We start from the raw sequence: 72,089 nt of genomic DNA on the forward strand, positions 1-72,089 counted from the left end.
TATTTAGCAACAGGATTAAAGTGAGAGGGAGGCAAACAGGTCAGGTGTTACGAAACTGGACGTACAAATTATCTGAAGTGGAGGAAACAAAAGCTGGACTGAGCTGACAGTCCCAATGCACTTTGTTAATTATTTACTGCGTTTCAAATAAAAACAAATGATGGGTTCCTTAAAAAAACAGCACTGCAGTTTTTTTGGATGCATTATATTTCAAACATCTGGCAGCAGGGTGCTACAAATCTGTCAAATGTAAAGGAGAGAGTGAAGCAAACAGACATGTTGACGCTGACAGCACTCATGTATACAAAGACCCTGCACACGGGAGTTTGGGATAGGCAATGGAGTGGAAAGTGGTAACTGAATACACTCGGTGCTGCAGCCGGTACAGGCAGTTCTGGCTGCAGTCCATGGAATCAAGGCCCAGTGCCATTTCAAACTTGGTCAGCTGTGTCTGCCTCCACTTCGCTGGAAGATCCAGGCCTCTCTCTAAATCGTACCCCAGGTGAATGAAGAGGTAGGTCCCAGAAAAATATATATAGACAGAGTCAAAGATGCAAGATGATACTTTGAATGCGAGCATTTGCAGGTAATTAAGTCTTTACAGAGCCCGAGGAAGGGTAATCCCAGGTTAAAGAGGTGTGAATTGCCTCAAGCCAGGACAGTTGGTAGGATTTCGCAAGCCCAGGCAGGTGGTGGGGGGTAAATGTAATGCAACATGAATCCCAGGTCCCGGTTGAGGCCGCACTCATGTGTGCAGAACTTGGCTATAATTTTCTGCTCAGCGATTCTGTGTTGTCGCACGTCCTGAAGGTTGCCTTGGAGAACGCTTACCCGGAGATCAGAGGCTGAATGCCCTTGCCTGCTGAAGTGTTCCCGACTGGAAGGGAACATTCCTGCCTGGTGATTGTTGCGCGATGTCCGTTCGTCCGTTGTCGCAGCGTCTGCATGGTTTTGCCAAATGTACCACGCTTCGGGACATCCTTTCCTGCAGCGTATGAGGTAGACAACATTGGCTGAGTCGCTGGAGTATGTACCGAGTGCCTGGTGGGTGGTGTTCTCACGTGTAATGGTGGTACCTATGCCAATGATCTGGCACGTCTTGCAGAGATTGCCATGGCAGGGTTCTGTGGTGTTATAGTTGCTGTTCTGAAGGCTGTGTCGTTTGCAGCAAACAATGGTTTGTTTGAGGTTGCGCGGTTGGTTGAAGGCAAGTAGTAGGGGTTTGGGGATGATCGTGGCAAGATCTTTGTCTTCATCAATGACACGTTGAAGGCTGCAAAGAAGAAGTCGTAGTTTCTCCGCTCCGGGGAAGTACTGGAAATACAGGACACGAAACAACACCGAATCGCCGAGCAGAAACTTGTAGCCAAGTTCTGCACACATGAGTACGGCCTCAACCGGGACCTTGGATTCATGTCGCATTACATTCACCCCCCACCACCTGGCCTGGGCTTGCGAAATCCTACCAACTGTTCCGGCTTGAGACAATTCACACCTCTTTAACCTGGGGTCACCCCTCTCTCTGGCTCTGTAAAGACTTAATTACCTGCAAATGCTCACATTCAAAGTATCATCTTGCATCTTTGGCTTTGTCATATATATTTTTCCGGAACAGGCCTCTTCATTCACCTGAGGAAGGAGCAGTGCTCCGAAAGCTAGGGATTTGAAACAAACCTGTTGGACTTTAACCTGGTGTTGTAAGACTTCTTACTGTGCTCACCCAAGTCCAACGCCGGCATCTCCATTTCATGGCTACCATCTACACTGCAAACTGCCGGCTCAAAGTGGAGACGATATCCAAGAAGATCGCGCATATAGACACTGACATTAAGTTTCTACAAAGATGCAAGAAAGCAGACAAGATCCCGAATTTTGCTACAGATCACAAACCCACTCAAGTCGACCTACAACACAGACTATGCTGAGAGACTCTGCCGTCGCACCTCTCTCGCACTCCTCAACCACCTCATACACCAGCTCTACAGGAGACGCAGCAACCTGGAAACCAAGATAGCATCCATATTCTCAATTTGCGCTCAGGACGCAGCAGCCCAGTTGTGAAACACACCAAACAGATGAGACAACAATACTACACCACCTATATACACACCAAGAACAGGAAGCTTGAGGAACTCGGCATCACCACCAGCAGCAACCAAGCCTCCCCGGTACCACAGTAGAAAACAATACAGGAAAATCTATTGTCAACTTGGTGGACTACTCCCTTCAACCAGATGAAATCGAAGTCCTCAGCAGAGGGCTCAACTTCTGCACCACCACCAAAATGGACCCCATTTGTCTTGCGGCAGATACAGAGGAACTCATCAGCTGAATGAGGCTCCGGGAGTTCTTCCACAGACCACAAGAGGCCGACAGTGAACCCAATGAGACAACCAATGAACCGGAACAGCAGACCGAGAGATCTGCGGTGCGGCAACCGAAGAGGAAAGATTTGAATTGGACCACTCCGGAAGGCCGCTGCCCTAGACTCGACATGTATGCTCAAGCTGTCAGGAGTCGCGTCAATGCCAGATTCATCAGTCGCATTCACAAGAGAGCCCCGAACGTCATCCAAGCACAATACAACACCATCCGCGCTTTCAAGACTAACCACAACATCGTCATCAAACCAGCAGACAAAGGAAGGGCCACCGTCATACTGGACAGAATGGACTACTGCAAAGAAGTGTACCGACAACTCAACAACCAGGAACACTACAGACAGTTTCCCGCAGATCCGTCCAAGGAACACTTTCGCCAACTCAACAAGACCTTGGATCCAGACCTTCAGAGTACCCTACATGCTCTCATCCCACATACTCCCCGCATTGGAGATCTCTACTGCCTCCCAAAAATACACAAGGCCCACACACTGGGCCATCCTATCGTATCAGGCAATAGGACCCTGTGTAAGAATCTCTGTGGCTACATCGAGGGCATCCTGAAACACATTATACAAGGAACGGCCAGCTTTTGTTGCGATGCAACGGACTTCTTACAGAAACTCAGCACCCATGGGCCAGTTGAACCAGGAACATTCCTCGTCACCATGGACATCTCGGCACTCTACACCAGCATCCCTCTTGATGATGGCATTGCTGCAACAGCCTCAGTACTCAACACCAATAACTGCCAATCTCCAGAAGCAAGTCTGCAACTCATCCGCTTCATTCTGGATCACAACATCTTCACCTTCAACAACAAGTTCTTCATCCAGACACACGGAACAGCCATGGGGACCAAAACCGCACCTCAATATGCCAACATCTTCATGCACAAGTTTGAACAAGACCTCCTCACTGCACAGGACCATCAACCGACGTTATACACCAGATACATTGCAGACATTTTTTTCCTTTGGATCCATGGCGAAGAATCACTGAAACGACTACATGATGACATCGATAAGTTCCATCCCACCATCAGACTCACCAAAACCGGTTGCATTCTTGGACACCCTCGTCTCCACCAAGGACGGTCACCTCAGTATTTTGCCTTAATGCAAGCCCACGGATAACCTCACGATGCTCCACTTCTCTAGCTTCCACCCTAAACACATTAAAGAAGCCATCCCCTATGGACAAGCCCTCTGTATACACAGGATCTGCTCAGACGAGGAGGAGCATAACAGACATCTACAGACGCTGAAAGATGCCCTCATACGAACGGGATATGGCGCTCGACTCATCGATCGACAGTTCCAACGCGCCACAGCAAAAGAACGCACCAAGCTTCTCAGAAGACAAACACGAGACACAACCGACAGAGTACTCTTTGTGGTCTAGTACTTCCTCAGAGCAGAGAAACTATGACATCTTCTTCGCAGCCTTCAACACGTCATCGATGAAGATGAACATCTTGCCAAGGTCATCCCCACCACTTGCCTTCAAACAACCGCGCAACCTCAAACAAACCATTGTTTGGAGCAAACGACCCAGTCTTCAGAACAGCGACTATGACACCACACAGCCCTGCCATGGCAATCTCTGCAGGACGTGTCAGATCATCAACATGGGTACCACCATTACACGTGAGAACACCACCCGCCAGGTACATTGGCAAGATCATGCAGATGCTGCGACAATGGATGAACGGACATTGCACGACAATCGCCAGGCAGGAATGTTCCCTTCCAGTTTGGGAACATGTCAGCAGTCAAGGGTATTCAGCCTCTGATCTTCGGGTAAGCATTCTCCAAGGCAGCCTTCAGGGTGCGCGACAACGCAGAATCGCCGAGCAGAAAGTTATAGCCAAGTTCTGCACACACGACCTTGGATTCATGTCGCATTACATTCTCCCCCCACCATCTGGCCAGGGCTTGCGAAATCCTACCAACTGTCCTGGCTTGAGACAATTCACACCTCTTTAACCTGGGGTGACCCCTCTCTCTGGCCCTGTAAAGACTTAATTACCTGCAAATGCTCGCATTCAAAGTATTGTCTTGCATCTTTGACTTTGTTATATATATTTTCCGGGAACCCACCTGTTCATTCACCTGAGGAAGGAGCAGTGCTCCGAAAGCTCGTGATTCGAAACAAACCTGTTGGACTTTAACCTGTTGTTGTAAGACTTCTTACTGTGCCCACCCCAGTCCAACGCTGGCATCCCCACATCATAAAACATACCCGTCCAACATAAACTGAACCTTATTGTCTGTTGTGCCCATCTCTCACGATCAATGGCTTCGTTGTGCTACAGGTTGGTGACGACTCCTGACCGGAAGCGACAACGACAACAAAATCGCTGCAATCCCCAGTTTGTCAGCAAATTGAATTTAGACAGATTGTCTCCACGTATTGCTTCACATTTTTTGATGTATCGACACGAAACAAGTAATTCTGAACAAAATGTTTTTCTATGCTGATTCTATATTTGCAAAACTACCGAATGGTATTTTACTCTGGATTGAGCAGTATTTTTGTGAGATTTTCCAGGTTATTTCAAAACAAAAACACAATTACACAAATGAACATAGAATTGAGCGTAACGCTGGAATTTTAACATAAAATATTGATATGGGAAAGAACTGAAATTCGGGAAGAATAACGTTTATAATCAGAAGGAGAATAGAAACGCTGCGCAGTTCTGGCCAGCGGTTTCTGTGCAGTGGGGAAGTTCAGGTGAACGGTTCAGTCTGGGATCCTCCTGTCGACCTCAAATGTTCAATGCACATTCCTCTCTCCACAGATATTACCGGAGCTGACGGGTCTTTTCAGCAGCTTGTGTTATTATCACTGATTTCCAGTGTGTGCAGTTCTGTATCTCGCTTTATGAAGAGTAGACAATCCCTTGGCGGGAATTACATTTAATTAAGAAACAGGAATTCCTGCAGGGGAGGGAAAAGCGGAGGGCAACTGAGGACATAGTGTTTGCTTTGAGAAGTTTCATTTGGGAACATTACAACAGGACATTTTCTGTTCAAAATAAACATTCATTCCTGGCACTGAGAGAAACGACGTGCCAGTGAACAGAGCAGTGTTACAATTGTTCTGTTCCTGACTCTGCAGTTCCAAGTCTGTGAGTGAGAACTCGGTCTCCCAGGAAATGTACTGTCCCCAATTCCGACCGATTCCCGGATTTTATCACTGGGTGAATTGACAGCTGATGATCCAAACTCCAATGTCGGGTTCCTGGTGAGATCACAGCTGGACTGTTTCCCGAGTGAAGGATTCAACAATGATTAAAGGCTGAGTTCAGTTCAGTAACTGTTTCAAACCTCAAACAGGGGGATTAATGCGACACTTAGCGATTATCAGGAGGTTTCTGACCCTCAATAAACTAATTTTCAGAAATTGGAGTGGGAAGCTACAAAGATGGATTTCACGAGAGAGTGAACAATTTCAAATGGTATTTGTGAGCTCCAGATATTGGGAGTAACATTCTACATTTTGCGAATCACAAATTTTGGGCTGCATCTTCATGAAAAAGCTTCACATTTTTCTCCCTCCTAACTTTCTCCTGTGCAACAAGCAGTAACATAAACGAACTAATTCTTGCTCTCAGTAATTGAGGGTAATTATTCAAAATTGTCAGGGAGGCATGAAGCTACAAAGGTAACGTTGATCACTTGTGCATAAAATGGCATTCTTCCCAATGTTATGGCAAAGCGGTTGTGTGCAAAGCCCTTGTATTGACCGAAGGGGCCGAGCGGAGGTTGGATTTGAACTCAGGATCTCCTGTTTACGAGAATGGCGCTTTAAGCAACTAAAAATCATTAGGAGCGAGATGACAGCGAGAACTAAGAACTTTCATTTCAAAGAGGGTGTAGCTGTTGCTGAGCAGCTTCGTGAAGGTGGGAACATTGAGACAGCTTGGGGGGGGGGGGGGGGGGACAAATCCTTCCAGCTCGCTGGTAACCTGAAGCTTTGAATTTGCAAATATTGGAGTTCTGACGTTCCACCTTGTGCGCCATCAGTTAGCAAAGAAGAGTATGAATTCTCCACTCACTGAATTTGAAAAGTGCTTGATTACCGAAGGGAAATTTCATATAAACCATAAAATGTTGTAAAAACTCAGCAGATCTGGCAGCATCTGTGGAGAGAAAAACAGAGTTTATGTTCCGAGTCTATACGAATCTTCCTCAACGCTGCCTGGCAACATTTTCAAACCCTTCAAACATTTTCTGTTTTTATTTCCGATTCCCAGCATCCGCAGTATTCTGCTTTTCATCAGTAAATCTACATAACTGTGAACAGGATTGTGAATAACGTTGTAACTTTAAAACAGGTACTATGACATTATTAGGATTTGCTTTGTAGCTTTTGATCTGCTGTTCAATTAGTTGCTGTGGGTTACTATTGTGAGATCGCCCCCTATCAATCTTATAGTGATTGGGGGCTGGGATTTCTGTATAAACCTGTCAGAAGGACTTAACTGGAGTGAAATGGAAACGACTTCTCTCTGAACAGCTGTTTGAATGTTCGATTAAATTATGCCCCAGGAAAGTGGGATCAGAGTGGGTCTGAATACTTCTGCTGTCTAAGCCTGTGGAACTGATGAGCTGTCTGTGTCTAAGTAATGACCCGGAAGACAGACGCTCGGGCATGCGCGCTAGAAGCGTTCATCCTTTAAACCCCCAAATATGTGCGCTGAACCGGCTGAATGCAAATTAAAGGGACAGCGCAAACCTGGTCGACTTGGACCATAAAACATAAGGGCAGAATTAGGCCACTCGGCCCATCGAATCTGCTCCGCCATTCAATCATGGCTGATACTTTTCTCATCCCCATTCTTCTACCTTCTCCACATAACCCCCAATCCACTTATTAATCAAGACGCTATCTATCTCTGTCTTAAAGATACTCAGTGATTGGGCGTCCACAGCCTTCTGCGGCAAAGAGTTCCACAGATTAACCACACTCTGGCTGAAGAAATTCCTTCTTATCTGTTTTCAAGGATCGTCCCTTCAGTCCCCTGGTTCTAGTTTTTCCTACAAGTGGAAACATTCTCTCCACCTCCACTCTATCCATACCTCACAGTATCCTGTAAGTTTCAATAAGATTCCCCTCTGAGCCTTCTAAACTCCAATGTATACAGACCCAGAGTCCTCAACTGTTCCTCGTATAGCAAGCTCTTCATTCTAGGGATCATTCTTGTGAACCTCCTCTGGAGCCTTTCCAAGGCCAGCACATCCTTCCTTAGATACCGGGCCCAAAACTGCTCACAATACTCCCGAGGTTAGGTCTGTTTTTACACCGCTTTATTTGCACTTTTATTTCTCAGTCCAGGATCATCGAAGAGAGGCAGGAGACATCAGGACCCATTTGTTTAGTAGGTTAATGTTAGTGTTCATAAATATGTCTAAAATGCAAATAAAGTGAAAGGAAAAATATATATTTAATTTTGGTTTGTCATGAGGCTGTTAATTCCATTAAAACATTACTGTATAAAGTGAGCTTGGAGTCACAAAAGGTGAAAGAAAGATTGATTTTAAACTTTAGTTTGTCATGAGGATGTTAATTCCATTAAAGGAACTATAATGGATAGAATGCAGTGATCACTCGCTCACGAGTATGATTGCCCATGTAAGATATTCCGTGTTACTGGTCATGGGTTCTGTGGCTCCTTGCCTGGCTGCTGAACCCGAACCTGGAGCCGCATCTTCAATGACTTACTTAGCAGGAGTTTCTAAAATGTGGCACCTGTCTTTGGATGGTAGGTCACAGAGATTCCTTTCCAAGGCTCCATCTCTGGGCCTCCTTCTCTTGCCATCACGTGTTCTCAAAGAACTGTGTCCCTTCAATCTGGAAATTCGTCCAAATGCACCTCTACTAAGCCAAGGTCTCCCCAGAATTGAAGTCTGTGTACCATTTCTTGAGGTGAGCGTTCAAGGTGGCTTTTAAGAGCTTCCTCTGTCCTCCTCGTGTTTGGGATACTTCCTTGAGCTGGTTGACGAAGATTTGCTTTGGCAGTTGGGACTCTGACATCCTAAGCATATGAGTGGCCCAGGGGAATTGGTTTTGGATGATCATGGCCTCGATACTGGTGCTATTGACTCCTTCAAGGACACTAATGTTATCACGCCTGTCCTAGCTGATTCAGAGCTGAAATACATTTGGATTTTGCAATGTATTTTAAGCTGAGTTGTGTAAGAGTCTTCCTGATGTTCATCCTAACAAACTTCATTGAGTACTTCAAATGCTTTAACAATTCTTAATTCCTTAGTTGACGTAAGCAAGCCTATTTAAACTAATGTGAACTATCTCATTGCAGATTCAAAATATGTAGTTATTCCTCACCTCCGCTGGATCATCACACAAATAGCTTGGCTTCTCAAAATCCTTCAACTTCTTTTAAGGCTTCTCATAGGTGCATGGATCTTAAGAGAAGTGTCAGGCTGCATCTCTGCCTGGCGAGGAAGCAAATCAATTACTCATTCCAGAGAACCTATAGGCTAAGGACATGCTAAAATTGTCAGAGATGTTGTGTAAGAGGAGACTGCGATTCAGCAGTTGTTGCTTATGGAATTGGAACTTGTAAAATTAATAATTCCTTTATCTGAACCCTGTACCCATCTTCACATCATTCCCTCCCTCTCTCCCCTTTCCCATCTCTTTCCCATCCCCCCTCTTCCCTCCACTCCCCTTTACAAATAGACAGAACTATTGTGTTTATGTGGAAAAATATATTTTATTGACTATAGTGTTTAAGTGAGAAAGTATATTTTACTGCAAGGAATTTGAAAAAGGTGAGATTGTTGCACTAAATATCACTGTTCAGTTGATGAAGGTATACGTTAAGTTAAATGTTAACTACTTTCAAAGTTTTGTATTTATAAAATTGTTTTTGTTAATTAATGTTTTCTATTAAACTTTACAAGCTTCTACAAATGTCATCCTGAAACATCAACATGCAACATTTAGTTATGAGATAACTATAAATGAATAAGATAATTTAAGTAAACAAAGCAAAAACATCATCACACGGGTAACACGGTGACATGCTGGGTAGCACTGCTGCCTCACCAGAGACCCATGTTCAATTTGGACTTTAGGTGACTGTGAGGTATTTGCACATTCTCCCTGTGGCTACATGAGTTTCCTGGAACCATAGAATACAACAATAGAATTCCTACAGTACAGAAGGAGGCCATTTGGCCCATCGGCTCTACACTGAGCCACTCCCACTCCTGTCCCCAGAACCTAACCTGTACATCCCTGGACATTAAGGGGCAATTTAGCATGGCCAATCCGCCGAACCTGCACATCTTTGGACTGTGGGAGGAAACCCACATAGGGCAATGTACAAACTCCACACAGCCAGCCACCCAAGGCCAGAATTAAACCTGGTCCCTGGTGCTTTGAGGCAGCAGTGCTAACCACTGTGCAACCCTGCCACCACCGTTTCCTCTGGGTGCTTCAGTTTCCTCCTACAGTACAAAGATGTGCAGGTTAGGTGAATTGACCTTGTTAAATTGCCTATTAGCATCCAACAGTTGGGTGAGGTTACGGAGATAGGGGAGGAGCGTGGGCCAGGGTAGGGTGCTATTTTGGAGCATCTGCGCAGACCAGATGGGCTGAATGACTTCCTCTGCACTACAGCGATTCCATGATTCTATAGACACAAATCAAAAACAATCAGAAGGCAAACACACATGGGATTCAGGGCAACTTGATAATATTGTTTCAAAATTGGCTGAGCTGTAGGAGACATAGGGCGATGACAGGCAGTTGCTTTCGCGACTGGAAGCCAGTGGTGTACCACAGGGATCTGCACTGGGTCCCCTACTGTTTGTCATTTATATAAGTTACATAGAAGATTATGTGAGGGGGGGAGGAGAATCAATAAGTTTGCAGATGACACAAAGATTGGACAGGTGATTAGCAGTGAGGTTGGTTGTCTTGGGTTACAGGACGATATAGATGGGATGGTCGAATGGGCAAAAAGTAGCTGATGGAATTTAACCCTGAAAACTGTGAGGTGATACATTTTAGAAGGAGTAATGTGACCAGGATTATTCAGTGAATGGTGTGACACCTGGAAGTTCTGAGGAACAAAGTGACTTTGGCCTGTTTGCCAATGATCTCTGAAGGCAGAAGGGCAGGTTAATAGGGTGGTGAAAAAGCCATATGGGATGTTAAGTAATAGGTTAAGAGACATTCTAATTAGTTGTCTGATTTATGTTAAGCATCCAATAATCGACACTGATATGTAAAGGGGCTTCAGGTGACCCTTGTGTCAGGTGATGTGATATTAGAGTTTTGTGCAAAGTCTGTTGAAGGAAATTAAAGGTGTTTTATGGAAAAGCAGCAGAACCTTTTGACTCTTTATACTACAGCAGCTAACCGTCTAACATGGGACACTTGCCTTTATCAATTGAGGCATAATTACAAAAGCAGGGAGGTCATGCTGGAGTTGTATAGAACGTGGTGGGGCTGCAGCTGGAGTACTGTGTGAAATTCTGATCACTGCTTTATAGGAACAATGTGATTGTACTGGAGCGAGTGCAGAGGCAATTCACCAGGATTTTGCCTGGGATGGAACATTTAAGTTATGCAGAGTGGTTGTCTAGGCCTGGGTTGTTTTCGCTAGAGCAGAGAAGACTGAGGGGTGACCTGATCAAAGTGTACAAGGTTATGAGGGGCATGGACAGGGTACATAGAGAACAGTTCTTTCCCTCAATTGAAGGGTCAGTTGTGAGGGGAAACAAGTTCAAAGTGAGGGGCAGGAAGTTTAGGGGGATTTGAGGAAAAACCTTTTTACCCATGGGTGGTGATGACGGTGTGGAATGCACTGCCTGGAAGGGTGGTAGAGGCGGGATGTCTCACATCCTTTAAAAAGTACCTGGATGGACTTACGGTGACGGTGGGCGGGGGAGGCAGCTGCACATTGGAGGTCTCCCACTCGGGAATAGAAATTTCGGAGTTTTAACGCCCAGTCTCTGGGGCAACGGAGGCTGAAAAAGCTGTAAGAAAGCACCGGGAGGAGAAATATCCAACTTTAGGGAAAAAACGGCTGTGAAAAAGGGAGTTCATGAAAGTTCGCCGGTGAGTGGAAAAGTCAGTGCAGGAACAGTAAGGAAAGCGGAGGCTGGAGCACCAGGGAACGCCGCATTGCTCACAGCAGAAGAAGTGACCAAGGGGAACTTGAAAAACAGTTCACAAAGCACATGGAAGCGATGAAGAAGGAGATGGGGTGGTATTGAAAGTGCTGGTGGAGGAGGCGATTGCCCCGGTGAGGGCGGCGGTATCAAGCGCAGCGGCGGAGGTGAAGGAGCAAGGTGAGATGCTGAAGGAAATGGAAGAGGCATTATCGCAGCACAGTGATCAACTCACCTCGATGGGGAAGGAGTTGTGGAAGGTGATAGAGACCAACCATGGTCTGTGAGCCAAAATGGAAGACCTGGAAAACAGATCCAGGTGGCAGAATCTGAGGATTGTGGGTCTGCCTGAAGGGGTGGAAGGCCCGAGGCTGCCAGAGTATTTTGCCATGATGTTGACAGAGCTATTGGGGGAGGGGTGTGGTGAATGTATAATTACTGATAATTTACCAGTGCACTGTTATGTTATTAACCCTGTGGGCTCTACCTCTGGGCTATTGTGTGGCTTCATCCACAGGGGATATGTTGGGCCATGTACGGGCTCCGCCCCCTTTACAGGAAGTATAAGAGCTGCCGACCTGCGGGGCCGCCTTCAATGTTGTACCGGTCACAGGCAGGCTCAGTTCTAAGCTGATTAAAACCCCGGTTTTCTTCTCCATGTGTCTTCGAGTGAATTGATGGTCGCATCAATTTAATCAGCTTGAAATACTACTATGGAATCGGCCCTCAAACCTGACAGACTGGAACTTGATCCACAGGCTGCGGAGGCGAAATACATTTTTTCACATTGGCTTCGATGCTGCAAGGCCTATCGCGACGCGTCGTCTACGCCATCCGTCACTGACGAACAGAAGCTGAGCCTCCTCCACGCACGGGTGAGCCATCGCATTTCTGTCCAGCTCGACGAAGCCGCTTCCTATACAAAGGCCCTCGCACTACTCGAACGCCTTTATGTGCGGCCTGTGAACGAGGTATACGCGCGACCCGTCTTCACCACTCGCCGCCAGCGCCTCGGGGAGTCGCTAGATGATTACCTACGCGACCTCAAAGCCCTCGCGCGCAACTGTCACTACCAAGCCGTTACGGCCACTCAGCACATGGAGCTTGCCGTCCGAGACGCTTACGTGGTGGGGGTCCGATCGAATTATGTAAAACAGCGCCTGCTCGAAAAAGGGGCCCAGGACCTGGACGACACGGTAAAACTGGCTACCTCTCTGGAGGCTGCTTTTCTGAGCCTTACTGCGTTCCCGGCCGATCACGCGACCTCCTCGTGGGCCCCTGACCAGAGACTACCCCAGGCCTGTGCCGCCCGGCCATCCGCCCATCATGGGGGGCTACCCTGCTACTTTTGCGACCAGTTCCAACACCCCCGACTGCACTGCCCGGCCCGCAACGCAAACTGCAGCAGCTGCGGGTGAAAAGGACACTTCGCCAAGGTCTGCCTGGCCAGGTCTAAGAACTCGAACGCACAGACCCGATCCACAGGTCCGCAGACCCCACAAGGGGTCTGACTCCGCCTCCGCATAACCTGTGTGATTCATGGGGGCCGCCACCTTGGCCATCCTCCCCCACGCGGCCAGCCACGTGCGATCCATGAGGGCCGCTATCTTGGACGCCATCTTCCTCACCGCCCGCCATGCTCAACCAACGGGGGCCGCCATCTTGGCCGCTATCTGCTACGCCGCTCGACGCATATGAACTACACGGACAGCCATCGCGGGGCTGCCCCAGCATTTCCGATCACTCCGCCGGCTACACACACCTCCGCGCAATCACCCTGGACCAGCCGCGACCTAAGTACCTCCGGAGCTCCATGATGGCCGTCCGGGTTAACGGGTACGAGACACCTTGCCTTTTTGACTCCGGGAGCACAGAGAGCTTCATTCACCCGGACATGGTAAGACGCTGCTCGCTCCCAATATTCCCGACGCAACAAACCATCTCCCTCGCCTCTGGATCGCACTCGGTGCAAATCCAAGGGTGCACTACTGCAACCCTAGCGATACAGGGCGCTGAGTTCGCTAATTTTCAACTATATGTGCTCCCAGACCTCTGCGCTCCTCTCCTTTTGGGACTCGACTTCCAGTGCAACCTCATGAGCCTAACTCTTAAGTTCGGGGGGCCCCTGCCCCCGCTCACCATATGCAGCCTCACGACCCTAAAAATTGACCTCTTTCCCCCCCCCCCCCCCGTCGCAACCCTCACCGCCGATTGCAAGCCAGTAGCCACCAGAAGCAGGCGGTATAGTATGCAGGACAGGACGTTCCTTAGGTCCGAGGTCCAGCGTCTCTTGCGGGAGGGGGTCATAGAGGCCAGCAATAGCCCCGGGAGAGCTCAGGTGGTGGTCGTCAAGACCGAGGAAAAGTTCTGGATTGTGGTTGATTACAGCCAGACCATTAATCGCTTTACGCAACTCGATGCGTACCCCCTTTCCCGGATTGCAGACATCGTAAATCAGATCGCGCACTACCGCGTGTTCTTCACGGTGGGTCTGATGTCTGCATACCACCAGCTCCAAATCCGCCCGGAGGACCGCCACTGCACGGCGTTTGAGGCAGATGGCCGCCTTTTCCATTTCCTCCGGGTCCCCTTTGGCGTCATGAATGGGGTCTCGGTGTTCCAACGAGCGATGGACTGAATGGTGGACTAGTACGGGCTGCGGGCCACGTTTCTGTACTTGGGACAATGTCACCATCTGCGGCCATGATCAGCAGGACCACGACGCCAACCTCCACCGATTTCTCCAAACCGCCCAAAAACTCAACCTCACCTACAACAAGGAGAAAGGCGTTTTCCGCACAACCAGGCTAGCCATCCTCGGCTACGTCGTGGAAAACGGGGTCCTAGGGCCCGACCCTGACCGTATGCGTCCCCTCCTACAACTCCCTCTCCCTCACTGTCCCAATGCCCTGAGGAGGTGCCTTGGATTTTTCTCCTACTACACCCAGTGGGTCCCCCAGTATGCGGACAAAGCCCGCCCACTATTTAAGGCCACCCGCTTTCCACTGGCAGCTGAGGCCCGCCAGGCCTTCAACTGCATCAAAGCGGACATCGCCAAAGCTGCGATGCGTGCGGTGGACGAGTCTGTCCCCTTCCAGGTGGAGAGCGACGCCTCAGATGTTGCTCTCGCCGCCACCCTCAACCAAGCAGGCAGACCGGTAGCGTTTTTTTCATGCACCCTTACCACCTCCGAAATTCAACACTCCTCGGTCGAAAGAGAAGCCCAAGGCATTGTGGAAGCCGTGCGGCACTGGAGGCACGACCTCACTGGTAGGAGGTTTACCCTCGTCACCGACCAACGATCAGTAGCCTTCATGTTTGACAATACGCAGCGGGGCAAGATCAAGAATAATAAGATCTTGAGGTGGAGAATCAAACTTCTCCACCTATAACTACGATATAGTATATCGTCCTGGGAAGCTCAACGAGCCCCCAGATGCCCTGTCCCGCGGCACATGCGCCAGCGTGCAAGATGATCGACTACAGGCTATCCACGATGACCTCTGCCACCAGTGGGTCACCTGGCTCGCCCATTACATCAAGGCCCGCAACCTGCCCTACTCCACCGAGGAGGTCAGAGCTATAACCAGAGACTGCCAAATCTGTGCGGAGTGTAAACCGCACTTCTATCGACCGGATAAGGCCCACCTCGTAAAGACATCCTGGCCCTTTGAACGCCTCAGTATCGATTTCAAAGGGCCCCTCCCCTCCAATAACCGCAACACGTGCTTCCTTAACATCATAGATGAGTTCTCCCGCTTCCCGTTTGCCATCCCCTGCCCTGATAGGACCACCCCCACTGTCATTAAAGCCCTGCATAGTGTCTTCACCCTGTTTGGTTTCCCCAGTTATGTCCACAGCGACAGGGGCTCGTCATTCATGAGCGACAAACTGCATCAGTACCTGCTCAGTAAGGCATCGCCTCGAGCCGGACTACCAGTTATAACCCCAGGGGAAATGGGCAGGTGGAGAGGGAGAATGCGACGGTCTGGAAGACCGTCCTACTGACCCTGCGGTCCAGGAATCTCCCAGTTTCGCACTGGCAGGAGGTCCTCCCCAATGCGCTCCACTCTATTAGGTCCCTCCTTTGCACGGCCAAAAACCAGACTCCTCATGACCGTTTGTTTATTTTCCCTAGGGGAGCTACCTCAGGGGCCTCGCTTCTGCCCTGGCTGATCACACCGGGTCCAGTCCTCCTCCGAAACATGTTCAGAGCCATAAGACCGACCCCCTGGTAGAGAGGGTCCAGCTCCTACACTCCAACCCACACTATGCGTACGCCGAACACCCCGATGGCCAGAAAGATACCATCTCCCTCCGGGACCTGGCACCCGCAGGCTCCAAAACCACTCCCACTACTGCATCCCCCACACTATGTCCCGTCCAAACTCCCATGTTCAGCGCCCCCACCCCTTTATGGTTCCCGCGCTCCCTCCCACCCGCCGCACTGGTCCACAGGAATGAAGCTCCGGAAGAGCCGCTCCCGGAGTCCACGCCTGTGCCTGCCCCGGACCCACTTCCACAGCCACCCGAAGCGGCTGCAACACCAGTGCTTCGGCGGTCGCAACGTACGATCCGGGCACCGGACCGACTGAATCTATGAGCCCGTCACCCCTGCCGGACTTAATTTTTAAACAGGGGGTGAATGTATATTTACTGATAATTCACCAATTCACCAGTGCACTATGTTATGTTATTTACCCTGTGGGCTCTACCTATGGGCTATTGTGTGGCTTCATCCACAGGGGATATGTTGGGGCATGTATGGACTCCGCCCATGGCTCCACCCCCTTTACAGGAAGTATAAGAGCTGCCGACCTGCAGGGCCGCCTTCAGTGTTGTACCGGTCACAGGCAGGCTCAGTTCTAAGCTGATTAAAACTACGGTTTACTTCTCCACGTGTCTTCGAGTGAATTGATGGTCGCATCAAGCGGGACAATCCCGCTCGATATGAACTGCATCGGGCTTATCAGTCGTGGAGGCCTATACTAAAGACGAGTGAGCCGTCAAGAGTAGTAACTGTGTGTATCCGTAGGTATAGCATGAACGGGACATTCCTGTGCTGGGCAATGTAGAAGCAGGTGGTGCAGTGGGCTGGAGCTGGTATATGCATATACCAGGACTTTACAGTGGAGCTGGCAAGGAGGCGGGCTACCTTCAGCCGGGTGAAGAAGGCACTGTACATCAGAAAGGTGCAGTGCGGCATAGTTTATCCAGCTAAGTTGAAGGTGACCTACAAATCCAAGGACTTTTATTTCGGGACTGCGGAAGCGGCAGAGGAGTTGCGAAGGCAGAAGGACTGGCAGAATTGAGAAATGGGACTGAGTAGGTCGTGTACCGATGTAGCCTCATGTAACTTTATTTTTTCACTGTGTGTTAGTGTATGTACTAAATAAGTCAACGCTGTATATATTTAGACAAGGGAAGAGTTGGGACTTTCATTTGCAATGCTGGTTCTTTGGGGCTTGGGTGTGAATGCTGGGATTGTGTGCCAAAGGGGATTTCTTGATTTTCCTGGGACTGGGCAAGGGGGAAGGAGACCTGGGCGGGGCCTTCACGCTGGCCGGTTTGAGCCAGTCAGTGAACGGGAGTGAGGTGGGGGGGAGGGGCTGCGGTCATCGGAGCCTGGTAGAACAGGTTTCAGTGAATCTAGCCGGGGTGAAAACTCGGGGGAAGGAACCAAAGTTGGGGGGAGGAGTTTACCAGAGGAAGTGGAGGGGAGGAGTCTGGGAGGGGGTGTGGGGTGTGGCTACAATTCATGGGTGTCATTCACGGTACTCTTTCGGGGATTGGATGGCATTGAATATTAGGGGGCGGGAGTTGGGGGGGTGGACGATATTTGTCAGTGGTGCCCAAAGGCGATTCCTGATTCCTTTTTCTTTCTTCCTTTTTTTACCACCTTGGGAGGTGTTGTTTTATTTGATGCTTATATTGTCAGGTGGGCTGTTGTTTGGGGGTTGGGGGGGGGGGAGGATGGGATCGTTGTTGTTAATAAGGGGATTGACATTGTATTCGTTACCGTTTACTGTTTGTTGGCGGGTGTTAATTCTGAAGAAAATGTGACCAAGGAGAATAAAAATATTTTACAAAATGTACCTGGATGAGCACTTAGCATGCCATAACATTGAAGGCTCTGGACCAAGTGCTGGCAGATGGCATTAGGTAGGCAGGTCAGGTGTTTTTCATGCATTGGTGCAGACTCGATGGGCCGAAGGGCCTCTTTTGTGCTGTATTATTCAGTGATTCTGTCACAAAGAAAGTGACAGCAAAAAGCCGTGGGCCGTTTTTAAAATCTTAGGACCATAATCTAAATTGAAACATATGAACTGCTTTAGGCATGCCACACATAGTTAATAATGATATAGTGCAGATTTAAAAAGTTTCACAGATTTAAGCAAAAAAAACAATCCTGTGCTCATTTGTAAATAATAACCTTTAATCATAAAAAATTGAAAATTACTTTAAAATAACTGGTAATAACAGCAATGCCTGTGGGAAAAAAAGAATTAAAAAAACCTGTAAAACAAAAACACTTGCTGTCTTCTTAATAAATGTGTCATTTAAATACCTACCCTGAATGGGCGTTCCGAACGTGCCTGCCCTCAATGGGCGTTCCGAACGTGCGTGCCCTCAATGGGCGTTCCCAACGTGCGTGCCCTCAAGAGGCGTTCCCAACGTGCCTGCCCTCAATGCACGCTCCGATCACGGGTCGGTCATAAGGGGGCGGGGCTGCCCGCCTTCAAAGTCGGGCTGGAGCCTGCGCAGACCACGGCGCTGAAGGCCCGAGGCTGCATCTGGGAGAGGAAGGTTCGACGCGATTTCTTGGGGATGGTAAGTGGGCATTTTTCTACCTTAGAATCGGCGGCCCGTGGCTTCCCATCGCTTGTCGGAAGTATTAGGCCGAAGGGCGCAGCGCCAACTTGGGCGACTTGCCCCGTTGTTAGGTAGGTTTTTGCACCTTTTTATTTGCACATTTATTTTTGGGTCCAGGATCATCGACCAGAGGCAGGAAGACCGGAGCCATTTGGTTGGGAAGTTCATATTTTATAGTATGAGTGTTTATAAATATAAATTAAAATGCAAATAATGTGAAAGAATTTTTTTTAAAAAAACCTTGGGTATGTTATTCTACTAATAATAATCTTCATTGTTACAAGTAGGCTTACATTAACACTGCAATGACGTTACTGTGAAAAGCCCCTAGTCGCCACATTCCGGCGCCTGTTCGGGTAAACAGAGGGAGAATTCAGAATTCTCTCAGCTGGTACGAAAATTGAACCCGCGCTGCTGGCCTTGTTCTGCATTACAAGCCAGCTGTCCAGCCCACTGAGCTAAACCAGCCTAAAGGAACTATAATGGATAGAATGCGTCGCTTACTCGCTAACGAGTATGATTGTCCACCTAAGATACTCCGTGTGACTGGTTGCGGGTTCTGTGGGCCTTTGCATGGCTGCTGCTGAACCCGAATCTAGAGCTGCATCTTCAATCACTCACTTGGCAGGAGTTTCCAAAATGTGGGATAGGACCTTGGACGCTCGGCCGTGGGTATTTCTTTCTCGGGGGTCCTTTTCTGGGCTTCCTATTGCCGTCAGGTGTTGTCAAAGAATTGTGTCCCTTCAATCAGGAGATTACTTCTGAGCAAAGGTCTCTCGAGCAGTGAAGTCCATTGTTCCATTTATTGAGGTTAGCCTTCAAGGTGTCTTTGAAGAGCTCCCTTTGTCCTCCTCTTGTTCGGGATCCTTCCTTGAGGTGGGTGAAGAAGATTTGCTTTGGTAATGGGGAGTGGAGTTGGTTTCGGACGATCATGGCCTCGATACTGGTGCTATTGACTCCTTCAAGGACACTAATGTTGGCATTCCTGGCCTCCAAGCTGATTCAGAGGTAAAATATATATTTTTTTTTAATAAATATTTTATTGAAAATTTTTGGTCAACCAACACAGTACATTGTGCATCCTTTACACAACATTATAACAATACAGATAACAATGACCTATTTTATATAAACAAAAAACAAAAAATAAATAAATATTAAATAACAAAAATGAAAACTAGCCCTAATTGGCAACTGCCTTGTCACAAGCTACACCCTCCCCCCCCCCCCCCCCCCCCCAAAATCCTGGGCTGCTGCTGCTGCCTTCTTTTTTCCCCCCCATCTATCTATCCGCAAGATATTCGACAAACGGTTGCCACCGCCTGGTGAACCCTTGAGCCGACCCCCTTAGGACGAACTTAATCCGCTCTAGCTTTATGAACCCCGCCATGTCATTTATCCAGGTCTCCACCCCCGGGGGCTTGGCTTCTTTCCACATTAACAATATCCTGCGCCGGGCTACTAGGGACGCAAAGGCCAAAACATCGGCCTCTCTCGCCTCCTGCACTCCCGGCTCTTGTGCAACCCCAAATATAGCCAGCCCCCAGCTTGGTTCGACCCGGACTCCTACTACTTTTGAAAGCGCCTTTGTCACCCCCATCCAAAACCCCTGTAGTGCCGGGCATGACCAAAACATATGGGTATGATTCGCTGGGCTTCTCGAGCACCTCGCACACCTATCCTCCACCCCAAAAAATTTACTGATCCGTGTTCCAGTCATATGTGCCCTGTGTAATACCTTAAACTGAATCAGGCTTAGCCTGGCACACGAGGACGACGAGTTTACCCTGCTTAGGGCATCTGCCCACAGCCCCTCCTCGATCTCCTCCCCTAGCTCTTCTTCCCATTTCCCTTTTAGTTCATCCACCATATTCTCCCCTTCGTCCCTCATTTCCCTATATATATCTGACACCTTACCATCCCCCACCCATTTCTTTGAGATCACTGTCCTGCACCTCTTGTGTCGGGAGCTGCGGAAATTCCCTCACCTGTTGCCTCGCAAAAGCCCTCAATTGCATATACCTGAATGCATTCCCTTGGGGCAACCCGTATTTCTCGGTCAGCGCTCCCAGACTCGCGAACTTCCCATCCACACATAGATCTTTCAGTTGCGTTATTCCTGCTCTTTGCCACATTCCATATCCCCCATCCATTCCCCCCGGGGCAAACCTATGGTTGTTTCTTATCGGGGACCCCCCCAATGCTCCAGTCTTTCCCCTATGTCGTCTCCACTGTCCCCAAATCTTCAGTGTAGCTACCACCACCGGGCTTGTGGTGTAGTTCCTCGGTGAGAACGGCAATGGGGCTGTCACCATAGCCTGCAGGCTAGTCCCCCTACAGGACGCCCTCTCTAATCTCTTCCACGCCGCTCCCTCCTCCTCTCCCATCCACTTACTCACCATTGAAATATTAGCGGCCCAATAGTACTCACTTAGGCTCGGTAGTGCCAGCCCCCCCCTATCCCTACTGCGCTGTAAGAATCCCTTCCTCACTCTCGGAGTCTTCCCGGCCCAAACAAAACCCATGATGCTCTTTTCTATCCTTTTGAAAAAAGCCTTCGTGATCACCACCGGGAGGCACTGAAACACAAAGAGGAATCTCGGGAGGACCACCATCTTAACCGCCTGCACCCTCCCTGCCATTGACAGGGCTACCATGTCCCATCTCTTGAAATCATCCTCCATCTGTTCCACCAACCGCGTTAAATTTAGCCTGTGCAATGTGCCCCAATTCTTAGCTATCTGGATCCCCAGGTAACGAAAGTCTCTTGTTACCTTCCTCAACGGTAGGTCCTCTATTTCTCTACTCTGCTTCCCTGGATGCACCACAAACAGCTCACTCTTCCCCATGTTCAATTTATACCCTGAGAAATCCCCAAACTCCCCAAGTATCCGCATTATTTCTGGCATCCCCTCCGCCGGATCCGCCACATATAGTAGCAAATCATCCGCATACAAAGATACCCGGTGTTCTTCTCCTCCCCTAAGTACTCCCCTCCATCTCTTGGAACCCCTCAGCGCGATCGCCAGGGGCTCAATTGCCAGTGCAAACAGTAATGGGGACAGAGGACATCCCTGCCTTGTCCCTCTATGGAGCCGAAAATATGCCGATCCCCGTCCATTCGTGACCACACTCGCCACTGGGGCCCTATACAATAGCTGCACCCATCTAACATACCCCTCTCCAAAACCAAATCTCCTCAACACCTCCCACAAATAATCCCATTCGACTCTATTGAATGCTTTCTCGGCATCCATCGCCACTACTATCTCCGTTTCACCCTCTGGTGGGGCCATCATCATTACCCCTAATAGCCTCCGTATATTCGTGTTCAGCTGTCTCCCCTTCACAAACCCAGTTTGGTCCTCGTGAACCACCCCCGGGACACATTCCTCTATTCTCATTGCCATTACCTTGGCCAGGACCTTGGCATCCACATTTAGGAGGGAAATTGGTCTGTAGGACCCGCATTGTAGCAGGTCCTTTTCCTTCTTTAAGAGAAGCGATATCGTTGCTTCAGACATAGTCGGGGGCAATTGTCCCCTTTCCTTTGCCTCATTAAAGGTCCTCGTCAGTACCGGGGCGAGCAAGTCCAAATATTTTCTGTAGAATTCAACTGGGAATCCGTCCGGTCCCGGGGCCTTTCCCGTCTGCATATTCCTAATTCCTTTCACCACTTCTTCTACCTCGATCTGTGCTCCCAGTCCCACCCTTTCCTGCTCTTTCACCTTGGGAATTTCCAGCCGATCCAAAAAGTCCATCATTCTCTCCCTCCCATCCGGGGGTTGAGCTTCATATAATTTTTTATAAAATGTCTTGAACACTTCATTCACTCTCTCCGCTCCCCGCTCCATCTCTCCTTCCTCGTCCCTCACTTCCCCCTATTTCCCTCGCTGCTCCCCTTTTCCTCAATTGGTGTGCCAGCAATCTGCTCGCCTTCTCCCCATATTCATACTGTACACCCTGCGCCTTCCTCCATTGTGCCTCTGCAGTGCCTGTAGTCAGCAAGTCAAATTCCACATGCAGCCTTTGCCTTTCCCTGTACAATCCCTCCTCCGGTGCTTCCGCATATTGTCTGTCCACCCTCAAAAGTTCTTGCAGCAACCGCTCCCGTTCCTTACTCTCCTGCTTCCCTTTATGTGCCCTTATTGATATCAGCTCCCCCCTAACCACCGCCTTCAACGCCTCCCAGACCACTCCCACCTGGACCTCCCCATTGTCATTGAGTTCCAAGTACTTTTCAATACATCCCCTCACCCTTAGACACACACCCTCATCCGCCATTAGTCCCATGTCCATTCTCCAGGGTGGGCGCCCTCCTGCTTCCTCCCCTATCTCCAAGTCCACCCAGTGTGGGGCATGATCCGAAATGGCTATAGCCGTATATTCCGTTCCCCTCACCTTCGGGATCAATGCCCTACCCAGCACAAAAAAGTCTATGCGCTAATAGACTTTATGGACATAGGAGAAAAACGAGAACTCCTTACTCCTAGGTCTACTGAATCTCCACAGGTCCACACCTCCCATCTGCTCCATAAAATCTTTAAGCACCTTGGCTGCTGCCGGCCTCCTACCAGTCCTGGACTTCGACCTATCCAGCCCTGGTTCCAACACCGTGTTAAAGTCTCCCCCCATTATCAGCTTTCCCGTCTCTAGGTCCGGAATGCGTCCTAGCATTCGCCTCATAAAATTGGCATCATCCCAGTTCGGGGCATACACGTTTACCAAAACCACCATCTCTCCCTGTAGTTTACCACTCACCATCACGTATCTGCCCCCGTTATCCGCCACTATAGTCTTTGCCTCGAACATTACCCGCTTCCCCACTAATATAGCCACCCCCCTGTTTTTCGCATCCAGCCCCGAATGGAACACCTGCCCCACCCATCCTTTGCGCAGCCTAACCTGGTCTATCAGTTTCAGGTGCGTTTCCTGTAACATAACCACATCTGCTTTAAGTTTCTTAAGGTGTGCGAGTACCCGTGTCCTCTTTATCGGCCCGTTGAGCCCTCTCACGTTCCACGTGATCAGCCGAGTTGGGGGGCTTCCCACCCCCCCCCTTGCCGATTAGCCATCATCTTTTTCCAGCTCCTCACCCGGTTCCCACGCAGCTGTATCTCCCCCAGGCGGTGCCCCCCCGCCCATCCTCTCCCGTACCCACTCCCCCCTTTCCCCAGCAGCAGCAACCCAATAATTCCCCCCCCCGCTAGACCCCCCGCTAGCGTAATTACTCCCCCCATGTTGCTCCCAGAAGTCAGCAAACTCTGGCTGACCTCGGCTTCCCCCCGTGACCACGGCTCGCACCGTGCGACGCCCCCTCCTTCCTGCTTCTCTATTCCCGCCATAATTATCATAGCGCGGGAACCAAGCCCGCGCTTCTCCCTTGGCCCCGCCCCCCATGACCAACGCCCCATCTCCTCTCCCTCCCCACCGCCCCCCATCACCACCTGTGGGAGAGAGAAAAGTTACCATACCGCAGGATTAGAACATAAAACCCCTCTTCGCCCCCCACATTCGCCCCACCACTTTGTCCAAACGTTCTTTTTAATAATCCACTCATTCCAGTTTTTCTTCTACAATAAAAGTCCACGCTTCATCCGCCATCTCAAAGTAGTGGTGCCTCCCTTGATATGTGACCCACAGTCTTGCCGGTTGCAGCATTCCAAATTTTATCTTCCTTTTATGAAGCACCGCCTTGGCCCGATTAAAGCTCGCCCTCCTTCTCGCCACCTCCGCACTCCAGTCTTGATAAACGCGGATCACCGCGTTCTCCCATTTACTGCACCGAGTTCTCTTCGCCCATCTAAGGACCATTTCTCTATCTTTGAAACGGAAGAATCTCACCACTATGGCTCTGGGAGTTTCTCCTGCTCTCGATCCTCGCGCCATAACTCGGTACGCTCCCTCCACCTCCAACGGACCCGCCGGGGCCTCCGCTCCCATTAACGAGTGCAGCATCGTGCTCACATATGCCCCGACGTCCGCCCCCTCCACACCTTCAGGAAGACCAAGAATCCTCAGGTTGTTCCTCCTTGCGTTGTTTTCCAGTGCCTCCAACCTCTCCACACATCGTTTCTGATGTGCCTCCTGTATCTCCGTCTTCACCACCAGGCCCTGTATATCGTCCTCATTCTCGGCTGCCTTCGCCTTCACGACCCGAAGCTCCTGCTCCTGGGTCTTTTGTTCCTCCTTTAGCCCTTCGATCGCCTGTAGTATCGGGGCCAACAGTTCTTTCTTCATTTCCTTTTTTATCTCCTCCACGCAGCATTTCAAGAACTCTTGTTGTTCAGGGCCCCATATGAAACTGCCACCTTCCGACGCCATCTTGGTTTTAGCTTGCCTTCCTTGCCGCTGTTCCAAAGGATCCGCTGCAATCCGGCCACTTTCCTCTCCTTTTTCCATCCGTGTCCAGGGGGAATTCCCTTCTGGTTTACCGCACGGTGTTTTTTGCCGTTAAAATTGCCGTTGGGGCTCCTGTCAAGAGCCCAAAAGTCCGTTCCACCGGGAGCTGCCGAAACGTGCGACTTAGCTGGTCATCGCCGCACCCGGAAGTCGTAAAATATATTTTAAGCTTGCAATATATTTTAAGCTATGTTGTTGAAGAGTCTTCCTGATGTTCATCCTTACAAGCCTCCATGATTACTTCAAATGCTTTAGCAAAGTTTCATGCCTTCGTTGACGTATGCAAGCCTCCAGTGAGCTAATGTGAATTATTCCTCTGACAGGTATTGCAGAATCCAGTGCCGATCCAAAATCTGTAGTCATGCTTCACCTCCGCTGGGGCATCACACTGACCGGTTGGCTTCTTAAAACCCTTGAAATTCTCTTGAGGCGGCGACGTATGCGCAGGGATCATGAGAGAAGAGTCCGGCATCATCTCCGTCTGGCGAGGAAGCGAATTAATTACCCGCCCTTAAGAGTGTACAGGCAACGAACATCATATGAAATGATGTCAGAGGAGCTTTGTGCCAGGAGACTGCGCTTCAGTAAGGAGGCAATGGGATGTCTTTGTGAAATGTTGAAGGAAGACCTGAAGCCAAACTCTAACTGCCGCACCGCCTTAACAGTGGAAATGAAACTCACGACCGCGCTGAATTTTTTTGCATCTGGGTCCTTTCAACATGGCATTAGTGACATATGTAACATTTCACAGAACACTGCAAGGACCTGCATTCACCAGGTAATGAATGCAATTTATCATAAGGCTTCGGAGCTTATTATCTTTGACACATCCCCTGTGAAGTTGAAGGAGAGGTCCATCGCATTCTACAGAATTGCTGGTTTCCCAAAAGTAATTGGGGCTGTTGATGGAACCCATGTTGCATTGAAGGCACCAGGAAATGACACTGTTTCATTTGTCAACGGGAAGGGTTTCCATTCTTTAAATGTGATGATCGTGTGCGATGCACAAATGAGGATCCTGACTGTAAATGCAAACAACCGGGGAAGTGCCCATGACTCATTTGTCCTTGAAAGCTCAATGTTACACCGGTCCATGACAACACCACCAGGAATTAAAGGGTGGTTACTGGGCGATAAGGGCTACCCATTGAGAACATGGCTTATGACATCATTCCGGAGCACCAATAATGAAGCACAGAAACGATACAACTGTGCGCATGTAACAACACGTCAGGTCGTGGAGAGAACAATTACTGTTTTGAAATCCCGTTTTCGATGTCTGGACAGGTCTGGGGGCACGTTACAGTACGCACCAGAGATAGTCTCAAAGATTGTTATAGTGTGTTGTGCATTGCATAACTTTGCCATTCAGCATGGACTGAACATTCACCCGGAAGATGTCTTGCCACCAGAAATGGATGAGCTGGAGGAAGGCAATATGGAGCCTGATGCAGATATACCACCTGGTGCAGGTGTGCAAGCCCAGGCTCCAAGTGACGCAAGGGCCATTCGAGATCGCCTGGCAGCTGCTGCTTTTGGACATTGAACGTGTAAAATTAACAACTGCTATGTCAAAACCGTCCTTCCCTTCCCTCCTCCCCTTTACAATTAGACAACCGTTGGGTTTATGAGGAAACATATTTTATTACCTTGTGTTTAAGTGAGAAAATACATTTTATTGCAAGAAATTTGTAAAAGTTGAGGTAGTTTTATATTATTGTTCAGCACGTTTAACTTTAACTGGTTTCAAAGTTTTGTATTCTCTCACTCAAGAGGTCTCAAACTGGATTTTATACTTGAACTGCCCTTTCTGTAAATACTGCCACGAATGCTTGCTTTTTTCCCCCTGTTGCCCTCTTAACTCCTATATCTGCTTCACTTTGAGATCTTTTAACTGCTTCCCTCTAGACTCCCCTGACATTGCACAAGTCCTTTGTGAGCTTCTCATTTGTTTGGTTACTTTCTGAAAGCTCCCAGCTAAGCTGGCCTACCTCAACTAAGACAGTTTGTGCATGCAGACTGGATATACTCTGTTGCTGCATTATGGTAGCTGACTGTTCAGCTCCTAACTCTAAAGTGCGAACCTGTCCCTTTAACCCCTTTATCTCCTGATCTTTCTGTTGTAATTTCTTTCTCAAATTTTCCAACTCCTTCCAGCTCTTTTCCCTCAAATTCTCTTATCTCCTCCTGATTCTTTTTCATAAACTCATCCACCTTTGGGAGTGGTAGCTCCATAAGCTAAAAGGCCCATTGCAATTTCAGCTTTAACCTTCTTCTCGTCCATCTGCCTTTGGATGAATGCGAGTATCGCGTCCAATGAGACTCTGTCCCCCTTTTCCAAACACTCAGGAGTGTTTGCACACTCTTGCTGGACAACTTTCCTAGTCTCTCTTGATAGAGAGTGGAAATTGTTTAAGGACATCTTTTACAGTAGCATCAGATTCACAATGAGCCCACATCCTTCAAGCTTCCCTTACCGATGGCAGTGTTGGCCTGGCAGATTCACTGGATCCTTTGTCACAAACACCATGGGCGGGATTCGCAGCTTGCTTACGCCGATTTTGTAATCGCTGATCGGCGGAGAATCTCTTTTTACGACCGAATCAGAGGTGTCACCTGTTTTCGGATGCTTTGCCCCCTCCAAAACGGCATCATCGAGGAGTATGCAGCACGCCATTGGGACGGCCTCGGGACGTTACCTGAAGACCCTCCTCCGCTGCTCCGCCCCCGATGGGCTGAGTTCTCGACGGCGCGGGGCACGCTCTCAGTTTTCAGGATCTCTGCATGGCGGCTGTGGTCTGTGTCCAGCGCCGCCACAGTTTGGGGGAGCCATACCACTGCCGGGGGGGCTTCGGCAAGGGCTGGGGAACTGGTGGGGGGTGGGCCGGGGGTCACTATCTGGCAGGTTGGGTCCACGCACGGCTGGCGCCATGTTGTACAGCGCGGTCGCTGCAGGTCGTCGCCATGTGCATGAGGGGCCACCGATCTGGTAATTTCCCGGCAATTAATTTTGTAAAGGCCGTGGTGTTTTACGTGGCGCGGCTGCTAGCCCCTCACCGGTTGGCGGGTCTGTGCTGGGGCCTCGACGATGTTTTCATTGTAAAACCAGACACTTTCTCCGGACATAGATTCAAAATTGGAGAACCCAGCCCCAAATCTTCCAGTTCAGCCTCAAATCACATCGACATCACAAATTTGTGAGTTCTGGGTATTATTTGAACTCAAATTCAATTTTGTTTGTACGAGACTTTAATCAAAAAAGGTAACAGGAGACAGTCTGATTAAGTAACTCAGGAAACTGTATTTAATTTAGGAATAATACTTAAAGCACCGCAACAAATTGGAATTGATGCGAGTACTACGCTTCCTGCTTTCCGGTCCGGCTTCGGGAGCGAGGTGACACTCTGCTTCTGTTCTCTATCCGTAACCTCTGTGAGGCTTCTACTTTCCTGTGGACCGCAGGCTCTGCAAACCTCACTTTCAAACTTGGTGCACACCTTGCTCACTGAAAGCTGCTGTTTATTTACCCTTTCCAAGCCACAATCCACAGCGTGATCAATCTGGGTAGCTGTGATCAGTTCCTAATTGGTTTCTTGGGGTAATGTTCGTTTATTGATGCCATTTCCCATAGTCCTCTGACTGGCCTTCTTACGTGTCAATTATTTGTGGGATTATCCCTCTCATTCAAGTTTGTTTCTGTCACCTTATCATGTGAGAGTACCTTTAAAAAATGGGTGTTTATAAATGGGTGTGTATATAAATATCTGTAGTGAGAGTACCTTTAAGAAATGGGTGTTTACTACTACAGTGATGTCAGAGAGCGGGTGGAGCTGGGGTGTCTGTCAGCTTTTTACTTTCGTTTTAGGCTGTTTGCGGCAGGGTGTGTTTTAGTTTCGTTTTCAGTGTTGGAGCTGAAGCCAGACCAAGCAGGTGTACTGCTGTTCTCTCCGCCATCAAAAGATTATCTCTTGATCATTTGGCGACTTCAGAATTATAAATGTTCTCCGTAGTGAATAAAAGCCTAATGTGCTTCTGGTAAAAGGCGTTTTAAGTCTTATGATGTGAAAAGGAAAGCTTAAAGGATTACTTAGTGTTGTATTCTTTGGGGGTTGTATTTGAATTAATGGTTGCTAAGATGTTCACTGTATGTTTTAAAAAGGTTAACTTGAGTTCATAGAATAAACGTTGTTTTGCTTTAAAAAAATACTTTCCCATTTCTGCTGTCCCAAACCTGTCGAGTGGGCCGTGTGCTCCCCTTACCACAATCTATTAAAAGTTGTGTGTCAGGTGAACTCCATGATACACTTTGGGGTTCTCTAAACCCTGGCCCATAACAACCTCTTGTTAAGATCAAAGGATGTTTTATGGTATTTTCCTTGCCCATTTGTTTAGGATGGAGGAAGTATCCGGTCTTATCCTTATGAATGGTGCCTTGAATGTGTCACCTCAGGACTTGTTTAATTGGTGCAAGCTCCTCATTAAATCAAATCCTTACCAGTGGCTGTTTTAGAGGCCCTGTCCTTTATTCTGTCGGTGTTGGGGCTTGAAATGAATCACTTAATATTCGAGAAAAATACAGTGACAAAGTTGCTTACAACTTAAAAAAAAATATATATGATACAGAATATTGCAAAGTACTAATAGAGAAAGTTACAATACAAATTCTACTTAAGTATTCAATATGAATGCAAAGCAATAGTCAGTGTTTGAAATGTGGCTTACGTTCTAAACCAGTTTCCTTATACATTTAGTTAGTACATAGTGTTGAACAATAATGATCTAAAGAACTGTTACAACTAATTACATACGGTCATAAAGTTTAACTTAAAATAAAAGGTAATTGCTCCTTCTTAAAACCTACAATCTAAACTAATGTAACGAACCTCTGCCTTCCTACTTCCTTCCCTTGCACCGATAAATTGCTGCTAGCCTTCCTTTTATTGAGAATAAATGTGAGCTGCCCATTCAACCTTGAAGGCTACAAATTCCTGCAGTAATTTTACAACAGGACCTCTTCAGGTGTGATCTGTTATTAGCTCATCCATAGTTAGAGGACAGTCACATGATGCTAAAACTCAAATTCACCACATTTAATCAGAATCATAACAGTATGTTGACTGATTATTACACTAAAGTAAACCAGGCATCGTCAAACTCGGGGGCGCGATCTGCGGGTGGGTCGCGGGCGGGTGTCGGGAGGGTCGCGGAGCCGTCCGTCGCAGCGCTCCCGATCGCGCAAATCCACGCGCAACAGTCGCAGCAGTCGGCTTTTAATAATGTCGACTGTGAGCAGCCTTCAAAATGGCCAGGAACAGGTAACAAAAATTTGGCCGCATGCGCACCGATGATCGGGCACGCATGCGCAGTGCGGCCACATTTTTAAAATATGGTCGCAGCTTTTTTTTTCAAGTTTGGGGGTCAAAGGGACCCAAAACCATTTCCTCCATTTTTGTCAGCAACAAACAAGGTAAAAGAAAATGGTGGGTCACGCAGGTCAGCCGGCGTGGGCCGGGAAGTTCGTCCGACGTGGGCCGCAAAGGTCGGCCGGCGTGGGTCACGAAGGTCGGTCGGCGTGGGTCGCGAAGGTCGGCTGGGTTGGGTCCCGAAGGTTGGCCGGTTGGTAAAAATGGGTCCCCGGAAAAAAAGTTTGAAAAACATTGACCTAAACTATTCATGACATATTAGTGTAGCTACACTAGTTCATTTTGAAATGTTCTTCCTCTCCCTGTCTCCACCAACCTCACCAGCAAGTATGAGGAACTCATGGAACTTCTGTGCACTAAGATTGAGACAAGTCAATCAGCTGTTTCCCTCTTCCAGTATTCCTCTGGACCAATCTATCTCCGAAGCCCCCCCCCCCACCCCGCCCCCTTGCTGTTGCCCTGAATGAGGTTCTTTCTTTAGTTTCTCTCCTTATTCCCCTCATGTCCTGTCAGAGCTTATCGTGTCCCTCGACCCTGTTCCCACTAAATTGCTGATCACTTGAACTTCCCCATGTTCACTAATATTTTTTAAACAATTCTCGCTCTTCAGGTACTGCCCCACTTTACGCTAAATCTGTCATCATCACTCCCTCCTCAATAACTCCAAGCCCTGACCCTAATGCACTTGGAAAACTACTGTCTCATTTCAACCACCTTTTTCTCTCAAGTCCTGTTCGCCTCCCTGATCCATGTGCATCTTCCCCAGATCTCCATGTCTGAATCCCTACAGTGACTTTTCTGCCCCAACAAAATATCAAATTAGCTCTTGTTGAAAATTGCACCCTTTATGAATGTGACAGAGGTAAAGTCTCCCTCATTGTTCTTCTCACCCTGTTTGCCAGCTTTGACACTGTTTACCAGACCATCCTCCTCCACTGCCATTCCTCTGTTATCCAGCTGGGTGGGACTGCACGCTCTGGATTATTTTCTTATCTGATTGTTGCCAGAGAATAACCTGCAATTGTTTCATTTACATTTTTACTTTCTGACTCACTTGGTGAGTGATTTGGTTTCAATGAGTTTTGCCATGAAACTGTTCAATTTTTAATCACTGTGACTGTATTTTTCAAGCCAAGTCCTTCTTAACTACAGCAGTCCTTCTGGATTCAATCGATTGAGAAGCATGAAGACATCCAGAGAAGGGTGGTGGGTGAGGCAGATGGAATGAGCGGGAGAGCATGAATGGGGTGGGATGTGAGACAGAAGGGGGAGTATCTTATAGGTTTCAGTAAGACCTCTCATTCTTCCGAACCCCAATGGGCATAGCCCCAACCTGTCCAATGAGATAACCCCATCCTACAAGTAAACAGTTGAATGAACATTCTTCAAATGTAATAATATCTTCAAGGAGACCAAAACTGCACATTATTTCAGATGTAGTCTCATCAAGACCCTGAAGCAAAACAACCCTATGGTTACATTCCATTCCAATAATGACCAGCTTTTTGTGATTCATATACCAGGACACCCAGATCCCAGTGTGCTGCAGAATTCTGCCATCCCTATCTAAATAAATTGAACAAGTTCACATTTTCCCACATTATACTCCACCTGCCAAATTTATGCCACTCACTTAACCTATCCATATCCCTTCGCAGATTCCTTATGTCCTCTTCACAACATACCCTCCTACCTATCTGTGTCACCAACAGATGTAGCAACCATACATTTGGTTCCTTCATCCAGGTCATTGATATAGATTGTAAATAGTCGAGGCCCCAGAACTGATCCCTGTGACACTCCCAACAGTCACCTGAACATGACACATTTATTCCAATTTTTTGCTTCATTTCAGGAAAGCAGCTGCAGAAACAACGTTCAACAGTCACCCTGAGACACTGGAAAACAATTTGCATGGGACTGTACCGCTTCATTCTGAAACCGAAAGCTAAGGCACAGAAAGGAGGCGGCGAGGGCAACGGGGTGCAGGAAAAAGGGAAAATGAGGAAGAGGGAAGAAAAACAGTGGGCGTTGGAAAGGCTCAGACCGGCCCCAGGATTGGGGGGGGGGGGGGGCACAATACTAGCCGGAAAGCTAGCAACAACATTTATTTGCGAGGGGAGGGAGCAGCGGTCCATCTCCTTCGGGGAGGGGGTAAATCACAAGAGGCAGGACAAGCAGAGGGGTAGAAGGGGGGAAGAAGAGAGAGTGGGGAGGACACTGGTAGGAGGGTGGAGGGGAAGAGGGTGCAGGGGAAGGGGGTACATGCAGAACTATAGGGGGAACAGCCGAGGGAAGGAGGGTGGTGGGGGTGGAAGGACTCTAGGCTGGCTATAACAGGCTGCACATGGCAGCAGGGAACAAGATAACGCCCCAAGCAGCCACTTTGGAGGGTCCACAAATCAAAGGGAAACCCTGGAGTGCAGGGGCTCACCCACATAACATACGCATAGTTGGCGGCCATGTTGGGTGACCCCTGGACAAAGGGAAAGCCTGGAGGGCAATAGCCTGGCCTCATGCTGAGTACAGTCACCATTGCCATTTTGGATGGCACCCTAAAAATGAAAACCCCCGGCGTGCAGGGGTGCATCCACAAGGTAAGTATGGTTCGCCCCAATCAGAACAGTCACCTGGAACCTCACTGGACTTACCGATCCAGTGAAAAGATCCAGAATCTTTGCCACCTTAAAAGTATGAAAACTAACATTGTCTTTCTCCAACAGACGCACCTAAGGGAGAAGGACCGACTGCGAGGAAGAAAGGGTTGGGTGGGACAGATGTACCATTCTTGCTATGTGACGAGAAAAAGGGGGGTAGCAAAATTGCTCAAAAAGACAACGGTATTTACGGCGACGAGGATGGTTACGGACCCAGTGACGGTACGTGATAGATAGTCAGTGGTGTCCTGGACGGGACCCCAGTGGTTCTTGTTAATGTGTACACTCCGAACTGGGACAACACAAATTTATAAAGAAGACCATGGCGGAAATCCCTAACATAGATACAGACAGACATTATGGGAAGGGGAGATTGAATGGGAAAGACTTTTAACTGTGAACAGGACGAGGGACACAGCGAGAGCGAGGGACACAGCGAGAGCGAGGGACACAGCGAGAGCGAGGGACACAGCGAGAGCGAGGGACACAGCGAGAGCGAGGGACACAGCGAGAGCGAGGGGCACAGCGAGAGCGAGGGGCACAGACAGGGAGCGGGGGGCACAGACAGGGAGCGGGGGGCACAGACAGGGAGCGGGGGGCACAGACAGGGAGCGGGGGGCACAGACAGGGAGCGGGGGGCACAGACAGGGAGCGGGGGGCACAGACAGGGAGCGGGGGGCACAGACAGGGAGCGGGGGGGCACAGACAGGGAGCGGGGGGGCACAGACAGGGAGCGGGGGGGCACAGACAGGGAGCGGGGGGCACAGACAGGGAGCGGGGGGCACAGACAGGGAGCGGGGGGCACAGACAGGGAGCGGGGGGCACAGACAGGGAGCGGGGGGCACAGACAGGGAGCGGGGGGCACAGACAGGGAGCGGGGGGCACAGACAGGGAGCGGGGGGGCACAGACAGGGAGCGGGGGGGCACAGACAGGGAGCGGGGGGGCACAGACAGGGAGCGGGGGGGCACAGACAGGGAGCGGGGGGGCACAGACAGGGAGCGGGGGGGCACAGACAGGGAGCGGGGGGGCACAGACAGGGAGCGGGGGGGCACAGACAGGGAGCGGGGGGGCACAGACAGGGAGCGGGGGGGCACAGACAGGGAGCGGGGGGGCACAGACAGGGAGCGGGGGGGCACAGACAGGGAGCGGGGGGGCACAGACAGGGAGCGGGGGGGCACAGACAGGGAGCGGGGGGGCACAGACAGGGAGCGGGGGGCACAGACAGGGAGCGGGGGGCACAGACAGGGAGCGGGGGGCACAGACAGGGAGCGGGGGGCACAGACAGGGAGCGGGGGGCACAGACAGGGAGCGGGGGGCACAGACAGGGAGCGGGGGGCACAGACAGGGAGCGGGGGGCACAGACAGGGAGCGGGGGGCACAGACAGGGAGCGGGGGGCACAGACAGGGAGCGGGGGGCACAGACAGGGAGCGGGGGGCACAGACAGGGAGCGGGGGGCACAGACAGGGAGCGGGGGGCACAGACAGGGAGCGGGGGGCACAGACAGGGAGCGGGGGGCACAGACAGGGAGCGGGGGGCACAGACAGGGAGCGGGGGGCACAGACAGGGAGCGGGGGGCACAGACAGGGAGCGGGGGGCACAGACAGGGAGCGGGGGGCACAGACAGGGAGCGGGGGGCACAGACAGGGAGCGGGGGGCACAGACAGGGAGCGGGGGGCACAGACAGGGAGCGGGGGGCACGGCGGGAGGGCCGGGGGGGGGCACGGCGGGAGGGCCGGGGGGGGACACGGCGAGAGAGCCAGAGGGGGAAAGAGGTACGCAGTGAAAGTGAGGGATAAAGTGAGATAGGAGGACACAGAGGGAGAGAGGGATACAGTGAGGGGCAGAGAGAGGTGGGCACAGAGAGAGAGTGAGGGACACACAGAGAAAGAGGTACACAGCGGGTCAGGATGTGAGGTTTCGGGGACGTGAGTGGGTCAGGATGTGAGGGTTAGCGGACATGAGGGTGTGATGGTGTGAGGGTGCCAGGACGTGAGGCAGTCAGGACATTGGGGTTACCAAAATGACCGTTTTCATTGAATCCAAATTGTTTCATTCTAAATTCCAATCTCAGGAATTGACATCAGAGCATTTCAGTGAAAATCCCATTGAACCTCCTTGTCTAATAAAATGATGTTGTAGCCGATGACCGTGTATTGATTCAGGAATAAACTTTACATCTCAGTGTGAAAAAGTCAAATTGAATCCAAATTTATAGAGCAACTCATTGAAGAAATCTGTCTGTGAACAACACGTAAAATATGAAGCGGAACTTTGCAATGAGCTTTGTTTTTGTGGCCAGGAATCTTCTCTTAAAATGGAGGCAGAAATGAAGTTGTGTTTAACTCACATTGTGATTTCTTGCTGGTTTTTACTCATTCTATGGAAAGCCTTCCTAAGGCGACAGACGAATGGTCATTCCAAATGTCAGAAATTCTGAGGGAAACAAATGTCAAACAAAGACAGAAATAATGACAGGACATTGCTGAATCTCTTGTTGACTGCTGAATTAACATAACCATAGACAGGACAAGTGTCTTCCTCAGCAGACACAGGAACCACACCAAGGGGGACATTCCTGACAGAACGTCGGGGGTGGGGTCTGTACACAGGTCACTGAGGAGATCTCAGTCCAAACTGTTTCCAATCATTTCCCAAATGTTTGACAACATTTGTGGCACATCCAAAATTTAAGATACTTTGCTGTCTCTATTCTGTGAATCCAGCTGTGAAATATCTTCACTTCAATGTCTTTTCCCCAACACTATCCCCATATCCCTTTATGTCAATGGCATTTAGAAATCAGTCAATTTCTGCATTAAACTTAGTCAATAGCTTTCCATCTTTGAGAGTGGAGAAATCACCAGGAATGTGGGATTTCATCTCCAGGGTTAGGTTGGAGAAACAGGGCTCGTTCAGGCCCTATTGAACCAATATCTCCTCCTAGGACAGTCTGGCAATCTCACTATCAGCCAATTGACCCTCCGCTGCACTCCGTCTCTGGCAACTATATCCTTTCTATGTTAGGGAGACCGAAACTGTACACAGTACTCCAGGTGTGGTCTCACCAAGGCCTTGTGTAACTGCAATAAGACATCTCCACTTCTGAACTCAAATCCCTCTTGCAATGAAGGCCAACATATCATTGGTCTTCTTAACTGCTGCTGCACCCCCCTCTCCACTTTCAGTGACTGGTGTACAAGCTCCATTTGTACATCCACATTGTCCAACATATCACCGTTTAAATACGAATCTTTCCTTCAGTTTTTGTTTGACACTAACTTGGACAACTGTCCGAATTGTCTCAGTGTTGTGCTCACATAAAATGGCCACCATTAAGTAACATAAAATAGCTGACTGCTGATCGTGGATTTGTTTAGACAGATTCCCAGAGAGAGAGATGCAGAGACAGAGAAGATGGGGAGAATACAGAATACATTAATTCAAGATTCAGAATCTCCATCAAACACTGTTAGCAAAAGTACATCATGAGGTTAGATACAGATTACACATCCCTCTAAACTGTCCCCATCAAACACTCCCAGGGCAGCTACAGTACGATGGTATATACAGAGTAAAGCTCCCTCTAAACTGTCCCCATCAAACACTCCCAGGACAGGTACAGCACGGGGTTAGATACAGAGTAAAGCTCCCTCTCCACTGTCCCCATTGTAGCGCACAAAGACTCCATGAGACGAATAGAGTGAAGTCGCTGAGGCTTTATTAAGCGTGTCTGTTCCCCCGCAGCTCGATAGTAAACTGGCCTGCGGGGGAAGACTCCGGCTTCTTATACTCCGCCTTCAGGGCGGAGCTTGAGGTCAATGGCCAACCAGGACCCGGGATCTGTCAGCCAATGACATTAGGGCTTCCAGTCCCACATGACCCCCAATACATACTACCACACCCATCAAACACTCCCAGGACAGTTACAGCACGGGGTTAGATACAGAGTAAAGCTCCCCCTGCACTGTCCCCATCAAACACTCCCAGGACTGGTACAGCACGGGGTTAGAGACAGAGTAAAGCTCCCTCTACAATGTCCCCATCAAACACTCCCAGGACAGGTACAGCACGGGGTTAGATACAGAGTAAAGCTCCCTCTACACTGTCCCCATCAAACACTCCCAGGACAGGTACAGCACGGGGTAAGATACAGAGTAAGGTTTCCTCTACACTGTCTCCATGATCACTCCCAAGACATGGCAGAGGCAGTACAACGTGGAAATCACCATCCCTGTGTATAGTCTGAACAGCACTGTTGGAATGTAAGACATTTCAATCAGAGCTCACAGAATCATCGAATATACATTGCAGGAGTAGGCCATATGGCCCATCGAGTCTGCACTGGCCCTCGGAGAGAGCACGCTACCCAAGCCCATGCCTCCACCCTCTCCAAATAACCCCAGTAACACCACCTAACTTTTGGGCCACTAAGGGGCAATTTAGCACGGTCAACATCTCCTCTCATCCTTCCTGGCTCTAGTGAATACAGGCACAATCATAGAATCCTTACAATGCAGAAGGAGGCCATTCTGCCCATCGAATCTACACCAACCCTCTGACACAGCACTCTATGTAAGCTCAGTCAACCGCCCTATACCAATAACTCCTTAACCTAATCTAAACAATCTTTCCTGGACACTAAGGGGTAATTTACCAGGACCACAGGGCTAAATCGCTGGCTTTGAAAGCAGACCAAGGCAGGCCAGCAGCACGGTTCAATTCCCGTTACAGCCTCCCCGAACAGGCGCCGGAATGTGGTGACTCGGGGCTTTTGACAGTAACTTCATTGAAGCCTACTTGTGACAAGAAGCGATTTTCATTTCATTTCATTCCACCTAGCCTGCACATCTTTGGACTGTGGAAGGAAACCAGAGCACCCGGAGGAAACCCAAGCACACATGGGGAGAAACTGCCATCTCCACATAATCAGTCACACAAGGCCGGAATTTAACCGGGGTCACTGGCACTGTGAGGCAGCAGTGCTAACCACTGTGCCACAGTCAAACCAATCTCTCCTTGTAGGACAGTCCGGCAACCTCCCTATCAGCCGATTGACCCTCCGCTTCACTCCCTCTCTGGCAACTCTCTCCTTTCTTAGTTAGTGAGACAAAACTGTACGCAATACTCCAGGTGTGGTCTCACCAAGGCCTTGTGTAACTGCAGTAAGACATCTCCACTTCTGAACTCAAATCCCTCTTTCAATGAAGGCCAACATATTATTGGCCTTCTTAACTGCTTGCTGCACCCCCCTCTCCACTTTCAGTGACTGGTGTACAAGGACAGCCAGCTCCCTTTCTACATCCACATTCCCCAACAAATCACTGTTTAAATCAGACACTTTCCATCAGTATTTTGTTATACCAACGTGTACAAATGTCAGAAATGACTGTGCTGTGCTCACCTAAAATGGCCACCATTAAGTAACTTAAAATGGCTGACTGCTGATCGTGGATTATGTTTTGACAATATTCCCAGACAGACAGAGAAATAAGCAGAAACAGAGAGATGGAGCAACTAATAGAAGACATTTATTTGAGATTTTGAAACTCCATCGAACATGACCAGCAAAGGTACATCATGGGGTTAGACACAGATTCCTCTACACTGTCCCTAGCAAACACTCCCAGGACAGGTACAGCACAGGGTTAGATACAGAGTAAAGCTCCCTCTACACTGTCCCTCTCAAACACTCACAGGACAGGCACAGCACGGGGTCAGATATCGAGCAGGGCTCTCTCTACACTATACTGTTTCTATTTTGTCACATCATATTTGCTTCTTTTCCAATTCACTTTAATTCTGTGCCATCTCGTTCTTGAGCTTCTTAATAGTGGGAACCGTTTCTCCCTGTCTACTGTGTCTGGCACCCCTATGAATTTGAACACCTCTATCTATTCTCCTCTTGGCCATTTCTCTGCGTGGAGAACAGACCCAACCTCTCCAATCTAACCTCATCACTGAAGTTTCTCATTCCTGAACCATTCTTGTGAACCTCCTCTGCACTCGCTCCAGTGTGTTCACATCCTTCCTATAGTGTGGTGCCCAGAACTGTCCACAATATTCCAGCTGAGGTCTAACTAGTGTCTTGTCTAAGTTCAGCCTTACCTCCTCGCTCTTGTACCAATGCGGGAAAATACTGAGCAGGTCATGCAGCATCTGTGGAGAGAGAAATAGAACCATGGACCAGGGCGACTGGCAGATAGACAGATAGAGAAAAGTCCACACACACAGTAACACACTTACCCTCACACAGACACCCTGCTCTAAACAGGTAGAAAATGCGGCAGATCACTTCTCCATCAGTCAATGGAAGGAGATTAATTGGATTTCTCTTCAAAAGGTCCAGCACATATTTAAAAGAATGGGTGGGTGGGAGAGTTGGCGCTTCCCAATCTTTTGTACTGGGCTGTGAATTTGGAGAAGATTGGGCAATGGTGGGGAGAGGAAGAAGCGGAATGGGTACAGGTGGTGGAAGCACCGTGTAAGGTGCTAGTTTGCAGACTTCCGCTGCGGCTCCACTCCCATTTCCCCCGGGGAGGTTTACACAAAGCCCGGTGCTGGCATCTTCCTTCAACATCTGGAGCAAGCAGAGACACCATTTTGGTTTGGTAAACTTGACGGTGCGAGCCCCTATTTATGGAAACCACCGATTCACCCCGGCGGCAAGACCGGATACAATATTTAAACAGTGGCATAAAGCTGGGCTGACACAGGTTACAGACTTGTTGTTGGAAAGTAGATTTGAAGAATTGAGGGAGAAACATAAAATGAAGAGAGAAGTGAAGTTTAATTATCTTCAATGATGAAACTTGGTGAAAAAGGAGTTGTCCTCTTTCGTTTGCCTACCGGAGAACAAGCTGCTGGAGAAATTGCTCCTCCCAGCTGAGTTGGTGATGGGAGAATTACTAACATTTACAGGTGGCTGATGGACAGAAAGAAAGCAGCGATTGAAGAGATTAAACAAAAGTGGAAGGAAGAGTTGGATGTGGAGTTGGAATGGGGACTATGGAGTGAGATTATACACAGGATCAATGCAACATCTTCATGTGCTCGGATGGGCTTGATACAATTCAAGGATGTACACAGGGGCCCATATGACACAGGAACGAATGAGCAGATTCCTCACAGAGGAAGAAGATAAATGTGAGAGTGTAAAGGAGGACCAGTTAACCATGTCCACATCGTCTGGTCACGTCCACGATTAGTGGGCTTCTGGCTCTCGCTATTTAAAACACGAACAAAAGTTGTGGAGGTGGAAATATTACTGGGATCACATGAGGCAATTTCTGGGGTGTCGGAAGTACCGGGACTAATAGATGGGGACGGGGCCGATGTGGTGGCCTTTGCCACATTGATCGCCCGGAGGCTAATTTTATTGGAAGGGAAGTCAGAAGATCCGCCAAAAATATCGACATGGTTGAGGGATATTGCGGAATTCCTTAAACTTGAGAAACTAAAGTTAGCCCTTTGTGGCTCAGATGGGGGTTTCTGGACGAGATGGAAGCTGTTCTTGTCTCTATTTACAGATCTGTTTGTTGCCAGTGGGTAAGGGGAGGGAAAGGATTAATGGAAATCAAGGAATAAATCTCAAATGAGGAGAATAGTATTTTGTTTGTGTTGTGACTGACTGAATGTTTATATGTTGTTATGTCCGTCCTCATCGGAATGAAAATATTTTTTAAAAACACAGCAACAGTGTTTTACTGTTGCTTATCTACTTATTAAAAAGTAGCTCACGGACTGCAAAATGGGTTTGAAGGTCATGAGTTAAAAGTCTGAAATTTAACCATGGGAATGAGGGAGTTAATTCATCCTTTCCACAGGGGACGTGGGGGAATTTTCCACCATGATCATATTTCTGATTGTGGAATCTTACTGTGCAATCAATATGCCCGCTGTCAGTTTGTACATGTTCAACTAGAAAGAGAGAAAGAAATCCATCTTCAGAGACTCTGAACTTAATTTTGAAAGTGCCCCATTTTTGGGCTCTTCCTGTGCACAAGCTGCCTGCAGAATTCCCCAAATTGAAAACAAGGTGAGGAGAGTGAGGGGCGAGTTAACAGAGAGCAGTTGGGGTTACCAAACTAACCGTTTTCACTGAATCCAAATTGATTCATTATTAATTCCAATCTCAGGAATTGGCATCAGAGGATTGAACCCCCTTGTCTAATAAAATGATGTTGTTGCCGATGACCCTGTATTAATTGAGGAATAACCTTTCACATCTCACAGTGAGAAAAAATCAAATTGAATCCAAATTTATAGAGCAGCTCATTGAAGAAATCTGTCTGTGAACAGCATGTAAAATATGAAGTGAAACTTTAAAATGTGCTTTGTTTTTGAGGCCAGGAATTTCTCTTCAACACCCATCAAACACTCACAGGACAGGTACAGCACGGGGTTAGATAAAGAGTAAAACTCCCTCTGCACTGTCCCCATGAAAAACTCCCAGGACAGGTACAGCACGGGGTTAGATAGAGCGTAAAGCTCCCTCTACACTGTCCCCAACAAACATTCCCAGGACAGGTACAGCACGGGGTTAGATACAGAATAAATCTCCCTCGACACTGTCACCATCAAACACTCCCAGGACAGGTACAGCACGGGGTTAGATAGAGCGTAAAGCTCCCTCTACACTGTCCCCATCAACCACTCCCAGGACATGTACAGCACGGGGTTAGAATCAGAGTAAATCTCCCTCGACACGGTCCCCATCAAACAGTCCCAGGACAGGTGCAGCACGGTGTTAGATACAGAGTAAAGATCCCTCCACATTGTCCCCATCAAACAGTACTATGACAGGTACATCACGGGGTGAGATACAGAGTAAAGCTCTCTCTACACTGTCCCCATTAAACACAACAGGACAGGTACAGCACGAGGTTAGATAAAGAGTAAAGCTCCCTCTGCACTGTCCCCATCAACCACTCCCAGGGACAGGCACAGCACGGGGTTAGATAAAGAGTAAAGCTCCTTCCACACTGCCCCATCAAACACACCCAGGACAGGTACAGCACGGGGTTAGATACAGAGTAAAGCACCCTCTACACTGTCCCCATCAAACATTCCCAGGACAGGTACAGCATGAGATTAGATAAAGAGTAAAGCTCCCTCAACACTGTCCCCATCAAACACTCCTAGGACGGGTACAGCACGGGGTTAGATACAAAGTAAAGCTCCCTCGAGACTGTCCCCATCAAACACTCCCAAGACATGTACAGCACAGGGTAGATACACAGTAAAGCTCCCTCTACACTGTCCCCATCAAATACTCCCAGGAGAGGTGCATAGGAACAGGAGTGGGCCATTCAGCTGATCGAGCCTGCCTTAGCGACTAGACCACCTTAATCAATAACCTATTTTAATAATCCGATACAAAGCCCTGGATGAATTTATTTCCCAGCAGCATCAGAAGCTGTGAATGCTGCTCTGCACTACAAAGAACAAAGAACAAAGAAATGTACAGCACAGGAACAGGCCCTTCGGCCCTCCAAGCCCGCGCCGACCATACTGCCCGACTAAACTACAATCTTCTACACTTCCTGGGTCCGTATCCTTCTATTCCCATCCTATTCATATATTTGTCAAGATGCCCCTTAAATGTCCCTATCGTTCCTGCTTCCACTACCTCCTCCGGTAGCGAGTTCCAGGCACCCACTACCCTCTGCGTAAAAAACTTGCCTCGTACATCTACTCTAAACCTTGCCCCTCTCACCTTAAACCTATGCCCCCTAGTAATTGACCCCTCTACCCTGGGGAAAAGCCTCTGACTATCCACTCTGTCGATGCCCCTCATAATTTTGTAGACCTCTATCAGGTCGCCCCTCAACCTCCTTCGTTCCAGAGAGAACAGACCGAGTTTATTCAATCGCTCCTCATAGCTTATGCCCTCCATACCAGGCAACATTCTGGTAAATCTCTTCTGCACCCTCTCTAAAGCCTCCACATCCTTCTGGTAGTGTGGCGACCAGAATTGAACACTATACTCCAAGTGTGGCCTAACTAAGGTTCTATACAGCTGCAACATGACTTGCCAATTCTTATACTCAATGCCCCGGCCAATGAAGGCAAGCATGCCGTATGCCTTCTTGACTACCTTCTCCACCTGTGTTGCCCCTTTCAATGACCTGTGGACCTGTACTCCTAGATCTCTTTGACTTTCAATACTCTTGAGGGTTCTACCATTCACTGTATATTCCCTACCTGCATTAGCCCTTCCAAAATGCATTACCTCACATTTGTCCGGATTAAACTCCATCTGCCATCTCTCCGCCCAAGTCTCCAGACAATCTAAATCCTGCTGTATCCTCAGACAGTCCTCATCGCTATCCGCAATTCCACCAACCTTTGTGTCGTCTGCAAACTTACTAATCAGACCAGTTACATTTTCCTCCAAATCATTTATATATACTACAAACAGCAAAGGTCCCAGCACTGATCCCTGTGGAACACCACTGGTCACAGCCCTCCAATTAGAAAAGCATCCCTCCATTGCTACCCTCTGCCTTCTATGGCCTAGCCAGTTCTGAATCCACCTTGCCAGCTCACCCCTGATCCCGTGTGACTTCACCTTTTGTACTAGTCTACCATGAGGGACCTTGTCAAAGGCCTTACTGAAGTCCATGTAGACAACATCCACTGCCCTACCTGCATCAATCATCTTAGTGACCACCTCGAAAAACTCTATCAAGTTAGTGAGACACGACCTCCCCTTCACAAAACCGTGCTGCCTCTCACTAATACGTCCATTTGCTTCCAAATGGGAGTAGATCCTGTCTCGAAGAATTCTCTCCAGTAATTTCCCTACCACTGAAGTAAGGCTCACCGGCCTGTAGTTCCCGGGATTATCCTTGCTACCCTTCTTAAACAGAGGAACAACATTGGCTATTCTCCAGTCCTCCGGGACATCCCCTGAAGACAGCGAGGATCCAAAGATTTCTGTCAAGGCCTCAGCAATTTCCTCTCCAGCCTCCTTCAGTATTCTGGGGTAGATCCCATCAGGCCCTGGGGACTTATCTACCTTAATATTTTTTAAGACACCCAACACCTCGTCTTTTTGGATCACAATGTGACCCAGGCTATCTACACCCCCTTCTCCAGACTCAACATCTACCAATTCCTTCTCTTTGGTGAATACTGATGCAAAGTATTCATTTAGTACCTCGCCCATTTCCTCTGGCTCCACACATAGATTCCCTTGCCTATCCTTCAGTGGGCCAACCCTTTCCCTGGCTACCCTCTTGCTTTTTATGTACGTGTAAAAAGCCTTGGGATTTTCCTTAACCCTATTTGCCAATGACTTTTCATGACCCCTTCTAGCCCTCCTGACTCCTTGCTTAAGTTCCTTCCTACTTTCCTTATATGCCACACAGGCTTCGTCTGTTCCCAGCCTTTTAGCCCTGACAAATGCCTCCTTTTTCTTTTTGACGAGGCCTACAATATCATTCGTCATCCAAGGTTCCCGAAAATTGCCGTATTTATCTTTCTTCCTCACAGGAACATGCCTGTCCTGTATTCCTTTCAACTGCCACTTGAAAGCCTCCCACATGTCAGATGTTGATTTGCCCTCAAACATCCGCCCCCAATCTATGTTCTTCAGTTCCCGCCTAATATTGTCATAATTAGCCTTCCCCCAATTTAGCACATTCATCCTCGGACCACTCTTATCCTTGTCCACCAGTACTTTAAAACTTACTGAATTGTGGTCACTGTTACCGAAATGCTCCCCTACTGAAACATCTACCACCTGGCCGGGCTCATTCCCCAATACCAGGTCCAGTACCGCCCCTTCCCTAGTTGGACTGTTTACATATTGTTTTAAGAAGCCCTCCTGGATGCTCCTTACAAACTCCGCCCCGTCTAAGCCCCTGGCACTAAGTGAGTCCCAGTCAATATTGGGAAAGTTGAAGTCTCCCATCACCACAACCCTGTTGTTTTTACTCTTTTCCAAAATCTGTCTACCTATCTGCTCCTCTATCTCCCGCTGGCTGTTGGGAGGCCTGTAGTATACCCCCAACATTGTGACTGCACCCTTCTTATTCCTGATCTCTACCCATATAGCCTCACTGCCCTCTGAGGTGTCCTCTCGCAGTATAGCTGTGATATTCTCCCGAACAAGTAGCGCAACTCCGCCTCCCCTTTTACATCCCCCTCTATCCCGCCTGAAACATCTAAATCCTGGAACGTTTAGCTGCCAATCCTGCCCTTCCCTCAACCAGGTCTCTGTAATGGCAATAACATCATAGTTCCAAGTAGTAATCCAAGCTCTAAGTTCATCTGCCTTACCCGTAATGCTCCTTGCATTAAAACATATGCACTTCAGGCCACCAGACCCGCTGTGTTCAGCAACTTTTCCCCGTCTGCTCTGCCTCAGAGCCACACTGTCCCTATTCCCTAGTTCTCCCTCAATGCTCTCACCTTCTGACCTATTGCTCCCGTACCCACCCCCCTGCCATACTATGTCAGAAATATTACTGCATTAGAGAATGTCATTGTGAATATTACCTTGCAATATTTAACCGTTCTCATCCATATCTCTATTGTGAACACATTAGCTCCTTTCCCAGTGATCACTGCAGTTGACCCCGTCACTGTTTATACTGTAAGCTCTTGTCCCAGTTAATACTACATTACACCATACTGCTGTGGACACTACAATTAACCCTTTTGGAGAGCTGACTTCCATGTACCCAGGGGAAGAGCCTGTGGGACTACCATGTATAATAATCTTTATTGTCACAAGTAGGCTTACATTAACACTGCAATAAAGTTACTGTGAAAAGCCCCTAGTCGCCACATTCCGGCGCCTGTTCGGGTAAACAGAGGGAGAATTCAGAATGTCCAAATTACCCAACAGCACGTCTTTCAGACTTGTGGGAGGAAACCGGAGCTCCCGGAGGAAACCCACGCAGACACAGGGAGAACATGCCGGGAATCGAACCCGGGACCCTGGAGCTGTGAAGCCACAGTGCTACCCACTGTGACACCGTGCCGCGTAAAAAGTCACACACACAACCTCCCCCCCACGCCAGACACACAAACACGTGTACAGACAAACACAAACTCACACACAGACACAAACTCAGACAGGCTGCGTCAATACAGCTTTCAAATGGAGCGAGATCCATTCTCCACCTTTAACTTGGAGAGGTGTATCTGGCCTGTGTATGACCCAAGTTACACACTGACTCTGAACATCCTCACAACAGCTTGCGGGCAGACTTTTCTAAAGCACTTTTCATAACCTTTGGGTGTCACAAACTGCTTCACAGGCAATAGAGCCCTTTTGAAATCTAGTCAGTGGTTATTTAGGAAATGGACCAGCTAATTTCAGAGAGAGAGACACAGAAACAGGATGTGATTTTGCTGTGCATGTTTCACAGCTGACACTGAGACACACACGAGATGTACAATATCAATTATTGTTCTGAAGCATGTGATTAAATCACCCCTCAAACTAAATTCCAATGTTTCAGAGTAAAGCTTTATCTGCACTGTCCATCAAACTCTCACAACCCAAATACAGTCTGGGCTTAAATACAGAGTCAAAATCCCTCTGTCCTGTCCAAGGAATTTTTCATTGCAGATAGTTATTTTTATTTTTTGGAAAAGCAGAACTCAAATTGCACCAAATCCCAGGGTGGACTCATGTTTATTTCAGCCCTTCACATTTAAACATGAAGTTTAAGCTCCGATTACAGGTGTCTGCTTGTCTCTGTTTGTATATTCTCTGTTACTGTTGTTTTGTCACTTGTCTGAAGTATTTGAATAATAGGCCTTGGTTAGTCATCCTTTCTCTCAGCACATGGAAGTTGTGAATCTTCAAGGCTGTCGGTCTAATGTAGATAACAAAAACTACATCCTTTGATCATCAATCCATTCCCCAACCCTAAATAGATCTCACACATTTCCATAATGCAGGAATATCTCCATCAAACCTTCTAATCAGTTCCCAATACTCTTGTTAACACTTGCCTGTATAACCTAAATTCCACAGATTCCGAAAGCTGCACAGAAAAATGACTGGTTATTTTAAACTTTGAAACAAAACTATTTGAACTTGTGCTTCCGTCCTATTATACAGAAATGTTGTCCTGTGGGCTGACAGTTTCTCAGTAAGACTGAAACATTGAGGTACACCTCGCACTGCACTTGACAACATTTGTGGCACTTCCAAATTCTACGATACATTGCTGTCTGTATTGTGTGAATCCAGCTGTGAAATATCTGTACAGTTTAAACTTCCATTGTTTCTGTCTTCTCATCATTTATAAAGATCACGGTTCTATTCTTTTTAAGTCTAAAGTACATCATCTTACATTTCCCGACACAGAAACACGTCCACAGTTCAGTCTACTGCCAAAACGATAATATCTCCCTGCAATTTGATGTTTCCAGCTGTGCTGTTTACAATGCTGTCTAATGCTTGGTGTCATTGGCAAACTAGGATGTGTAGCATTCTGTCAAATTGTCTTAAATGGCTAATATATATGTGTGTGTGCACGCATGTGTCTGTGCACGAATGTGTGTGTGTGTTTGTATGTCTCTGTTGCCGTGTATGTACCAGTCAGGGTGTGCACACGCATGTGTGTGTGTATCTGTGAACTTGTGTGTGTATACACATTTAAGTCTCAAAGGAAAATATGAGCAGGTGTAAGCGATTTGGCCCATCGAGCCTGCTCCACCATTCAAACAGATCCTGGCACGCACAGACGCACGCACACTCACACACACATTCCTATTTTATTATACACAGTCGATTTGTGTCTGGAACATGCTCAATGATTGAGCTTCCACAACCCTCTGGGTCAGAGAATTCCAAAGATTCTCCACCCTCTCAATGAAGAAATTCCCCCTCATCTCAGTCCACAATGGTCTACTCCTGATTCTGAACATTCGTGTCAAGAAGGCTAGAATACAAGACCAGGGATGTACATCTGAGTCTGTATAAGGCTCTGGTCAGACCCCATTTGGAGTATTGTGAGCAGTTTTGGGCCTGGTATCTAAGGAAGAATGTGCTGGCCTTGGAAAGGGTCCAGAGGAGGTTCACAAGAATGATCCCTGGAATGAAGAACTTGTCGTATGAGGAATGGTTGAGGACACTGGGTCTGTACTCGTTGGAGTTTAGAAGGATGAGGGGGGGATCTTATTGAAACTTACAGGATACTGCGAGGCCTGGATAGAGTGGACATGGAGAGGATGTTTCCACGAGTAGGAAAAACTAGAAGCAGAGGACACCATCTCAGACTAAAGGGACGATCCTTTAAAACAGAGATGAGTTGGAATTTCTTCAGGCAGAGGGTGGTGAATCTGTGGAACTCTTTGCCGCAGAAGGCTGTGGAGGCCAAATCACTGCGTATCTCTAAGACAGAGATAGATAGGTTCTTGATCAATAAGGGGATCAGGGGTTTATGGGGAGAAGACAGGAGAATGGGGATGAGAAAATATCAGCCATGATTGAATGGCAGAGCAGACTCGATGGGCCGAGTGGCCTAATTCTGCTCCTATGTCTTATGGTCATATGGTTTGAGACTGTGCCCCCTCCCCCTGGTTCCAATCTCACCAGTCAGAGAGAACATCCAACCTACATCTATCTTGTGATGCCCCGTATGAATTGTGTATGTTTCAAGATCACCTCTCATTTTTCGGCACTCTCGGGAACACAGGTACATTTTCCTCAATCTCTCCTCATCAGACAACTTCTCCATCCCAGGGATTCGTCTGGTGAATCTCCATTACACTCCTTCTACAGCAAGTATATCCTTCCTTAGATATGGAGAACAAAACTCTACACAATGGTCCAGGTGTGTTGTGATCAAGGCTCTGTACAATTGCAGCAAGTCATCTTAAACCCTGTACTAATAACCCCGGGCGATGAAAGTTAACGTACCATTGGCCTTCCTGATTGCTTAATGGACCCGCATGCTAGCGTTTAGTGACCCATGAATAAGGAGTTAGATACAGAGTAAGGTTTCCTTTACACTGTCCCCATCAAACACTCCCAGGACAGGTACAGCATGGGGTTAGATACAGAGTAAAGCTCCCTCTACACTGTCCCCATCAAACACTCCCAGGACAGGTACAGCACGGGGTTAGATACAGAGTAAGGTTTCCTCTACACTGTCCCCATCAAACACTCCCAGGACAGGTACAGCACGGGGTTAGATACAGAGTAAAGCTGCATCGACACTGTCCCCATCAAACACTCCCAGATCAGGTTCAGCATGGGGTTAGATACAGAGTAAAGCTCCCTCTACACTGGCCCATCAAACACTCCCAGGTCAGGTTCAGCATGGGGTTAGATACAGAGTAAAGCTCCCTCTACACTGTCCCCATCAAACACCCCCAGGACAGGTACAGCACGGGGTTAGATACAGAGTAAAGCTGCATCGACACTGTCCCCAGCAAACACTCCCAGGTCAGGTTCAGCATGGGGTTACAGACGGAATAAATGTTCCTCTACAATGTCCACAACAGAAGCTGCCAGGATATTTACAGCAAGTCGAGGGAATGAGGCAATGTTTCCAAAGGAAGGGTTTTATTTTTAAAGAAGATAGGGAATTATCAACATAACAGAACTTACCCCAATTGATGATTACTCCAATATCCAAATCAAAAACGATGCAGAATTCATTTCCATCCCACTTTTCCGGATAATCTTAAATCGATAAACATAGAAATAATTAGCAATAACAGACCACAAGGAATAGGAGCAGGACTGAACCATTCAGCCCTTCCAGCTCGCTCCACCAGTCAATATGATCATGGAGCTTCTTCCATTTCAACACCGTGTTCCTGCCCTATCCCCGTGCCTCTTGTTGATTAATCAATCGCAGTCTAGAGCCGGCTCAATGACGGAGTCTCCACATCCCTCTGGGATAGAGAATTCCCAGGATTCACCACCATATGAGTGACAAAATTCCTCCTCATCTCAGTCCGGCATATCGTTGGTTAATACACAGAATAAATTATATCTGGGAATGAATTACAGACTGCAATCTAATGGAGGGCTTCGGGATAGATTATATACAGAATAACAGATACCCGGGAGTGAGTTACAGACTGGAATCTAATCGAGGGGTTCAGGATAGATTATATACAGAATAACAGATACCCAGGAGTGAGTTACAGACTGGAATCTAATCGAGGGGTTCAGGGTGGTTTATATACAGAATAACAGATACCCGGGAGTGAGTTACAGACTGCAATCTAATGGAGGGCTTCGGGGTAGATTATATACAGAATAACAGATACCCGGGAGTGAGTTACAGACTGGAATCTAATCGAGGGGTTCAGGATAGATTATATACAGAATAACAGATACCCAGGAGTGAGTTACAGACTGGAATCTAATCGAGGGGTTCAGGGTGGTTTTCTACAGAATAACAGATACCCAGGAGTGAGTTACAGACTGGAATCTAATCGAGGGGTTCAGGGTGGTTTATATACAGAATAACAGATACCCGGGAGTGAGTTACAGACTGGAATCTAATCGAGGGGTTCAGGATGGTTTATATATAGAATAACAGATACCCGGGAGTGAGTTACAGACTGGAATCTAATCGAGGGGTTCAGGATAGATTATATATAGAATAACAGATACCCGGGAGTGAGTTACAGACTGGAATCTAATCGAGGGGTTCAGGGTGGTTTATATATAGAATAACAGATACCCGGGAGTGAGTTACAGACTGGAATCTAATCGAGGGGTTCAGGGTGGTTTATATATAGAATAACAGATACCCGGGAGTGAGTTACAGACTGGAATCTAATCGAGGGGTTCAGGATAGATTATATATAGAATAACAGATACCCGGGAGTGAGTTACAGACTGGAATCTAATCGAGGGGTTCAGGGTGGTTTATATATAGAATAACAGATACCTGGGAGTGAGTTACAGACTGGAATCTAATCGAGGGGTTCAGGATAGATTATATATAGAATAACAGATACCCGGGAGTGAGTTACAGACTGGAATCTAATCGAGGGGTTCAGGGTGGTTTATATATAGAATAACAGATACCTGGGAGTGAGTTACAGACTGGAATCTAATCGAGGGGTTCAGGATAGTTTATATACAGAATAACAGATACCCGGGAGTGAGTTACAGACTGGAATTTAATCGAGGGGTTCAGGATAGATTATATATAGAATAACAGATACCCGGGAGTGAGTTACAGACTGGAATCTAATCGAGGGGTTTAGGATAGTTTATATATAAAATAACAGATACCCAGGAGTGTGTTACAGACTGGAATCTAATCGAGGGGTTCACAATGGTTTATATATAGAATAACAGATACCCGGGAGTGAGTTACAGACTGGAATTAATCGAGGGATTCAGGATAGTTTTATATAGAATAACAGATACCCGGGAGTGAGTTACAGACTGGAATCTAATCGAGGGGTTCACAATGGTTTACATATAGAATAACAGATACCCGGGAGTGAGTTCCAGACTGGAATTAATCGAGGGATTCAGGATAGTTTATATATAGAATAACAGATACCCAGGAGTGAGTTACAGACTGGAATCTAATCGAGGGATTCAGGATGGTTTATATATAGAATAATAGATACCCGGGAGTGAGTTACAGACTGGAATCTAATCGAGGGGTTAGATTTAACTCACTCATACACACTCACTCACACTCTTACAAATATACTCTTACGCACTCACTCATTCTTACACAATCACTCACTCACACACACTCACTCTTACACACCCTCATTCACTCTTACGCGCTCACTCACTCTTACACTCACCTGTCCATGGAAACTCACTCATTCCTACACACTCCCTGTCTTCCACACTCACTCACACACTCTTCCACACTCATTCACACTTAAACACTCACTCACTCGCATACTCGCTCATTCTTACACATTCACTCACACACTCACTCTTACATACTCTTACTCACCTTCACACTCACTCACACACTCAGTCACTCACTCTGACACACTCACTCCCACAAGCTAACACACACTCACTCTCAGATATTCACTCACTCACTTACACATTCAGTTACTCACACTCACATACCCACTCACACACTAGCTCGCTCAGTCTTACACACTCACTCAGGCTCACTCACTGATTCAAACTCACTCTTACACACAGACTTACACTCTCTCACTAACACATACTAACTATCATTCACACTCACTCTTACACACAGTCACACTTCCACACTCAGTCACTCTTATACTCACTCTTACACACACATTTTCACACATTCACTCTCACCTACACTCACTTTTGGACACGCATTCTCACTCGCACACTCGTACTCACTAAATCTCACTCTTACACTCACTGAATTACACACTGTCTCTGTCACACACACACACATTCTTACACACACTCTAACTCGCATTCACTCACACTCATGCACTAACTCGAACACTCACTACCTCATGCTCACTCAATCACACACTCACTCGCACACACTCATTCACGCACACCGACTCACTCTTACACACTCACTCTCTTACCCACTCACATACTCAACCACACACTAAATCACTTACTCTTCCACACTCACTCCTACACTCACACAGACTTAATCACTCATTCACACTCTTACACAATCACTCACTAACACACTCTCACTCACTTACTAACTAACGGACCCTTACACACCCTGACTCACACTCGCTCACCATTACACAGTTACTCACTCATGCACACTCATTTACACACTGAAACTCGCTTATTCCTACACACTCACTCATTATTACGCACTCACTCTCACACACTCACATCACTCACTCAGTCTTACACACACTCACTCTCTCACACTTAAACACTCACTCGCACTCACTCACACTCCTGCACTCACTCTGACATATTCAATCACACACACACACTCACCCTATTACACACTCACTCACTTGCACACTTACTCTTACACATTCACTCACACACACTCCTACACTCGCACTCACACTCCCTCACACACTCACTCTCTCTTTCACAATCACTCTTACAAACTAGCTCACCCTCACTCACACCCACTATTACACACACACACTTGCACACTCACTCACCTACTCACTCAATCTCACACACTAACTCGCTCACACACTCAAACTCACTTACACAGTCACTCACATTGACATACTCACACACTGACTCGCTCACTCTTAGACACACTCACCCTTACACACACTCGCCGTTTACAGATACACTGCAGTGCGATACAATGTGCAATCTAATCGAGGGGTTAGATTTAACTCATTCTTACACACTCACTTACACACACTCGTATGCACATACTCTTACACACTCACTGACTCTCACACTCACTGACTCTCACACACTCACTGACTCTCACACACTCACTGTCTCACACACTCACACTCACTGACTCTCACACTCACTGACTCTCACACACTCACTGACTCTCACACACTCACTGACTCTCACACTCACTGACTCTCACACTCACTGACTCTCACACTCACTGATTCTCACACACTCACTGACTCTCACACTCACTGACTCTCACACTCACTGACTCTCACACACTCACTCTCACACACTCACTGACTCTCACACTCACTGACTCTCACACTCACTGACTCACACACTCACTGACTCTCACACACTCACTGACTCTCTCACACTCACTGACTCTCTCACACTCACTGACTCTCACACACTCACTGACTCTCACACACTCACCCTTACACACTCACTGACTCTCACACTCACTGACTCTCACACTCACGGACTCTCACACACTCACGGACTCACACACTCACTGACTCTCACACACTCACTGACTCTCACACACTCACTGACTCTCACACACACTCTCACACAGACTCTTACACACTGTCACTCTGACACACTCACTCCCACACGCTAACACATACTCACTCTGCAAACTGGTAGAGAGAGAGAGAAATCTCAGATCAGAAACTCTGAACTCAATTTTGAAAGTGGTCATCATTTGTTGGGCTCTCCCTGTGCCCAGGTTGCCTGCAGAATTCACAAAATTAACGATAGTGTGGTCACTTTTAAAATGAATCCATTGACTGTAAAGTAATTTCGATTGCCCAGAATTAAAGTCCCTTAACTTGAAGCGGGTTTAATTCTGGAAGGAAGCCTGTGTTTTAGGCCGAGACATAAATATGGAGGGTGAAATTAAATTCACAGGAGGTCATTTTAATTCAGTTTGAATTCACTCACTCTCACTCACACACAGACACACTCACTCATTCACACTAACTTACACACAATTACTCACTCACTCTTACACACTCTCTCATTCATACTCACTCATACATACTCAGACACTCACATCCTCACTCATACACTCACACACTAACTCACTCTTACACATTCACACACACTCACTCTTACACATTCACACACTAACTCACTCTTACACGCTCAATCACTCTCTCTCAGACACAGACACAATCATTCACACTCACTTACACACAATTACTCACTCACGCTTACACACTCCTCTTACACTCACACAAACACTCACTCATTCTTACTCACTGACTCACACACATGATCTGACACACACTCACTCTTACATTCTCACTCACACCCTCACTCACACTCACTATTACTCACACATTCTTACATACGCACACACTCTTACACACACACTCACTCACTTTTACACATTAACTTGCTCCCTCTTACACACTCACCACACTTGCAATCACTCACACTCACATACTAATCACTCACTCAGACGCCAATCACTCACACACACCGACACGCTCACACACTCACTCCCACAGACACACACTCATTCACATTCACTCACACGCTCACACACTCACTCCCAGAGAGCGAGGGACACAGAGAGCGAGGGACACAGAGAGAGCGAGGGACACAGAGAGAGCGAGGGACACAGAGAGAGCGAGGGACACAGAGAGAGCGAGGGACACACAGAGAGCGAGGGACACACAGAGAGCGAGGGACACACAGAGAGCGAGGGACACAGAGAGAGCAAGGGACACAGAGAGACCAAGGGACACAGAGAGCGAGGGACACAGAGAGAAAAGGACAGAGAGAGAGAGGGACATAGCGAGAGCGAGGGACACACAGAGAGCGAGGGACACACAGAGAGTGAGGGACACACAGAGAGCGAGGGACACACAGAGAGCGAGGGACACACAGAGAGCGAGGGACACACAGAGAGCGAGGGACACAGCGCGCAACGGACACAGCGCGCGAGGGACACAGAGAGAGCGAGGGAAACAGAGAGCGAGTGACACAGAGCGCGAGGGACAGTGAGAGAGAGGGACACAGAGAGCGAGGGACACAGCGAGAGTGAGGGACACCGAGAGCGAGGGACACAGCGAGAGCGAGGGACACTGCGAGCGCGAGGGACACTGCGAGAGCGAGGGACACAGAGAGAGCGAGGGACACAGAGAGAGCGAGGGACACCAAGAAAGAGTGGGACACAGAGAGAGCGAGGGACACAGAGAGAGCGAGGGACACAGAGAGAGCGAGGGACGCAGAGAGCGAGGGACGCACAGAGCGAGGGACGCACAGAGCGAGGGACGTACAGAGCGTGAGGGACACAGAGAGCGAGGGACACAGGGAGCGAGGGACACAGGGAGCGAGGGACACAGGGAGCGAGGGACACAGGGAGCGAGGGACACAGGGGGCGAGGACCACAGAGAGAGCGAGGGACACAGAGAGTGCGAGGACCACAGAGAGACCGAGGACCACAGAGAGACCGAGGACCACAGAGAGACCGAGGGACACAGAGAGAGGGAGGGACACAGAGAGAGGGAGGGACACAGAGAGAGCGAGGGACACAGAGAGAGCGAGGGACACAGCGAGAGCGAGGGGCACAGCGAGAGCGAGGGACACCGAGGGCGAGGTACACAGAGAGCGCGAGGGACACAGATAGAGCAAGGGACACAGAGAGAGACAGAGGGACACAGCGAGAGAGATGGACACACGAGAGAGTGAGAGGGACACAGCGAGAGAGAGAGAGGGACACAGCGAGAGAGATGGACAGAGCGAGAGAGTGAGTGACACAGCGAGAGAGAGAGGGACACAGCGAGAGAGATGGACACAGCGAGAGAGTGAGTGACACACCGAGAGTGTGTGGGAAAGAGAGAGAGAGGAGGACAGAGAGGGCGACACAGAGTGAGAGGGCGACAGAGAGAGAGCGGGGGAGACGGAGAGAGCGGGGGAGACGGGGAGCGGGGGGAGACGGGGCGAGAGGGGGGAGACGGGGCGAGAGGGGGAGACGGGGCGAGAGGGGGAGACGGGGCGAGAGGGGGGAGACGGGGCGAGAGGGGGGAGACGGGGCGAGAGGGGGGAGACGGGGCGAGAGGGGGGAGACGGGGCGAGAGGGGGGAGACGAGGCGAGAAGGGGAGACGGGGCGAGAGGGGGAGACGGGGCGAGAGGGGGGAGACGGGGCGAGAGGGGGGAGACGGCGCGAGAGGGGGGAGACGGCGCGAGAGGGGGGAGACGGCGCGAGAGGGGGGAGACGGCGCGAGAGGGGGGAGACGGCGCGAGAGGGGGGACACGGCGCGAGAGGGGGGACACGGCGCGAGAGGGGGGACACGGCGCGAGAGGGAGGGACACGGCGCGAGAGGGAGGGACACGGCGCGCGAGAGGGAGGGACACGGCGCGCGAGAGGGAGGGACACGGCGCGAGAGGGGGGACACGGCGCGAGAGGGGGGACACGGCGTGAGAGGGAGGGACACGGCGCGAGAGGGAGGGACACGGCGCGAGAGGGAGGGACACGGCGCGAGAGAGGGAGGGACACGGCGCGCGAGAGGGAGGGACACGGCGCGCGAGAGGGAGGGACACGGCGCGCGAGAGGGAGGGACACGGCGCGCGAGAGGGAGGGACACGGCGCGCGAGAGGGAGGGACACGGCGCGAGAGGGAGGGACACGGCGCGAGAGGGAGGGACACGGCGCGAGAGGGAGGGACACGGCGCGAGAGAGAGGGACACGGCGCGAGAGAGAGGGACACGGCGCGAGAGAGAGGGACACGGCGCGAGAGGGAGGGACACGGCGCGAGAGGGAGGGACACGGCGCGAGAGGGAGGGACACGGCGCGAGAGAGAGGGACACGGCGCGAGAGGGAGGGACACGGCGCGAGAGGGAGGGACACGGCGCGAGAGGGAGGGACACGGCGCGAGAGGGAGGGACACGGCGCGAGAGGGAGGGACACGGCGCGAGAGAGAGGGACACAGCGGGAGAGAACAAAGAACAAAGAACAAAGAAAGTTACAGCACAGGAACAGGCCCTTCGGCCCTCCAAGCCCGTGCCGACCATGCTGCCCGACTAAACTACAATCTTCTACACTTCCTGGGTCCGTATCCCTCTATTCCCATCCTATTCATATATTTGTCAAGATGCCCCTTAAATGTCCCTATCGTCCCTGCTTCCACTACCTCCTCCGGTAGCGAGTTCCAGGCACCCACTACCCTCTGCGTAAAAAACTTGCCTCGTACATCTACTCTAAACCTTGCCCCTCTCACCTTAAACCTATGCCCCCTAGTAATTGACCCCTCTACCCTGGGGAAAAGCCTCTGACTATCCACTCTGTCTATGCCCCTCATAATTTTGTATACCTCTATCAGGTCGCCCCTCAACCTCCTTCGTTCCAGTGAGAACAAACCGAGTTTATTCAATCGCTCCTCATAGCTAATGCCCTCCATACCAGGCAACATTCTGGTAAATCTCTTCTGCACCCTCTCTAAAGCCTCCACATCCTTCTGGTAGTGTGGCGACCAGAATTGAACACTATACTCCAAGTGTGGCCTAACTAAGGTTCTATACAGCTGCAACATGACTTGCCAATTCTTATACTCAATGCCCCGGCCAATGAAGGCAAGCATGCCGTATGCCTTCTTGACTACCTTCTACACCTGTGTTGCCCCTTTCAATGACCTGTGGACCTGTACTCCTAGATCTCTTTGACTTTCAATACTCTTGAGGGTTCTACCATTCACTGTATATTCCCTACCTGCATTAGACCTTCCAAAATGCATTACCTCACATTTGTCCGGATTAAACTCCATCTGCCATCTCTCCGCCCAAGTCTCCAGACAATCTAAATCCTGCTGTATCCTCCAACAGTCCTCATCGCTATCCGCAATTCCACCAACCTTTGTGTCGTCTGCAAACTTACTAATCAGACCAGTTACATTTTCCTCCAAATCATTTATATATACCACAAAGAGCAAAGGTCCCAGTACTGATCCCTGTGGAACACCACTGGTCACAGCCCTCCAATTAGAAAAGCATCCCTCCATTGCTACTCTCTGCCTTCTATGGCCTAGCCAGTTCTGTATCCACCTTGCCAGCTCACCCCTGATCCCGTGTGACTTCACCTTTTGTACTAGTCTACCATGAGGGACCTTGTCAAAGGCCTTACTGAAGTCCATATAGACAATATCTACTGCCCTACCTGCATCAATCATCTTAGTGACCTCCTCGAAAAACTCTATCAAGTTAGTGAGACACGACCTCCCCTTCACAAAACCGTGCTGCCTCTCACTAATACGTCCATTTGCTTCCAAATGGGAGTAGATCCTGTCTCGAAGAATTCTCTCCAGTAATTTCCCTACCACTGACGTAAGGCTCACCGGCCTGTAGTTCCCGGGATTATCCTTGCTACCCTTCTTAAACAGAGGAACAACATTGGCTATTCTCCAGTCCTCCGGGACATCCCCTGAAGACAGCGAGGATCCAAAGATTTCTGTCAAGGCCTCAGCAATTTCCTCTCCAGCCTCCTTCAGTATTCTGGGGTAGATCCCATCAGGCCCTGGGGACTTATCTACCTTAATATTTTTTAAGACACCCAACACCTCGTCTTTTTGGATCACAATGTGACCCAGGCTATCTACACCCCCTTCTCCAGACTCAACATCTACCAATTCCTTTTCTTTGGTGAATACTGATGCAAAGTATTCATTTAGTACCTCGCCCATTTCCTCTGGCTCCACGCATCGATTCCCTTGCCTATCCTTCAGTGGGCCAACCCTTTCCGTGGCTACCCTCTTGCTTTTTATGTACGTGTAAAAAGCCTTGGGATTTTCCTTAACCCTATTTGCCAATGACTTTTCGTGACCCCTTCTAGCCCTCCTGACTCCTTGCTTAAGTTCCTTCCTACTTTCCTTATATTCCACGCAGGCTTCGTCTGTTCCCAGCCTTTTAGCCCTGACAAATGCCTCCTTTTTCTTTTTGACGAGGTCTACAATATCACTCGTCATCCAAGGTTCCCGAAAATTGCCATATTTATCTTTCTTCCTCACAGGAACATGCCGGTCCTGTATTCCTTTCAACTGCCACTTGAAAGCCTCCCACATGTCAGATGTTGATTTGCCCTCAAACATCCGCCCCCAATCTATGTTCTTCAGTTCCCGCCTAATATTGTTATAATTAGCCTTCCCCCAATTTAGCACATTCATCCTCGGACCACTCTTATCCTTGTCCACCAGTACTTTAAAACTTACTGAATTGTGGTCACTGTTACCGAAATGCTCCCCGACTGAAACATCTACCATCTGGCCGGGCTCATTCCCCAATACCAGGTCCAGTACCGCCCCTTCCCTAGTTGGACTGTCTACATATTGTTTTAAGAAGCCCTCCTGGATGCTCCTTACAAACTCCGCCCCGTCTAAGCCCCTGGCACTAAGTGAGTCCCAGTCAATATTGGGGAAGTTGAAGTCTCCCATCACCACAACCCTGTTGTTTTTACTCTTTTCCAAAATCTGTCTACCTATCTGCTCCTCTATCTCCCGCTGGCTGTTGGGAGGCCTGTAGTATACCCCCAACATTGTGACTGCACCCTTCTTATTCCTTATCTCTACCCATAGAGCCTCACTGCCCTCTGAGGTGTCCTCTCGCAGTACAGCTGTGATATTCTCCCGAACAAGTAGCGCAACTCCACCTCCCCTTTTACATCCCCCTCTATCCCGCCTGAAACATCTAAATCCTGAAACGTTTAGCTGCCAATCCTGCCCTTCCCTCAACCAGGTCTCTGTAATGGCAACAACATCATAGTTCCAAGTACTAATCCAAGCTCTAAGTTAATCTGCCTTACCCGTAATGCTCCTTGCATTAAATCATATGCACTTCAGGCCACCAGACCCGCTGTGTTCAGCAACTTCTCCCGTCTGCTCTGCCTCAGAGCCACACTGTCCCTATTCCCTAGTTCTCCCTCAATGCTCTCACCTTCTGACCTATTGCTCCCGTGCCCACCCCCCTGCCATACTAGTTTAAACCCTCCCGTGTGACACTAGCAAACCTCGCGGCCAGGATATTTATGCCTCTCCGGTTTAGATGCAACCCGTCCTTCTTATACAGGTCAGAGGGAGAGGGACACAGCGAGAGAGAGGGACACAGCGGGAGAAAGGGACACAGCGAGAGAGAGGGACACAGCGGGAGAGAGGGACACAGCGGGAGAGAGGGACACAGCGGGAGAGAGGGACACAGCGGGAGAGAGGGACACAGCGGGAGAGAGGGACACAGCGGGAGAGAGGGACACAGCGAGAGAGAGGGACACAGCGAGAGAGAGGGACACAGCGGGAGAGAGATGGACACAGCGGGAGAGAGATGGACACAGCGAGAGAGGGAGAGGGACACAGCGAGAGAGGGAGTGACACAGCGAGAGAGAGGGACACAGCGAGAGAGAGTGAGACAGCGAGAGAGGGAGAGGGACACAGCGAGAGAAAGGGACACAGCGCGAGAGGGACACAGCGTGAGAGAGGGACACAGCGCGAGAGGGAGAGTGACACAGCGAGAGAGAGGGACACAGTGAGAGAGAGGGACACAGCGAGAGAGAGTGACACAGCGAGAGAGAGGGACACAGCGATAGAGATTGAAACAGCGAGAGAGAGGGACACAGCGGGAGAGAGGGACACAGCGAGAGGGAGGGACACAGCGAGAGGGAGGGACTCAGCGAGAGAGAGGGACACAGCGAGAGAGAGGGACACAGCAAGAGAGAGTGACACTGCGAGAGAGAGTGACAGAGCGAGAGAGGGAGAGGGACACAGCGAGAGAGAGGGACACAGCGCGAGAGGGAGAGGGACACAGCGAGAGAGAGGGACACAGCGAGAGACAGTGACACAGCGAGAGAGGGAGAGGGACACAGCGGGAGAGAGGGACACAGCGCGAGAGGGAGAGGGACACAGCGAGAGAGAGGGACACAGCGAGAGAGAGGGACACAGCGAGAGAGAGGGACACAGCGAGAGACAGTGACACAGCGAGAGAGGGAGAGGGACACAGCGGGAGAGAGGGACACAGCGAGAGAGAGTGACACAGCGAGAGAGAGGGACACAGCGAGAGAGAGGGACACAGCGAGAGAGAGGGACACAGCGAGAGAGAGGGACACAGCGAGAGAGAGGGACACAGCGAGAGAGAGCGACACAGCGAGAGAGAGGGACACAGCGGGAGAGAGTGACACAGCGGGAGAGAGTGACACAGCGGGAGAGAGAGAGGGACACAGCGAGAGAGAGGGACACAGCGAGAGAGAGGGACACAGCGAGAGAGAGGGACACTGCGAGAGAGAGGGACACTGCGAGAGAGAGGGACACTGCGAGAGAGAGGGACACTGCGAGAGAGAGGGACACTGCGAGAGAGAGGGACACTGCGAGAGAGAGGGACACAGCGAGAGAGAGGGACACAGCGAGAGAGAGGGACACAGCGAGAGAGAGGGACACAGCGAGAGAGAGGGACACAGCGAGAGAGAGGGACACAGCGAGTGAGAGGGTCACAGCGAGAGAGAGGGACACAGCGAGAGAGAGAGGGACACGGAGAGCGAGGGACACGGAGAGCGAGGGACACGGAGAGCGAGGGACACGGAGTGCGAGGGACACAGAGAGAGCGAGGGACACAGCGAGAGAGAGGGACACAGAGAGAGCGAGGGACACAGAGAGAGCGAGGGACACAGAGAGAGCGAGGGACACAGAGAGCGCGAGGGACACAGAGAGCGCGAGGGACACAGAGAGCGCGGGGGACACAGAGAGAGGGAGTGACGCACAGAGAGCGCGAGGGGAAAAGAGAGCGAGAGGCACACAGAGAGCGAAGACACACAGAGAGCGAGGGACACAGAGAGCGAGGGACACAGAGAGCGAGGGACACAGAGAGCGAGGGGCACAGAGAGAGAGAGAGGAACACGGCGAGAGAGAGAGGGACACGGCGAGTGAGCGAGGTACACAGCGAGAGAGAGAGAGGGACACAGCGAGAGAGAGAGAGGGACACAGCGAGAGAGAGAGAGGGACACAGCGAGAGAGAGAGAGGGACACAGAGAGAGCGAGGGACACAGAGAGCGAGGGGCACAGAGAGCGAGGGGCACAGAGAGAGCGAGGGACACAGAGAGAGCGAGGGACACAGAGCGAGGGACACACAGAGAGCGAGGGACACAGAGAGAGCGAGAGACACAGAGAGAGCGAGGGACACAGAGACAGCGAGGGACACAGTGAGAGCGAGGGACACAGAGAGAGCGAGGGACAGAGAGAGAGCGAGGGACACAGAGCGAGGGACACACAGAGAGCGAGGGACACAGAGAGAGCGAGGAACACAGAGAGCGAGGGGCACAGAGAGCGAGGGGCACAGAGAGCGAGGGGCACAGAGAGCGAGGGGCACAGAGAGAGCGAGGGGCACAGAGAGAGCGAGGGACACAGAGAGAGCGAGGGACACAGAGAGAGCGAGGGACACAGAGAGAGCGAGGGACACACAGAGAGCGAGGGACACACAGAGAGCGAGGGACACAGAGAGAGCGAGGGACACAGAGAGAGCGAGGGACACAGAGAGAGTGAGGGACACACAGAGAGCGAGGGACACAGAGAGAGCGAGAGACACAGAGAGAGCGAGGGACACACAGAGAGCGAGGGACACTGCGAGAGAGAGGGACACTGCGAGAGAGAGGGACACTGCGAGAGAGAGGGACACTGCGAGAGAGAGGGACACAGCGAGAGAGAGGGACACAGCGAGAGAGAGGGACACAGCGAGAGAGAGGGACACAGCGAGAGAGAGGGACACAGCGAGAGAGAGGGACACAGCGAGTGAGAGGGTCACAGCGAGAGAGAGGGACACAGCGAGAGAGAGAGGGACACGGAGAGCGAGGGACACGGAGAGCGAGGGACACGGAGAGCGAGGGACACGGAGTGCGAGGGACACAGAGAGAGCGAGGGACACAGCGAGAGAGAGGGACACAGAGAGAGCGAGGGACACAGAGAGAGCGAGGGACACAGAGAGAGCGAGGGACACAGAGAGCGCGAGGGACACAGAGAGCGCGAGGGACACAGAGAGCGCGGGGGACACAGAGAGAGGGAGTGACGCACAGAGAGCGCGAGGGGAAAAGAGAGCGAGAGGCACACAGAGAGCGAAGACACACAGAGAGCGAGGGACACAGAGAGCGAGGGACACAGAGAGCGAGGGACACAGAGAGCGAGGGGCACAGAGAGAGAGAGAGGAACACGGCGAGAGAGAGAGGGACACGGCGAGTGAGCGAGGTACACAGCGAGAGAGAGAGAGGGACACAGCGAGAGAGAGAGAGGGACACAGCGAGAGAGAGAGAGGGACACAGCGAGAGAGAGAGAGGGACACAGCGAGAGAGAGAGAGGGACACAGAGAGAGCGAGGGACACAGAGAGCGAGGGGCACAGAGAGCGAGGGGCACAGAGAGAGCGAGGGACACAGAGAGAGCGAGGGACACAGAGCGAGGGACACACAGAGAGCGAGGGACACAGAGAGAGCGAGAGACACAGAGAGAGCGAGGGACACAGAGACAGCGAGGGACACAGTGAGAGCGAGGGACACAGAGAGAGCGAGGGACAGAGAGAGAGCGAGGGACACAGAGCGAGGGACACACAGAGAGCGAGGGACACAGAGAGAGCGAGGAACACAGAGAGCGAGGGGCACAGAGAGCGAGGGGCACAGAGAGCGAGGGGCACAGAGAGCGAGGGGCACAGAGAGCGAGGGGCACAGAGAGAGCGAGGGGCACAGAGAGAGCGAGGGACACAGAGAGAGCGAGGGACACAGAGAGAGCGAGGGACACACAGAGAGCGAGGGACACACAGAGAGTGAGGGACACAGAGAGAGCGAGGGACACAGAGAGAGCGAGGGACACAGAGAGAGTGAGGGACACACAGAGAGCGAGGGACACAGAGAGAGCGAGAGACACAGAGAGAGCGAGGGACACACAGAGAGCGAGGGACACACAGAGAGCGAGGGACACACAGAGAGCGAGGGACACATACAGAGCGAGGGACACAGAGAGAGCGAGGGGCACAGCGAGTGAGGGACACAGAGAGCGAGGGACACATAGAGAGCGAGGGACCCACAGAGAGGGAGTGACGCACAGAGAGCACGAGGGGAAAAGAGAGCGAAGACACACAGAGAGCAAGGGATACAGACAGAGCGAGGGACACAGCGAGACAGGCAGGAACACGGCGAGAGAGAGAGGGACACGGCGAGTGAGCGAGGTACACAGCGAGAGAGCCAGGGACACAGAGAGAGCGAGGGAAACAGAGAGAGCGAGGGACACAGAGAGCGAGGGACACAGAGAGCGAGGGACACAGAGAGCGAGGGACACAGCGAGGGCGAGGGACACAGCGAGAGCGAGGGACACAGCGAGAGCGAGGGACACAGCGAGAGCGAGGGACACACAGAGAGCGAGGGACACACAGAGAGCGAGGGACACACAGAGAGCGAGGGACACAGAAAACGAGGGACACAGAGAGCGAGGGACACAGAGAGCGAGCGGCACAGAGAGCGAGGGACACAGAGAGCGTGGGACAGAGAGAGTGAGGGACAAAGAGAGAGAGGGACACAGAGAGAGGGACACACTGTCCCCATTATACACTCCCAGGACAGGTACAGCACGGGGTTAGATACAGAGTAAAGCTCCCTCTTCACTGTCCCCATCAAACACTCCCAAGACAGATACAGCACGGGGTTAGATACAGAGTAAAGCTCCCTCTGCACTGTCCCCATCAAACACTCCCAGTACAGGTACAGCACGGGGTTAGATACAGGGTAAGGTTTCCTCTACACTGTCCCCATCAAACATTCACAGGACAGGTTCAGCACGGGGTTAGATACAGAGTAAGGTTTCCTCTACACTGTCTCCATGATCACTCCCAAGACATGGCAGAGGCAGCACAACGTGGAAATCACCATCCCTGTGTATAGTCTGAACAGCGCTGTCGGAACATAATACATTTCAATCAGAGCTCACAGAATCATAGAATATACATTGCAGGAGTAGGCCATTTGGCCCATCGAGTCTGCACTGGCCCTCGGAGAGAGTACCCTACCCAAGCCCACGCCTCCACCCTCTCCAAATAACCCCAGTAACACCACCTAACCTTTGGGCCACTAAGGGGCAATTTAGCATGGCCAACATCTCCTCTCATCCTTCTCAGCTCTGGTGAATACAGGCACAATCATAGAATCCCTACAATGCAGAAGGAGGCCATTCTGCCCATCAAATCTACACCAACCCTCTGACACAGCACTCTATGTAAGCTCAGTCACCCGCCCTATACCAATAACTCCTTAACCTAATCTAAACAATCTTTCTTGGACACTAAGGGGTAATTTAGCAGGACCATTCCACTGAGCCTGCACATCTTTGGACTGTGGAAGGAAACCGGAGCAACCGGAGGAAACCCACGCACACACGGGGAGAAACTGCCAACTCCACATAATCAGTCACACAAGGCCGGAATTTAACCGGGGTCACTGGCACTGTGAGGCAGCAGTGCTAACCACTGTGCCACAGTCAAACCAATCTCTCCTTGTAGGACAGTCCGGCAACCTCCCTATCAGCCGATTGACCTTCCGCTGCACTCCCTCTCTGGCAACTAATCCTTTCTTAGTTAGTGAGACAAAACTGTATGCAATACTCCAGGTGTGGTCTCACCAAGGCCTTGTGTAACTGCAGTAAGACATCTCCACTTCTGAACTCAAATCCCTCTTTCAATGAAGGCCAACATATCATTGGTCTTCTTAACTGCTTGCTGGACCCCCCTCTCCACTTTCAGTGACTGGTGTACAAGGACAGCCAGCTCCCTTTCTACATCCACATTCCCCAACAAATCACTGTTTAAATCAGACATTTTCCATCAGTATTTTGTTATACCAACGTGTACAAATGTCAGAAATGACTGTGCTGTGCTCACCTAAAATGGCCACCATTAAGGAACTTAAAATGGCTGACTGCTGATCGTGGATTTTGTTTTGACAATATTCCCAGACAGACAGAGAGAGAAGCAGAAACAGAGAGATGGAGAAACTAATAGAAGACATTTGTTTGAGATTTTGAAACTCCATCAAATATGACCAGCAAAGGTACATCATGGGGTTAGACACAGATTCCTCTACACTGTCCTTGGCAAACACTCCCAGGACAGGTACATCGCGGGGTTACATACGGAGTAAAGCTCCCTCTACACTGTCCCCATCAAACGCTCCCAGGGCAGGTACAGCACGGGGTTAGATAGAGTAAAGCTCCCTCTACACTGTCCCCATCAAACACTTCCAGGACAGGTACAAAACAGTTTTAGATATCGAGCAGGGCTCTCTCTGCACTGTCCCCATCAAACACTCCCAGGACAGGTGCAGCACGGGGTTAGATACAGAGAAAAGCTCCCACTACACTTTCCCTCTCAAACACTCCCAGGACAGGTACAGCACGGGATAAGATACAGAGTAAAGCTCCCACTGCACTGTCCCCATCAAACACTCCCAGGACAGGTGCAGCACGGGGTTAGATACAGAGTAAAGCTCCCTCTCCACTGTCCCCATCAAACACTCCCAGGACAGGTACAGCACGGGGTTCGATACAGAGTAAAGCTCCCTCTACACTGTCCCCATCAAACACTCCCAGGACAGGTGCAGCACGGGGTTAGATACAGAGTAAAGCTCCCTCTACACTGTCCCCATCAAACACTCCCAGGACAGGTACAGCACGAGGTTAGATACAGAGTAAAGCTGCCTCTACACTGTCCCCATCAAACACTCCCAGTACAGGTGCAGCACGGGGTTAGATACAGAGTAAATCTCCCTCTACACTGTCCCCATCAAACACTCCCAGGACAGGTACAGCACGGGGTTAGATACAGAGTAAAGCTCCCTCTCCACTGTCCCCATCAAACACTCCCAGGACAGGTACAGCACGGGGTTCGATACAGAGTAAAGCTCCCTCTACACTGTCCCCATCAAACACTCCCAGGACAGGTACAGCACGGGGTTAGAAACAGAGTAAAGCTCCCTCTACACTGTCCCTCTCAAACACTCCCAGGAAAGGTACAGCACGTGGTTAACATCAGAGTAAAGCTCCCTCTACACGGTCACCATCATACACTCCCAGGACAGGTACAGCACGGTGTTAGATACAGAGTAAAGCTCCCTCGAGACTGTCTCCATCAAGAACTCCCAGGACAGGTACAGCACAGCGTTAGATACACAGAAAAGCTCCCTCTACACTGTCCCCATCAAATACTCCCAGGAGAGGTACATAGGAACAGGAGTGGGCCATTCAGCTGATCGAGCCTGCCTTAGCGACTAGACCACCTTAATCAATAACCTATTTTAATAATCCGATACAAAGTCCTGGATCAATTTATTTCCTATCAGCATCAGAAGCTGTAAATGCTGCTCTGCACTGTGTCAGAAATATTACTGCATCAGAGAATGTCATTGTGAATATTACCTTGTAATATATATCTGTTCTCATCCATATCTCTATTGAGAACACATTAGCTCCTTTCCCAGTGATCACTGCAGTTGACCCCGTCACTGTTTATACTATAAGCTCTTGTCCCAGTTAATACTACATTACACCGTACTGCTGTGGACACTACAATTAACCCTTTTGGAGTGCTGACTACCATGTACCCAGGGTAAGTGCCTGTGGGACTACCATGTATAATAATCTTTATTGTCACAAGTAGGCTTACATTAACACTGCAATAAAGTTACTGTGAAAAGCCCCTAGTCGCCACATTCCAGCGCCTGTTCGGGTAAACAGAGGGAGAATTCAGAATGTCCAAATTACCCAACAGCACGTCTTTCAGACTTGTGGGAGGAAACCGGAGCTCCCGGAGGAAACCCACGCAGACACACGGAGAACATGCCGGGAATCGAACCCGGGACTCTGGAGCTGTAAAGCCAGTGGTACCCACTGTGCTACCGTGCCCGTAATGAATCACACAGACAACCTCACCCCCCCACCCCAGACACACAAACACGTGTACAGACAAACACAAACTCACACACAGACACAAACTCAGACAGGCTGCGTCAATATAGCTTTCAAACGGAGCGAGATCCATTCTCCACCTTTAACTTGGAGAGGTGTATCTGGCCTGTGTGTGACCCAAGTTACACACTGACTCTGAACATCCTCACAACAGCTTGCGGGCAGACTTTTCTAAAGCACTTTTCATAACCTTTGGGTATCACAAACTGCTACACAGGCAATGGAGCCCTTTTGAATTCTAGTCAGTGGTTATTTAGGAAATGGACCAGCTAATTTCAGAGAGAGAGAGAGAGACACAGAAACAGGATGAGATTGTGCTGTACATGTTTCACAGCTGACACTGAGACACACACGAGATGTACAATATCAATTATTATTCTGAAGCATGTGATTAAATCACCCCTCAAACTAAATTCCAATGTTTCAGAGTAAAGCTTTATCTGCACTGTCCATCAAACTCTCCCAACCCAAATACTGTCTGGGCTTAAATACAGAGTCAAAATCCCTCTGTCCTGTCCAAGGAATTTTTCATTGCAGATAATTATTTTTATTTTTTGGAAAAACAACTCAAATTGCACCGAATCCCAGGGTGCACTCATGTTTATTTCAGCCCTTCACATTTAAACATGAAGTTTAAGCTCCGATTACAGGTGTCTGCTTGTCTCTGTTTGTATATTCTCTGTTATTGTTGTTTTGTCATTTGTCTGAAGTATTTGAATAATAGGCCTTGGTTAATCAATCCTTTCTCTCAGCACATGGAAGTTGTGAATCTTCAAGGCTGTCAGTCTGATGTAGATAACAAAAACTACATCCTTTGACCATCAATCCATTCCCCAACCCTAAATAGATCTCACACATTTCCATAATGCAGGATTATCTCCATCAAAACTTCTAATCAGTTCCCAATACTCTTGTTAACACTTGCCTGGATAACGTAAATTCCACTGACAGATTCCGAAAGCTGCACAGAAAAATGACTGGTTATTTTAAACTTTGAAACAAAACTATTTGAACTTGTGCTTCAATCCTATTATACAGAAATGTTGTCCTGTGGGCTGACAGTTGAAACATTGAGGTACGCCTCGCACTGCACTTGACAACATTTGTGGCACTTCCAAAATCTACGACACATTGCTGTCTGTATTGTGTGAATCCAGCTGTGAAATATCCGTACAGTTTAAACTTCCACTGTTTCTGTCTTCTCATCAATTATAAAGATCACGTTTCGATTCTTTTTAAGTCTAAAGTACATCATCTTCCTGACACAGAAACACGTCCACAGTTCAGTCTATTGCCAAAACGATATCTCCCTGCAATTTGATGTTTCCAGCTATGCTGTTTACAATGCTGTCTAATGTTTGGTGTCATTGGCAAAGTAGGATGTGTAGCATTCTAGCAAATGGTCTTAAATGTCTAATATATATGTGTGTGTGTGTGCGCCAATGTGTGTGTACACGCATGTGTCGATGCACGCATGTGTGTGTTTGTATGTATCTGTTGCCGTGTATGTACCAGTCAGTGTGTGCACGCGCATGTGTGTGTGTAGCTGTGAACTTGTGTGTGTATACACATTTAAGTCTCAAAGGAAAATACGAGCAGGTGTAAGCGATTTGGCCCATAGAGTCTGCTCCACCATTCAAACAGATCCTGGCACGCACAGACGCACGCACACTCACACACACATTCCTATTTTATTATACACAGTCGAGTTGTGTCTGGAACATGCTCAATGATTGAGCTTCCACAACCCTCTGGGTCAGAGAATTCCAAAGATTCTCCACCCCCTCAATGAAGAAATTCCCCCTCATCTCAGTCTGCAATGGTCTACTCCTGATTCTGAGCATTCGTGTCAAGAAGGCTAGAATACAAGACCGGGGATGTACTTCTGAGTCTGTATAAGGCTCTGGTCAGACCCCATTTGGAGTATTGTGAGCAGTTTTGGGCCCAGTATCTAAGGAAGGATGTGCTGGCCTTGGAAAGGGTCCAGAGGAGGCTCACAAGAATGATCCCTGGAATGAAGAACTTGTCGTATGAGGAATGGTTGAGGACACTGGGTCTGTACTCATTGGAGTTTAGAAGGATGAGGGGGGATCTTATTGAAACTTACAGGATACTGCGAGGCCTGGATAGAGTGGACATGGAGAGGATGTTTCCACTAGTAGGAAAAACTAGAAGCAGAGGATACCATCTCAGACCAAAGTGACGATCCATTAAAACAGAGATGAGGAGGAATTTCTTCAGCCAGAGGGTGGTGAATCTGTGGAACTCTTTGCCGCAGAAGGCTGTGGAGGCCAAATCACTGAGTATCTCTAAGACAGAGATAGGTTCTTGACCAATAAGGGGATCAGGGGTTATGGAGAGAAGACAGGAGAATGGGAATTCGAAAAATATCAGCCATGATTGAATGGCGGAGCAGACTCGAAGGGCCGAGTGGCCTAATTCTGCTTCTATGTCTTATGGTCTTATGGTTTGAGACTGTGCCCCCTCCCCCTGGTTCTCATCTCACCAGCCAGAGAGAACATCCAACCTACATCTATCTTGTGATGCCCTGTATGAATTGTGTATGTTTCAAGATCACCTCTCATTTTTGGGCACTCGCGGGAACACAGGTACATTTTCCTCAATCTCTCCTCATCAGACAACTTCACCCTCCCAGGGATTCGTCTGGTGAATCTCCATTACACTCCTTCTACAGCAAGTATATCCTTCCTTAGATATGGAGAACAAAACTCTACACAATGGTCCAGGTGTGTTGCGACCAAGGCTCTGTACAATTGCAGCAAGTCATCTTAACCCCTGTACTGATAACCCCGGGCGATGAAAGTTAACGTACCATTGGCCTTCCTGATTGCTTAATGGACCCGCACGCTAGCGTTTAGTGACCCATGAATAAGGAGTTAGATACAGAGTCAGGTTTCCTCTACACTGTCCCCATCAAACACTCCCAGGACAGGTACAGCACAGGGTTAGATACAGAGTAAAGCTCCCTCTACACTGTCCCCATCAAACACTCCCAGGACAGGTACAGCATGGGGTTAGATACAGAGTAAAGCTCCCGCTACACTGTCCCCATCAAACACTCCCAGGACAGGTACAGCACGGGGTTAGATACAGAGTAAAGCTCCCTCTACGCTGTCCCCATCAAACACTCCCAGGACAGGTACAGCACGGAGTTAGATACAGAGTAAAGCTCCCTCTGCACTGTCCCCATCAAACACTCCCAGGACAGGTACAGCACGGGGTTAGATAAAGGGTATGCTCCCTCTACACTGTCCCCATCAAACACTCCCAGGGCAGGTACAGCACGGGGTTAGATACAGAGTAAAGCTCCCTCTGCACTGTCCCCATCAAACACTCCCAGGACAGGTACAGCACGGGGTTAGATACAGAGAAAAGCTCCCTCTACACTGTCCCCATCAAACACTCGCAGGACAGGCACAGCACGGGGTTAGATACAGATTAAGGTTTCCTCTACACTGTCCCCATCAAACACTCGCAGGACAGGTACAGCACGGGGCGAGATACAGAGTAAAGCTGCATCAACACTGTCCCCATCAAACACTCCCAGGACAGGTACAGCACGGGGTTAGATCCAGAGTCAAGCTCCCTCCACATTGTCCCCATCAAACACTCCCAGGGAAGGGACAACATGGGGATAAATACAGAGTAGTGAGGGATGCATAGAGAGTGAGAGACGCAGAGCGCGGGACGCAGAGCGAGCGACGCAGAGCGAGGGACGCAGAGCGAGCGACGCAGAGCGAGGGACGCAGAGCGAGCGACGCAGAGCGAGCAACGCAGAGCCAGGGATACAGAGCGAGGGACACATCGAGAGCGAGGGACACACAGAGAGCGAGGGACACACAGAGAGCGAGGGACACAGAGAGCGAGGGACACAGAGAGCGAGGGACACAGAGAGCGAGGGACACAGAGAGCGAGGGACACATAGAGCGAGGGACACAGAGAGCGAGGGAC

General features: G+C 49.4%; 1 protein-coding gene and 1 long non-coding RNA gene across 2 annotated transcripts; one reads left to right on the plus strand and one right to left on the minus strand.

Moving 5' to 3' along the window:
- Window positions 1–6,395: 6,395 nt before the first annotated feature.
- LOC140411600 (uncharacterized) lies at window positions 6,396–39,053 on the minus strand. Its single transcript, XR_011940892.1, has 4 exons — window positions 39,002–39,053; window positions 17,636–17,846; window positions 8,739–8,848; window positions 6,396–6,531 (listed from the first exon to the last, which is right to left on the minus strand). It is a non-coding gene; the product is annotated as an uncharacterized lncRNA (long non-coding RNA).
- Window positions 18,271–27,658, plus strand: LOC140410258 (putative nuclease HARBI1). The gene is made up of 2 exons (XM_072498225.1): window positions 18,271–18,370; window positions 25,138–27,658. The coding sequence occupies exon 2, from the start codon at window positions 25,176–25,178 to the stop codon at window positions 26,358–26,360; it is 1,185 nt and encodes a 394-aa protein (XP_072354326.1). The 5' UTR covers window positions 18,271–18,370; window positions 25,138–25,175; the 3' UTR covers window positions 26,361–27,658.
- Window positions 39,054–72,089: the final 33,036 nt, after the last annotated feature.

The sequence above is a fragment of the Scyliorhinus torazame genome, chromosome 4, assembly GCF_047496885.1.
Source record: "Scyliorhinus torazame isolate Kashiwa2021f chromosome 4, sScyTor2.1, whole genome shotgun sequence".
NCBI classification, from domain to species: domain Eukaryota; kingdom Metazoa; phylum Chordata; class Chondrichthyes; order Carcharhiniformes; family Scyliorhinidae; genus Scyliorhinus; species Scyliorhinus torazame.

What these genes read in the sequence shown, in the direction of transcription:
- LOC140410258 (XM_072498225.1), top strand. Translation starts at nt 25,176, where the DNA reads ATGCTTCACCTCCGCTGGGGCATCACACTGACCGGTTGGCTTCTTAAA.